The sequence below is a fragment of the Mastigoproctus giganteus genome, chromosome 5 (assembly GCF_048544385.1).
Source record: "Mastigoproctus giganteus isolate SK-2022 chromosome 5, ASM4854438v1, whole genome shotgun sequence".
NCBI classification, from domain to species: Eukaryota; Metazoa; Arthropoda; class Arachnida; order Uropygi; family Thelyphonidae; genus Mastigoproctus; species Mastigoproctus giganteus.
In genome coordinates this window covers 230,141,384-230,213,472 of record NC_143579.1, presented here as the reverse complement: position 1 = coordinate 230,213,472, position 72,089 = coordinate 230,141,384, and the positions used below count along the sequence as shown (strand labels likewise).

General features: G+C 39.1%; 1 protein-coding gene across 2 annotated transcripts; it reads left to right on the top strand.

The window, feature by feature from the left end:
* The first annotated feature begins 48,050 nt into the window (after positions 1-48,050).
* LOC150086256 (core alpha-(1,3)-fucosyltransferase-like) lies at positions 48,051-58,622 on the top strand. Of its 2 annotated transcripts, none has more exons than XM_090373788.1 (2): positions 48,051-48,132; positions 57,369-58,622. In XM_090373788.1, exon 2 carries the CDS (start codon positions 57,369-57,371, stop codon positions 58,620-58,622), a length of 1,254 nt encoding a protein of 417 aa, XP_090229914.1. In that variant the 5' UTR covers positions 48,051-48,132. The 2 variants fall into 2 exon arrangements, with proteins under 2 accessions (XP_090229914.1, XP_090229913.1); XM_090373787.1 differs by having other exon boundaries at positions 48,075-48,132; positions 57,364-58,622.
* Positions 58,623-72,089: the final 13,467 nt, after the last annotated feature.

Here is a 72,089-nt window from a genome sequence, read left to right as displayed (position 1 = left end):
GTTTAGAAAGTGTGGCTGGTTCACCGAAAATGGTGAAAAGATTACGTTCCGGAGACTTACTAGTTGAAACAACTAAACATCAGCATTCCCAGGCTCTATTGAAATTGTCAACTTTTGGCAGAATACCTGTACAGGTCACCCCTCATGCCACATTAAATAGCTCCAAAGGAGTAATAGCAGAGTGGGATCTGATGAATGTCGCCGAAGATGAGATAGTAGAAGAACTGCAAGAACAAAAAGTCGTTCAAGCCAAACGAATAATGTTAAAAAAAGATGGTGAACTTGTTCCCGCTAGGAACATTATTCTAACGTTCAGTACACCAACCCTACCATCATGTGTGAAAGCCGGATACCTTAACTGCCGAGTACATCCCTACATTCCCAATCCAATCAGATGTTTCAAATGTCAAAAATTTGGACACTCACAAACAGTATGTCGAGGGGACCCTACCTGCCCGAACTGTGGCTCTAAAGCTCATTCACAAACTGACTGCACTGCAGAAACAACGCCACAATGTCCAAATTGTAAAGGCCAGCACCCTGCGTATTCAAAAGCATGTGAACTCTGGAGATTAGGAAAAAAACATCCAAAAATACAAAGTTGAAAAAAAGGTCACCTACCAAGAAGCTAGGAAGCAAGTTATGCTCAATATGCCAAAAGTTAGCTATGCTGCAGCAACCAAAAAATATCAGTCAACTGGTACACAAACAGCAGTCGCAGTATCCCCATCTATTTCAATTGCCGATTGGGCTCGATCAGTGCTTTCGTCCCCACAACAATCATCTACAGAACAATGGAAAGTAACTTGCGCTAGCAATACTCCGCTAACAGTACCACCAACTGCAAATGATACTTTGCCAGAAACTACAAAATTGAAAGCATCAGCATCAAACAATGCAGACCAACCATGCTCAGGAAATATAGATATAGATTCTGGTACTCTGCAAGAAGAGACCATTTTAGATTTACACGCAGAAGACGACATGGACACTGGGCGTCCTACCTTCCGGAAAAAAGAAAGGATGAAACTAGATCGATCCAAACAGGCTGGATACAAAAAACAGACAGAACCTTTTACAACCTCTAAAACTAAATAATGCAGAACATTATACAATGGAACTGTAGAGGTCTACGAAGCAATATTTTTGACATTTATGATCTCATCAAACAGCATAATCCAGTTATCATCTGCCTGCAAGAAACTAATGTAACTCCACAGGTGACTCCAGTGATCAAAAACTATAGTATCTACCAACAAGATAGAAGCAGCACTAACTCAAGAAGAGGCGTAGCCATACTTATTGACAACAAGGTTCCTACCAAACAAATCCCTCTACAGACCACATTAGAGGCTGTAGCGGTACGTATTGTTTTCAGTTTTATGCTAACCGTAGTCTCTGTGTATCTCTCCCCAAACAAAGAATTTACTGTAAAAGAGCTGGAGGATTTTATAAAGCAGCTTCCACCTCTTTTCATTCTGCTTGGGGATTTCAATGGGCACCATCCTATGTGGGGATCTCCCAAGATAGACAAACGAGGAAAACTCATCGAAACAGTTCTTGACAATCAGAATCTCACATTATTAAATACTGGTGCTAACACTTATTTCCACTTTTCCACCGGAGTATCTACTGCCATAGATCTATCAATATGTTCTCCAAAACTATTCCCACTTATTCAGTGGTTAGTTTTAAGTAACCCACTAAATAGTGATCATTATCCGATCATTTGCAAATTGCAAACAAATAGAACCTCACATATAACCAGCCACAGAAAATGGAAATTTAACAAGGCAGATTGGAACAAGTTCACCAATGCAATTTTCTTTGATGATGAAGTCATCAAAAGCCAGCCTATAGATGTTGTTACTGACCACATTACTGCACAGATAAAAACAGCTGCAACTTGTTCTATACCCAAAACCAGAGTTGGTCCTCATAGACATGCCAATGTCTGGTGGAATGATGCATGCCGTGATGCCAAAAAAGAACAGAATAAAGCATGGAATCTATTTCGCAAAAACCCAACAACTGACAACCTGGTAAATTTTAAGAAACGTAAAGCTAAGGCACGCTATGTGCAGAAAAAAGCGAAAAACGATTCTTGGATCCGGTTTGTTTCCACCATTAAAAAAAATACAGAGAGCAGAAAAATCTGGAACAAAATTAAAAAGCTGAATGGTAAATCCCACCCAGAATCAACACCTATTATAAGTTGGAAGAGTAGAGACTACTCCTCTGCAATAGAAATTGCAAACGCCCTAGCCGAATCCTTTTCTGAAATCTCTGCCACATCCGCATATGAGTCAGCCTTTAAACAGATAAAAGCCAACGCAGAAAAGCATAAGCTTACCTTTAAAACAACGGCATCTCTTCCATATAATCGACCTTTTACACTACTCGAACTAAAGAGCTCCTTAAATAGGTCAGATAATAGTGCACCAGGGTCTGATGGGATACACTATATCATGCTCAAACACCTAAAGAAGAAAGCTATGAAGTCCTTACTGATATATTTCAACCGGATATTCTCTGAAGGCTACTACCCTCTTTCTTGGCGCCACTCAATAGTACTAGCCTTTGTCAAACCTGGAAAAGATCAATCAAATCCACAAAACTATCGGCCAATATCTCTTAGTAGTTGCCTTGGTAAAACATTAGAAAGAATGATTCACGCTCGATTAATATGGTACCTAGAATCTCATTTGATAATAAACAGGAACCAGTATGGTTTTAGAAAAAATCGGTCAACTCTAGATCTCATGATCAAGGCAGAATCCAACATACGGAATGCTTTTATCCGTAAAGAACATCTTGTCATGGTCTGTCTGGATATAGAGAAAGCCTTTGATACCACCTGGCGCTATGGCATTCTTCAAAATCTGTATGCCACAGGACTCCGAGGTCAGCTACCACTAATCATACAGAGCTTTCTACAAAATAGAACCTTTCAAATGCGTTACTGTAATTCTCTATCCCGCACATTTGTCCAAGAAGAAGGGGTCCCACAAGGTTCAGTTCTTAGTGCGACGCTCTTTGCAGTTAAGTTAAACAATGCAACAGAGAACATTCCAGTTAATGTTGACACCTATCTATATGCAGACGACCTTACAATATCCTGCCACTCACAAAATATGCGCTCAATCGAGCGTCAATTACAGCTCTCAATAAACAAAATACAATCATGGGCATCTCATAATGGCTATCGCCTCTCTGCAACAAAAACAACTGCTATTCACTTTTGCAAAAAGCGTCAGCTGCATCCAGATCCTGAACTAAGGTTAGGAATCCAACAAATACCACTCAGCAACAATATCCGGTTCTTGGGACTAGTACTTGACACTAAACTTACTTTTCAGGCGCATATAAGGCAATTACGGACGCAGTGCATGAAAACGTTGAATATCCTCAAAGTTATCTCTTCCATGGCATGGGGAGCCGATCGCTTCACGCTTCTACATCTATATCGAACCTTAATAAGATCTCGTCTGGACTATGGAGCTCCAGTATATGATTCTGCACGTAAGACAGCTTTGGCTTGGCTCAATCCAGTCCAACATAGTGCTCTGAGGATTGCCTCCGGAGCTTTTAAGACGTCCCCAGTACAAAGTTTGTATATAGATGCCAATGAGCCTCCACTAAATCTCAGGAGGAAAGTATTGCTTCTTAGCTATGCAGCCAAATTACGTAGCCTCCCTTCTCACCCCATCTGGACATATCTCTTTGAACCTCAGTGGGTAAACTTATACAGAAACAAACCAAATGAAAATAAACCTGCAGGTATCCGGCTACAAGAGTTAACAGAAGACTGGGGCATCTATCTTGGAAATATATCTCAAGCTGCAGATGCAGTACAAGCACCATGGGCAATGTATACACCTCCTTGCGATAACTATTTTCTTCAGTGGGTAAAACACTCCCTATCGAACAACAACATTAGACAGTTACATGCGTCTCATGCATTGGCCAATGCTCGCAGTCTCCAAATATATACAGATGGCTCCAAAACTGATATATCCGTAGGAGCTGGAGTAATCAGTCCTACAACCACTGTTTCTGTCCAGTTACCACTTGAATGTAGTGTTTATACTGCTGAACTGTATGCGATAAAAATGGCTTTAAATGTCCTTAACGATTATCTAGACACCCAGATCATAATATACACTGACTCTTTAAGTGCTGTCAATGCCCTACGGAATAAATCACGAAATTTCCATCCACTTATCCCACAAATTACATCTCAGTTATGTCACCTCAGTGAAAATAAGCAAACCGTAACGTTTTGCTGGATTCCCAGCCATGTTGGTATTCGAGGAAACGAGCGTGCAGATGAAGCAGCAAAACACCCTACTTGTTTCAATTACATCCCAGTTCCATATTCCGATTACAAACCAATCATACGACAGATATGCACTGAGATATGGTCTGAAATGTGGCATTACCAAACAGATAACAAGCTCCTTCAAATAAAACAGAATCCACAGCTTTGGAGATCCAGTTCTCGATTAAACAGGCAAGAAGAGGTTGTGCTTGCTAGAGCACGAATTGGACATACACATCTAACACACTTATTTTTACTGCTAGGTGAAGATCCTCCACTTTGCTCGCTTTGTAGTACCACACTAACCGTGAAGCATATTATCATTGAGTGTCCACGTTACCATTCAGCTAGAATTGCATGTTTCAGATCTGTACTGAATTCACAAAACCCACTGCAACTAAAACATATACTAGGAGATGATGCCAATTTATCAGAATTGTTTATTTATCTGAAAATGATCAATGTATACAACCACTTCTAGACCCATCTATAATGTATTGATGAATTTTCGAAAGTAACAGGCGCAATTTGGCCATAGTAGCCCTTGCGCCAATAAATCCCACAACAACAACAACAACAACAACAACAACAACAATCTCTATTAGTGAAGCGTTAAGTATTCGAGGTTGTGCAATACATGGTAACTAGTTGTGAAGGAAGAGATACAGTTGAGATACAGTTGAAATTATGCCTTTTACATTACTATCGTAGTTTATTTTCCTTTTAAGTGTTTTCTATGGTGTTTTTACACCTATATCTAAATACTGTGCATTTATAAATTTAGTTTTGGTAATGTCTGGTAATGGACAAAATTTTCGTAACATGAAACAAATAACAATTTTTTAGTGTGACATTAAAATGGTGAGAAGTTATCTGCCTCCCTAAACACCAGCAGTGCATTCAAAAGAAAACCGCCATTTATAGAGGTATGAGTTGTAATGTAATTATAGTGAACCAGCTTTCTAGCCTATTAAGATATGGAGTTTGTGGTTGATATCAGTTCATATAAGAAGGGAGTTGAGAGAGATAACTCACCTCAAATTGATTATTTAGGACCATCTCTTCAAGAGACTGACACAGTCTACAATTAATTTTCCCTTGGAATCTCATTCTGGAGATTCCAAGGGAAACGATGCCACAGCAGTGAAAGGAGTTCTAGAGAACTACTCTCTAATCTAATCCCAAGTTTACAAAATTCTCGGAACACACCAAGATTTGCTCGAAGCAAATTCCTGGTACACACCAAGCAAATATTGGTGTGGTGTGTACCAGAAATTTCGTAACCTTAGCAAAAAATGTTTAAGAAAATTACCGTACAGAGATATGAGTGTAATTTTATTTTTTGTCGGGAATTCAGAACTTGTGTCAGATGTCAGAGGATGTTCATATAAGAAGTACACTGGTGTGCAAAACTTAAGGACCAACACCATTTCTAAAGGTTACAACCACAAAATCAAACGAAACAGCCTGTGGCGATATGCATAACTGTGGCCGTTCAATAGAAAGCTGGTGTACATGCAAAAAGTTGAATCATGATGAGAGGGCTCACATAAACGGATAAAAGCAGCAGTTCAGCAGTTATGTGCAAATTACTGAATGGTGAGCACGATTGTTGCAGAGGTTCGATTGGTTTCATACAGCACTACAGACAACGAAATGGCCAGTAGACAACATCTGGATGACTTTACCAGGGGTCGAATAATTGGGAAGCTCGAGGAAGGTCGAAGTGTGAGGAGTGTGGCTGAAGAGTTCGGTATCGCTCATAGCATCGTCTCACATGCGTGGTCGGACTACAGAACGACAGGTACAACTATTCGAAGGACCAGTGGTGGTCGTCCACGAAAAAAAAAAAAACCCAATGATGAAAGCTATATATTCCTACAGGCCAAGAAGAGTGACCAACACCAGACAACCAGATCCATTGCAAACCAGCTGCACAGGAAGGAGGATATCGGGGTTTACTAGGAAGGAGGATATCGGGGTTTACTGTGGCCGGGCGACTCCACAAAGGTGGACTGTTTTCCCAACGGCCAGTACGCTGTATCCCTTTAGCACCTGCCCACCGGAGACACCGTTTACAGTGGTGCACCGAACTATGGGGTAAGGTATTCTTTACTGATGAGAGTAGATTCAGTCTCGGCAGGTTTCTGGACGTCAGCTAATCTGGCGAGAGGTTGGCACACGGTATCACCTCGCAAACATCACTGAAAGGGATCGATATGACAGTCGAGGTGATCTCGTCTGGGGAGGCGTTATCTTGGATGGACGTACACAACTCCAGATACTGGAAGGCGGTACTGTAACCGGTGCACGCTACTGTACTGAGGTAATCCTTCCCCATGTGCGTCTGTTCCGAGGTGCCATTGGCCCCGAGTTCGTGTTTATGGATGATAAGGCCAAAACCCATCGCACTGCAGCTGTTGATATGCTTTTGGAAAGTGAAGACATTTTCGTATGGATTGGCCTGCCCGTTTCCCCCGACCGATCTAAGTCCCATCGAACACATATGGGACGCTCTGAGGAGACGCCTAGTGGCACGTCCACACCCACTAGAAAATGTTCACCAGCTGAAGATGGCGCTGACAGAGGAATGGACGATGTTACCGCAAGAACTTACCAAACTTGATTTATACTTAGTATAGACAGGCGGTGCAAAGCCTGCATCGACATTAGTGGTGGCCTCTAAGGGTCTTGTTACTTTAAAGTTCATCCCTAACGTCACCTTTGCCACTTTAGAGTCCACACAGAAATGGTTTCATCCTGGTCTGTACACTCTCTACTTACTCTCTGGTCATGGCTCCCTTAATGCCAAACTTGCAACTCTCAACCTTGCTGAATCACCTCTCTGTTCTTGTGGAGACCCAGAAGACTGGGAACATATTTTATACCACTGCCATCAATACCTAGATCTTCGACAGAAACTTCTTCCCTCCACTAGTATCACTGTCCCCGTAAATGAGCCGGACTTCCTGAGCACCACAGAAAATTTCTAGTCCCTGCAAGAATTTGCGTCATGCTTTTGATCGCCGGAGACGCCTTCTCACTCAACTACGGAATACCTCCTAGCCTTCCTAGTAGAGACTCCTGCTAGCACTGGCCAAAGGCCAGTGCGGGATCAGATACAGTATATATATTTTTTTCCTCTCTTTTCTTTCTTTCTCTTTTTTTATTTTTGTTTTTTTTTTATATTTTATTTTATTATTTTTTTATTTTATTATTATTTTTTTTTTCACTTTTTATTTGCATTTATTTACTTATTTATTTTTGCTGGTACCCTGGGTTTGGGCTGCCCGAGGGACAGGATTTTTATTATTTACTTACATATTTTATTTTTTATATATGTATTAAATATATACAGGGTGATTCACTACCAGTTCGACAAACTTGTAGGAGGTGTAGGGGGCACAAAGACGAATCGGAATCACATAGCATTGCGGGGTCCGAAATGACCTTGTCATGCGGTAGAGGACGTTGAACGGGAGGTCGCGTGAACAGCGATCCCGCTGAAATTGCGAACCGTTTCTGTTGAAGAAACCAAGTAGCAAAAGTCCTCCGGAGTGGATAATCCGCAGGCTTCAATGATTGGACGCGTTGCAGATGGTATGAACTCATTTGGTTTGTTGACAGTATCCTCCATACAGTGGATTGGGAAATGCCCAATCGTTGGCCTATCGCTCGAGTACTCGTACTCGAATTGCCTTCTGCAAGACGTAGGACATTCTCCTCATTGTCTGGCGTGCTCGTCATTCGCTCTCGATTCATGGTACCTCTCGTGAAACAACCAGTCTCACGTAACCTTCTGTGCACACGTGCGAAAATCGTATGATGAGGTGCATGTCGGCCAGTTCAACGTTTGAATACTCGTCCATCCTCGGGAACCGGTTCACAAATGCTGACTTCCAGCGGGATCGCTGTTCACACGACCTCCCGTTCAACGTCCTCTACCGCATGACGAAGGCATTTCGGACCCTGCAATGCTGTGATTCCGATTCGTCTTTGTGTCCCCTACACATCCTGCAAGTTTTTCGCACTGGTAGTGAATCACCCTGTATATATATATTTATATATATATAGGTATAGGTAGGTTATAGGTATAGGTGTGTTGAGGGTCTGACGGCTCCGGAGATTTCTCCCATCTCCGCGTATGTATATATATATATATATTTTTTTTTTTTTTTTTTTTTTTTATTTTGCTCTGATATTAGGACAGTAAGAGCTGGTAAATCAGAGGGTTCGGAGGGCGGTCGCGATACATGCGTAGTTGTGGTCCACCTCCCCGTGGTGTAGACGGACACTGGGCAGGCCAACCAGGTGTTCGCCTGCTTGGTGACAAAATGGCCAGAAACAACTAAACAACAGAACAACACATACACTGCAGGAACATAATATTACACACATTTCTGGCCTTTTACAGTGCTTTCTGTAATCATCACAGTGTACAAAGGCAGAGATGAACTGACGTTCAGCTGCCGTCCTACATAAGATACATGTCTACATTAGTGGTGGCCATATCTCCTAATGAGGACTTCTTCTTCCCTTTGTTCCATCTTTGGCAGTGATGCATCTGTAGCATGGGAGCAAGTGCTATGTTGCCATTTTTGAATAAAGTCCCTTTGTACCGTTTTGTTTCCGTTGTGGTGTCGGTGTTGTTTCCTTCATTTCTGTACCTGACGAGGTTCCTTTGATATGTTTTTCCCATATCCAGGCCACTCCTATGAGAAGCTACAGGTGGAAACCTGACTGGTCCTTACGTTTTGCACGACAGTGTACAAGGAAGTTGAGAGTGATAGCTTTACTTCCCAATTTGCAAGTTATTTGCAAGTTTGGACTCTACTGTGTATTTTGAATAAAATTATGATGTAGAGGTATGAGACATAACTAACCTTGCCTGGAATTCATTTCCTAGCTTAATAACTTCGAGTTTGTAACTGATATCAAGAGCTGTTTATGTAAGAACAAGCATTGCTACACATCCCAAGTAGTACAATTTTTTTATTTTCTCAGGTTTTTTTTTTTGTCTAAACTGAGAAAATAAAAAAATCTACAGTTCAAATCCGCAATTCATAGAAGTGCTTTCACAAATTACATTGAAATGTTACCACCACACAATGATGTATTCATAAAACTAGATTTAGAAATTTAATTAACAAAATTTAAACGAAAATTTACAGAGATCGACTGCCGTTTGTGTGAAAACAAGCGACTGTCGATCAGAGACTTCAAAGTCAATAGTTGCAGAGCAAAAAGCTATTCAATAGCACGGAGCAGAAAGAAATTCTGACATACTCCTATGTATGTTGAAACCTGGGAATGTGTAAAGTACGTTGTTGTGTGCCACGACAGGAATGTGAAGAGGAAGGTGTTGAAGGAGGTCTAGTGCCAGAATCCGTCCTGTGAACATCTGATATACAACAGTTTGAGATCAAGAAAAGCTGTACGAGTTTCAAACGGCTCCCTAATGATATGTTAGCAAAGCTGTTTATATCAGACTTAATACTAATTGTCTTACACAAGACTCAAGTTGGAGTCCTCTTTAAGACAATTGAAGTTTCTTTGCGGTTGTTTCAGCTGTTGAATCAGATGACAAGATAATCAAATTCAAGGATAGGAGAACTAAAGATTTGAAGAATAAGAACAGAGAAACGTGGATTTCTGAACATGTATATTTATCTCTCAATATCTCTGACCTTTTTTCTCGCTTGGCGAACTATATTTCTAATATCGTAATCGAATTTAAACTTGATGCTGGTTTGAAAGCATGTTACCCATATACACAAATATCCAAATGAGAACGGCGGGGAAATACCACTTCATGTCTACGATCCTAAGAACACTTTAAATAAAACAACAAATTTATTCATGAACAAGAAATTTGGACATCCATTACCCAAACCAACTACAGACAGAATATTAGCTGATGAACACTCGTTGTTGAAGTGAATTGCTTACAAACATCTTATTCATTCAGAAATTCGCACATCACAACTTGCAAGAAATTACAATCAGAAGTTAAATGCTCAACCATTAAAATGCTCAATAGTGATCCGAATCCTCGTGATGGTTAGGAAACCACTGGGTGAAGGAGACCTCAACCATCTCGTGTTTCGAAACCTGCCCTCGGAGCTATCAAGTAATGCCTTCGGCTCTTGAGAATATTCCTTCCAATACAAAGGCTACATGCTGTCCAAACTCACGAAGGAAATTTTATAGATTTGCTACGGATAAAGTCCATAGAATACAGGTGTTATCCCTAGACCCAAGTGGTTTAAAATAACCGATGGAAGATCCATAACGCTGAAAATCAGGCATTTATCTGTACACATTAGGCCCAGTACGTTGGTAAACTTGTCTGCCGTGTGATCCATATTGTTAAGTCCACCATTATACAGGTATTCTCCATGGCCAAAAATCTCGATGTAAGCCTCGGCTTTTAATTCTTTGTTTAACACTTTTAACTTTCATTTTACTTTTAATTTTAATTTACCATTATTTGTGTGATTAAAACAATATACTCTGCAAAACTGCACCTGAAGCTGTGATGAGTTAGTGCAATAACATTTTCTGCAAAAAAGATCTTACATATAATCGAGTCAATCCAACGTTTTTATTTCAATCACTAATAACACATCCCACCCTATTACTGATGATTTTCATAAACCACCACCTATAACGTTGAGTGCTGATATAATCGACTTGTTCAGGGTGGACCCTCTTGCCACACCGCACCTCCGAAAAACGTACCACGGTTATCAGGTCTGCAGAACTGCCTATACAGATTAATTGCTAGATATACTTCTTAAAATAAGGTCAACTAATAACGCACTACTTTTTAACGGGTTACAATTAAAATTAACAAAGCTAAGCACCTTGGTTACCAGCTAGCAATCCTGGTTTCCTTTTATAGCCAGACAACCTTAACGCATGCACAGCCCTCATCGTATTCTGCATTAGGTCCATAATTTATTTAGGAAGAACCACATTAATCACAACCACAACGAACAGATCGCCAGTGGCTTTGCTTACTACTGACACCCCATAAATATAAATTATCGACGTCACCCAGGAAGGATTTGTGCTCTGCTCTGTAATTGTCAAAGTTTCCAAACTACAGCGCTACTTATTCCTATCATTTAAATTTTCACTATTTACTCCATAGTGTTTTACAGCTAATAAGATGCAATCGCACTGCTGCATTGTGTTCTAGACAGCATAGGCTGGTACACTGTGCCTCCAAATTATGTGGGCCAGAAAATAGCACCGTGCCATGGTCCATAACACAATCCAACAGTTGCAACACCTTTCTACAGCCTCCTCTCCTCACCGCTTACTGCTGACTGAATTTTGCTGAACCTCTTATAGTACGCCCTAACTACAACTATCGCGTGTCCATCCCTCTCACTGCAATAATTGCTCCGTCTTTCCACTGCAGAGCAAGACGATTACACACTCAACCCTGATATCCACCCAGCTGACTGAATTAGGTGAAAAATCATAAATAATCAATTTTTGTATCTTATATTAATACAACTTACGTTGGGAAAGTTAGCACAATCTCTAACCTTTTTACCCAACATAACGGAAATGGAAATGCATGGAATTCAAATTATTCTTTTCCACCACAGTTAAAAGAAAATTGCTTTCGCTCTTCACTTCCATTTCGAAATTCCTGGTAGAGACTTTTCTATTTATAGTCTATCTCTGTTATGATGTAAACAATCACATTAGCAAAAAGATAATTCAGGAAATATTTTCGTTATAATTAGAAAGTTTGATATTTTTCCGCAATAATGGCATCACTGGATCTTATTGTTGCGTTTCTGTTCTGATATTTGTAGGTTTCTAATGCAAAAATTGATTGGTATTTACCATGAGCGCTTTTTCCTTCTGCATGGAATTTTCTTCGTATACAGTCAGTTCCTATAGAGGGTGGCAAATCCCCCGCTTCCAACTAACATCCCTTTGCACTGACTTCTATTGTTTCCAAAGTGATGGAGAAAAACATCAATTGCCAACAAAAACTATCTCGAAAACGTTCCACCTGTTTAATGATTGCAAATACGGATTCTGTACTGTTAATCGGCCTGTGATATATTGGCTTATGCTACTGATCCCTGAAATAATTTGATGGAAAATCTCCGTGAAACTCAAACAGTTGCTCTTGACCTAATCAAACTCCAATCTTATGGACTGCCAAGTGTCCGATCAACGCGCTAATGGTCAATGGCTCCGTGGCTTCAATCTTTTAAACTAATATTCTGGTATTGGGGAACGTTCAATTCTTTCTCCCCCTTTTCTCTTCTTTTATATTAATGTTATTTGTTGTCCAACTGTAAATTCTATCTATAGTAGCCTAGTGGTCAGGCGCGCAGGTGCATAAGTACACGTGCCTTGAGTGACCGAAGTTCAACCCCTTGACTGCTGAATACGGTGCTGTTTCTTGTACAGTGTTATGTCTATCTTGTGAACTCCTCTGACCGTTTGGTCGTCCCGGAGTATAAACAGAAAATTTATTTATTTATTTCACTCTACATTCCAGTTTCAGATCTCTTGACCTGCACAAACAGCTTCAACTTCTCAAACATCTGATGAATTCCTTATATGCGATCTTCAGATTGTCCAATGGGGAAGAAGCAAATTTACTTATACTTATAGAGACAGAACTGAATTTGACTTCTAAAACTGAGCTGCCTCATTTCCCAGTCTGCGTGGGTAGCATACTGGTCTCGTCACCGTACTCCCCACACCGGGTGGAAAAGACCCGGGTTCGAATCCCGTCGATCACGCGAGGAACTTTAATCGGCTTTTTCACTCCGTGGCTGAGTTAGTCGGTCTCAGGCGTAGATAGAAAGGTTTTTCTTCCAGAAACTGGGTTTTTTTTTTTTTTTCGTCCAGAAAACAGGCAAATCGACCAGAGAACACATGCAATTTACAGACAAAATAGATTAATTTGTTTGCTTGTTTCATTTCCCCAAAATGAGTCTACTACCCTATTCTCGTCTTCGATTACACTAAAATTTCAAAAAAAGAAAATACATCTCTAATAGAGATTACCCTAAATTCTAATCTTTTTTATATAAGCACATCACAAATATTGCTCCCTCTTCATTAAACAACTAGATTTTATTTTTCACTCTCGGCCTTGAACCTAATCGCGAAAGCACGATTGGGTTGAAGCTTGCGGAGGGCTGGACTGGAAAAAGATTTTTATCTTCAGTTTTACTTTTCTTCTAAACAACTACTCACACTCTGTACAAATTCCAAATCCGCCCTTCCATGGATATTGTTCCCACGTGGTGCCTCAAACATCACTCAAGCTTCTGATTATATTCAAAGGCCGCCTCCGTAGCCAGGTGGGAAGGAGCAGCAGTGCATAGCACACGCTTCTTGATTAGTCCGGGGTTCGAGCCAGTCACCACCAAATACGGAGGATGCGGAAAGGTCAAGGAATGACCACCGCATAAACCGGAGCAATATGGCCTTAGTTGCTAATGCTCCTAAAAACCAAATAACAATAACTATATTCAAAAGAAGGCAGTTGCTTACGAACTCTCTTCACTCTGTCTCATAGACGTTCAGTCTCCGCGACATTCCTTTTCTCTAGATACTTCCATAGGCGCTTTTCTTCTATGACTTCTATAATTCCACTGCTTTCTTTCAAACAATCCAAAAACGTGCTTCAACTGGTATTTTCATGCATGACAACGCCACTGCACATAGAGCTCAAGCCGATGGTGGGGATCATAAGCCGTATTGATGTCGTGTGACCATATACTGCTCGACAAGTGGTGGAGGAATATCTTGAAACTGAAAACATCCAACGACTGCCGTGGCCAGCACGAAAACTAGACTTAAATCCGATCGAGCATGTGTGGGAAGCCATTGGGCGTCGCATTGCACGCCATCAGCCAACTCCTCGGTCACTTGGTAAGCTAAGGTCTGCGCTGGTCTGCGATTTGATGGCAACAAATCCCAGAATGGGATTTGTTGCCATCTGATAGACACTTAAATCGAGAATGTTTCACCGCTGTCAAGTCTGTTTAGCCGATGGTGGGGATCATAAGCAGTATTGATGTCATGTGATCATTTTTCAAGCATCTTGTATCGGCTTCTGTAATGTTTTGATATGTCGTTGTATTCTTTGGTACACTACCATACTAAATTTTGTCTCTCTTCATTGCAAGCTGCACAATCAACACCACCTTTTCTGCGCGGTCTGTTATATTTGTCGAGCAGTGTAGATATTAAATATATTTCGCATATTTTTCAATTTCCCAATAATTCATTTAAAACAAACAATGTGCACTAATTTAAGACAATCTTAATGTACACGTAGTGCAATATCGAGGCAACTCCTTGTAAAGGCGGAGAACCTAAGATAAATATTTTATAATCTGTAATCGCAATGCATTCTAATTAAGAACACCATCTCACATTCCTAAGAGGAATACGTTTTTAACACATATCTCAAACGTATTATTTTCTCAAAAACAGAAGGAAGTAGAACGTCATTCTCACGTGCTTCTAAAGCTGAAGGGATAAACATATTTATAATTCCAAAAAAGATTCCTTTCTGTTTAGTCTACAAAATATTCAGAGGTTAATATAGTTCACAAAGGTGAGTATAAATTCATAATGTATTTAAATGTACCTAAATATTTAAATATACCACTTCCGGTAGAAAAGCAGCGTGCATCCCACTCCAGCCAATGTATGTGAATTTTCAGCTTTCACATACATTTGAGGTTACATACAGATATCCTTTGTAAAACCGAGCAAGTTAATTACATTAGTTGAGTTGTACAGTGGAAGCGCCACCTCATCAGGGACAGAAACAATCGTCTAAATAATTTTGCATTGGGTATCTGTTAAAACTAAGAAAATGCCTTTTATTTTATTATTCGCAGTTAACTTAAAAATTAGTCCTCACGGAATTATCCTATAGTTTTCTTTAATTACCTCGATAAATTTTCGCTGGTATGGCTGAGAGGCTGCTAGTATATGGGTTGGAATTAGTATTATTGGAACCCAGTTGCTTGTTGAAAGATAGCAGTTCTATAGTCCTTAAAGAGCATACTTTGTCACAAACAATTTGAAATCTGTTTAGGATCTCAATTATATTTTATGGAAACATCCTGTTTAGACTTTCAAAGAGGTTAGTTTTAAGTGTAGTGGCCCTATTTGCAGATCTCCGGAGTATCTCTGACATCTTGGAAGTGAGATGATGTAGGAAAGTATTAACGCATCATATTTAGATGTATCTTGACCAGGACGGATTAGCCTTGACTTGGCCTGACGGATATATTGCAATGGAAGGAAAGGTGCTGAAAATGGTTAACAACTTCAAGTATCTAGGAAGTACCATCACAAAGACTGGACAGACTGATGAAGAAATAAGCAGAAAGATACAAGCTGCCGGGAATTTCAATTTCTATAGACAGAGAAGAGATCTGATCTAGAACAGGAACATACCACTAAAGTATAAGAAGGCCGTTTACTAGACCTATTACATACCAATTGTAACATATGCGTCTGAAACTATGAGGAAAAAGAATGAAAGCAGAATTCTGGGAGCAGAAATGACGTTTGTGAGGAACATAGATGAAAGACAAGATGTCACAAAATTAGGAATGATGTGATTAGGGAGAGAATTCAGGTAGAGAGGCTCAAGAATAGGATTGGAAGGTCCCGCTTTAGACGATTCAGACACGTCAAGAAGATGAACGAGAAGCGTTTGCCAATAAGAATATCTGATTTGCAACTAAAGGCCAAAAGACTATGAGGGGAGACCAAGAACGAGGTGAAGGGACATTGTGTCATTAAGAGAAGCGGAAATTGGAGTGAAATCAATGCAGGAGAGAAGCTCATGGACAGGACATGGTGGCGAGGCTTATTACGTCGACCCGTGGAACAGCAGAACGATGAATGAAGATGATGATGATAATAATATCTTGGCCAGGATAAGCATATTTGCCCTAATGACAAGTCTGCGCGGGTAGCACAGTGGTATCCTCACCGTCCTCCCCACAACGGGTGGAAAAGCCCGGGTCCGAATCCCGTCGATGACGCGAGGAACTTTAGTGGCTTTTTTACTCCGTGGCTGAGTTAGTCGGTCTCAGACGTAGATGGCAAGGTTCCCCCCGCCGCAAGAAACTGGGTTTTTTTTCGTCCAGCAAACAGGCAAATCGACCAGAGAACGCACGCAATTTACAGACAAAATAAATATATGGGTAAATGTAATCATTTTCAGGGGATCTAATATCATTTTTTTTTTTTTTTTTTTTTTTTTTTTTTTGTCCTAATGACAAAAAATTTCCACGGTGTCTACTCCATGTTCTCGTATAAAATCCCTCTTAATGTAATAAAGGAAAAACTGAAAACCTTATTTAACCATTTTCTGTGATTAAAAAGGTTTTCACGTGCGTTTTCAGAGCTGACAAAATCACCGAAACGTATAATGCAACCTAGGCAACATACCTAAGAAATGCTCTCGCGCGTTGCACAATGATTAATTGCCCTCCTTGACCGGGTGTAAAAAACCTCATTTGGAATCCCGTCAATAATGTCAGGAATTTTTATGGACTTTTTCACTATATAGCTGAGTTACATTATCTCAGGAGAGGGTTGCATATTTTTCTATTTTTTTTCTCCCGGAAAATCGGGATTTTTAGTCTAGACTAGCAAACAGCACACCGACCGAATAATACACACAATTGCAGTTTCAATACAAGTATATTGACGCCCCATAGCCTTAGTTGTTTTGGCACTTAATACACAACTAATCTAATCTTCAATTTATAATAATGATATCTTCAAAATCTGAAATCTTCAATAATGATTTAGCATTTGTTCCTCTTCCGACCATTTAGGTGGATTAAACTAAGGAAAGATGTTTCTTGGTGTAGTGACCTTCGTACTTGTATTTTATACGTTGGGGGCTGGTGTGAGTAAGGCTGATCGAGAGTTAAAACCGGTGTACCCACCTCTTCGAATTGGATCATTCAACGTAGAAAACTTTGGAAGAGGAAAGTTCCTTAATCCACAGATCATGGACACAATTAAAAAAGTAAGTCCAATTAATAACCTTAATAAATAGCAAAACATTTAGAAACCCTGAATACTCAGGAATTTTCTTTTAGCTATACTCAATTAATATTCAAAAAAAAACTTTTAAATAAACCATAAAGAGCAACAATAAAGATAGTTATCTTCATACTTCTCTCCTTTAAACCAAAAATAAACAAAAACACTGTCGTAAACGTCATTTCAGGCTTAAACAAGAGAGCCGTTGTCTTATAAAATCATTTATTATTTTTTAACGTATTTTAAAATTACATTTAGTATGCTGCTGACTAAAGGTTTGTTTACTTTTTGGGAAAAATTCGACCCTCCCCGCACTACAGCATCATGGTTTAGCTGGGTTTGATAGATTGTTCATCGACGAAACAAAGATTATGAGGTATCAGTACAGTGTGTCTGTAAATTCAGCATATTCGATGGTTAGTTTTAGTTTGCTAGATAAAAAACTGAGTGTTCATAAAGGAAAAGCCATATAACACTCGGCAGAAACAAACTAATTGCCCACAGTGTGAAAATATCTCATACAAAATTTTCTTTGTCTTGATGAGATTCAAATTCCAGCTATTTTCATGTGTTATGGAAGAACAGTGATCTCTGATCAACTTGCCCTTGTCCTGATATAGCCACAACGGCGAATTAGCCGAAGGAAAACAAACACCATTGTATCCACGTCGCTCAAACTGAAAGACAAGACACTGCCCCTAATCTTAATGAATTAATTTCTTCTCTAACATATTTCTATGTCCTTAGAAACATTTCAACTAACGGAATAGCGGTGTCCAATGTCATTTTGCCATCTCAGCTACAGGCAAGTTTCACATATGGCATCTTAGTCCACTCCTACACTCAACATAACCTTCATTGAATTTAAAAAGAGCAGATCTATCCCTCATGGTATTCCACTCTTCCAGGTGAACAGATTTGTCGAGATTAAAATACATATATTTGTATTTGTTTCATGTGAGTTATCACATTTTTCATAAAAACACTAACGTTTGTATATTTCATTGGAATTCATTATTTGTTTCAATGTTTGTGCCAATTATTTGTGCCTATGAACCTTCTAGTTTTCGAAATTTATCATCCCATTCGCAATTAAAATTATATTTATTCTAATAAATAAATAAATTTTCTGTTTATATTTAAAAAGGCCACATACGGACAGAGGCTGTGTGTGAGGGAACAAAATATAGGCCAGCATATTTTGTCTGTAACTGCATTTATGCTTGAACTGGTTTGCTGAACGAAAAACACCAATTTACTGGAGGGGGAAAAAAGAAAAAATATAGCATCCCTCACTTGAGACTAACCAGGCCACGTTGTGAAAAACAAAATACGGAAAGGAAAGTTACGTCATCTGCAATAGATTGAAGAACTATTCACAACACCCTGAGCCCTCGTGGGTAGCACAGGTGGTAGAATCGCTGTCCTCCCCACACCGGGTTTAAAAGACTTGAGGCGCCTCCGTAGCCAGGTGGGAAGGAGCAGCAGTGCGTAGCACACGCTTCTTGATTAGACCGGGGTTCGAGCCCGTCACCACCAAATACGGAGGATGCGGAAAGGTCAGGGAATGACCACCGCATATCTCGGAGCAATATGGCCTTAGTTGCTAATGCTCCTAAAAACCAAATAACAAACAAAAGACTTGAGTTCGAGTCCCGTCGATGACGTGAAGAATTTTTCTGGGTCTTTTTCACAACGTGGCTAAGTTAGTCGGTCTCAGGCGAGGGTAGCATGGTTTTTTTCCTCCCAGAAACTCGGGTTTTTCGTCCAGCAAACAGAAAATCGACCTCAGAACACACGCAATTTACAGACAGTATACGCGAAGCAATATGGCCTTAGTCGCTAATGCTGCTAAAGCCATACTACAACAACAGTTTGATGATTTTAATAGTAAGTAGTGATAAATGCTGTAGTTAAGTTAATACTGATTATGCATTGATGCCTTTTCATTTATTGTTTTAGTTAATTCTCCGTTATGATGTCCTATTTATTCAAGGAGTCGTTGCACAGGACGCCAATATGGTGAAAGATATATTGGAATCCCTAAATAAGTAGGTGGAATACTTTACTTGTATGTGTGTACGACAAAACATCTTGAATTTTTTTTTTTTTTTTTTTTTTGTTGCCACAGTTATGAGATCGGAGAACACCTACCGAGTAATATCCGAAATCTCTGCCCAGTTTTTATGTTCTATTATTAGTATTTTTTTATTCTTGTTTATTCGCAATGAACAAAATGATTTAATAAAATAATAGTATTAAATCGCTTTCGCTTTCTTACAATGATAAATTTGATATTAAACTATTAGGATACCTCTACCCCTGATTTAAATGTTGTGGAAAAGCAATATTATGAATCAAAAATATATATGTATTTTTTTTTTATTTTAATGCTACCAATTGAAATCGCCAGAGGACGCCACCGTTGCAAAAGCGTAAACATCTATTATTGAAAATCAAATATTTGACTATGTTAGCAATATTTATAGAGCCATTCCAAATTTCCTTAAAATCGAATAAATATAAATCAACAACTTCTAAACATGTTTTCAAATGACTAAAGTAATCGAACACGCCTTAAATCAAGAACAATGCGTACAAATTAATCTAACCTTTATCTATTCTAAATATAATACTGTACATAATATTGTAACTTGTATATGTTTAATTATCTTGAAATTTCATTTATAGATGAAAATATCTACTAGTCAGCACTCAAAAAATATTCTTTCAAATTTTTAGCCTCTCAGTCTTCAATTAGTTTTAGTATTAAAAAATAATAATAATAATAAGTTTCAGAACGTAGTAAAAACTTTGTCAACTGACGAAAATGACAAAATCTTCCTCAAGTAAATAAAGAAATAAATAAAAGTTATTATTATTTTTTCTTCCTCATGGGGGGAGGAGGTTCCTCCCCGTGACGGGCTGGTACTAAGTGCACAGGGTGGTTGCTGTGTCTGGTGTTACTGTTGGTCGAGGAACTCTCTGACAATCCTACTTGTCGATGAGGGCTATGTCTAGTCTGCTGTGCGAGATCGTCTAGTGAATTATTACGGTGCGGTCCCAGTATGACGGGGTCCCTAGTAGTACGGCCTGTGGTTCGCACTTAAAACAGAGTACAATTTCTTTGATCAACTGCTATTTTTGCGCTAGCTTCTGGTGTATTATTCTGGCGATCTGGTCGTGTCTATGAGTGAACTACGTCTGAGTGATCACCCTGCATCCCGCGGTAATGTTCGGGATTGTTTCTGGGCTAGATAGCATCGCCGCTGCATGCGTCATCTGTCAATCCGGGGCCGTTGGCGATGTATTTCCTGTAGTTCCTGGTGTTGATTATCTGGTCTTGAATCATAACTCCTTCAGTCTCGGGGTAAAGCCACCCGCTCAAGATAAATGCGCTGGAAGCCATCTTATCCATGTAGTCTTGATGGAGGACATTGTAATTCCTTCTTCGCCCATTTTTCTGTCTTTGTTTCTTCTGTCTGTGTGAATGGGATCTTGTTGAGGGTGAGCGGTGCATGCTGTTTATCTATAGATAATCTTTATCTTCATTACCCTTCACGGCCATAAAGCCAGGGGCTTACAGTTTCCCAAACTTCCGGGAAAATTGAACAATTATTTACAAAAAGGTAATTTTACAAAGAAAACATATTATAATACAAAGGAGAAAACTCCTTACGAGAGTTAAATCTGATTGAGCTGGCTTAACATCGAGATAAGAGCACCAGCTCAATCAGGCAGGAACAGATGCAAGGTATACATCAGTCATTGCTAATTAGTCCATATTCCTACCAAACCATATTCCTTATGGTTTGGTAGATTGGCGCTGTTTCCCTGGAAGTAATACCCCATGTTCTTAATCGCCTTCTCCTATTGTTCAATGAAGTCTGTAAAGCCTCTCCCTTCTTCTTTCTGGGCTATGGACATTCGTTGGATAACCAACTTCAGGTGGCGTTGGCAGAAATTGGTCATCATTATTCTGGTCGATCTCATATTCTCCTCCACCTCAGTGTTGGTCCAATTTATGATCCTGAAAGAGTATATTAGTACTGGGACTACGTTAGTGTTTATGGTTCTGACCACGTGCCAGCCATTCAGCTTTGTTTTTAGCAAGCTCCTGAGTCTGTGATGGTATTTGCCAATCAGGCGGACCTTCACCTCCTTTTGTTCTAATTGTTAAGCCTGCATCATCCAAAGATATTTACAGGTCACTTCCTCTGCCATAGTTTCAATCTATTCATCAGTCTTCAACTGGTAGTTTCGGCTATTATAATTATTATTAGTATTATATTAGCCCTCGTGGGTATCACAATCAGTAAAACCGGCTTGCTGGCAAAGACCTGCGTTCGAGTCCTGTCGATGACGAAAGGAATTTTTATGGACCTTTTTCACAACGTGACTGAGTTAATCGGCCTCAGGCGAAGCTAGCATGGTTTTTTTTTCCCTTCCTGAAACGGGTTTTTCGTCCATCAAAAACAGAAAATGAATGTACAAAAACTTGGACAGATATGCACATAAATTGAATATGAAAGTGAGGATTAATGTTAATATGAAAGATTTATGTTAAATTTTTAAATTATATTTTATAAAGAGTTATACAGAATATAATTTTGTATGACACCTTTCCAAAATAAATTTTTTTCGTACTCAAACTACCCAACGAAAAGTGGAAACATTTTTCGTTCATAAAAAGTTATATAACAAATTATTTTTATTTCTTATCGTTTTAGTTTTTATACCATTAAATTGAAACAATAAACTTTTATTCGTCTACAAATTTAACCATTATATTATACTTAAAAGAAATAATATTAATTGGGTTTTCGTGTGAAGAACTATAAATGAATGGATTTTTGACAGAGAGAGGAAGTTAAAACAGGAAAAGTGTACTTGAACCAGCACATATCTAACACAGAAATTGAGTTAATATTACTAATTCTTTGTAATTAATTCATTAACATGAGAGGCAGGCTTTTTTTTAAAATATTCCAGATAATAAGTGTTAACTATAGTAGGTAACTTTTGCATAAATTGTTTAGAAATTTCACTCTAGAGTCTAGACATTTGTATATGGATAGACGTTGAGGTCATTAAACTTAAAAGGATTTTTCAAAAAACACTGGCAGCCGCTTTGCGTTATAGAAGCCATACCAACCTGCTTCCTATAACCAAATTACAAAACATGACCTGTCTTGAATCTGTCGGATAATGTGGATTTTGTTCTTTCTAATAAACACGTTGTGTTTATTAGAAAGAACAAAAAAAAGCTTTATTTGAGGAGTACATGGCATAAAAGTAATCTCCGGCCTGTTACACAACAAGATCTCAACATGCAGGAGCCATCGAATATTATCGGTGGCCTGGTTTTTCTTGAAGTGGTGAGGAAGCGATCTATTGCTCGCAATATGTCTTGCATTATCTGGAAGCTCTGATCTGTGAGTGGTTCCTTCATCTTGTGGAATCAGTCACAACACCAGCCTCATAACACCACCATATTTCCCGCCTATGTCTAAACGACTTTATCCAAGTGGATATAGCAATAAGGCAACACATAATGACATACTTCCTGTAAATTAGGGGAACATTCCTTTGTTCCCTTTAAATTTTATCCAAGAATGCTGACATTGCTTTGTAAACATAATTCATCGCACCCGCAGAATGTACCTAAGCTGCTCCATCCAGAGAAGCTACTTTACCATTCGTGTACACATACGACACTGCATAGGCCGAATTTACTGGACTGCACTGGCGCAATTTCTCTAGGACTCAAAAGTCACAACAAATCAAAGTTCGACCTTATTTATAGACCTTTAAAAATGGGTGCTCCAGGGCCCAGCTGACCTAAATTCAGAATAGAAAACTGCTGCTGTATCGTTTCCTTTTGTATGTAGCGACGTGCTTCGTTCTCAGGAGCGTCTTTTTGCCACTACTTCTTAAATTCTCATAGAATTAGCAATATTAAGAGCACAGAACTTTTTTTGGTTTTATTTTGTAAAATTTTAATCATCTTTCTTACAGAAAGCCAGGATTTACCAAGTACATAATATCAATCAGCGACGAAGTCAGAAAGAACACCACCAACACAAAATATGGGTTTATCGTCAAGTAAGCATACTATTATATAAATTAAAAATAAAATTACCACTGATAACAGTGAAGTTGTATTAATAGACTAACTCGACAAATTTGCTATACAGTAAAAACGAAAAACCCCGAGTTATTGGGGGAAAACCTTGCTATCTACACCCGAGACCAACTAACTCAGCCACGGAGTGAAAAAGCCCATAAAAGTTTCTTGCGTCATCGACGGGATTCGTCGATGACGTGAGGAATTTCTATGGGCCTTTTTCACAAGGCTGAGTAAGTCGGTCTAAGGCGAAGGTAGCGTGGTTTTTCGTACAGCAAACAGAAAATCGACCTCAGAACATACGCAATTTACAGACAGTATACACAGAGCAACATGGCCTTAGTCGCCGATGCTCCTAAAACCTAATAACAACAACCGACTAACTCAGCCACGTTGTGAAAATATCCATAAAAATTGCAAAACATTTCATAGAATTTCAAGTAATCATACCTGTTTCGCTTAATAGCTTACGATCAGTGATCGCTAAATTATAACAATCTCATCCCTAATGGACTATGCCTCAGAGCACGCAGTATAAAAAGCCAAACAACTTCGTACACTGCAGCAGTGGTAATCTGTATCTGGTCGTGCACGTCAAAGTGGTAAATTAGCAGTTATGGACGTAATAAAGATATCAGGGAGTTTCAAAATGGCATGATTGTGGAAGCTAGTGCAAGGGTACTTCCATATCAGAAACAGCACGTCTTGTCGGTTGTTCACGGCCAGTGCGGTTAAGGTGTACAAAGAACAGTGTCGAACGGGTCACATCACCGCCCAGCGACAGAACTATAAAGGTTTATGGAAGGTGGATGTTCGTGGTGAGAGAAGGGTGCAGAGCTTTGTACGGGCTCAACGGCAGATAACGTTCGCAGCTGACATCACAATTCAATATGGAGTAAAGACAATATCCCAAATGACACTGAGACGTATGGAGTTCCACAGCAGACGATCCAAGAGACACCCTCTCCTTACCGCTGATCATCGTCGAACAGCGAATGCTGTGGTGTCAACAACACGCTGGTTGAACAATAGAGGACTGGAAACGAGTGTACTGGTCGATGAGTGCAAATATCTGGCGCAACCACTCCGATGGACGCCTTCGTGAGTAGTTCAAGCGACACGAGTCCATGAACCCATCGTGAATGGTGTCTACTATCCAGGCAGATGGCGGTAGTTGCTTAATATGCGGCATGTTGTGCTGGCAAGGACTGGGACCCCTGATGCATATGGACCAACATTTCACTGGTGAGGTTTACTGGCGGTTCTTAGGAGACCGTGTACACCTTGCCAGGTTAATTTTTTTTTCCCAGCGAGAAACAGGATATTCCAAGACGATAATGCACCGTGTCATCGGGGCACCACTGTGTACGAGTGGTTGGAGAAACAAGTGAAGATATCACCCATTTTGAATTTTCTCCAAATTTGCCTGTACTGTACTTCTTAGGACGACGGGCTACAAGTCCATTTTTGAAGAGGCGTCTTCTGACTATTACTGCACTTGCTACCACTCCTGTATGTTCTTCCCATTCTCTTTTCAGCTCAGACGAAGAAGCCTTACGGTTCTTTTAAGGCATAAGCGCTTCAAAACGCGGTCCTGTTTGGCGTAGAGACTCGTTTGCGTCCAGTTCCTTTTTCCCTATCAGCAGAACCAGTACTGTTGAGTTTGGAAAGAAATCCGCTCACTGTCGACTGATTACAAGACACTCTATAAGCAATATGATGGGAAGAACATCCTTCCTCACGTTAAGCAACAATAGCACTCTTTCTTCGTGGCGTCAACTGCACGTAACTCGCCATCCTGACACAAGCAAGGAATGACTGCAACTCTTGCAGAGCGTGCTTATATAGCTGAAAGTAACAGCTGATGCAATATTACGTCATCACCTGCGCGTGTCAATCTTATCTGATGCAATCTGTAAGAAATAATGCCATATACTTACGTTATTCGGATGACAATTACAATTTTAAGGGGTGATGCACTATCTTTGAGCACCAGTGTATATAAAACTCTACATGAAACCTATACAATAAAGAGGGACGAAGATAAATATGCATGTATATTTTTAACTTTTGTTTATTTGCTTTTAGCGGGGATCGCCTTGGAATTGTTAGCGCCAGAATGTATCCAGACACTGACAATATATTTACAAGAACTCCATATATCGTACACCTCAATTCATCAACTATAAGTAAGTACTTTTTTTTCAATTTTTATCATTTTATTTGTATGAAATACAATTTATTCTCTTCTTGAAATTATGAAAAACTTCTTTTAGCTTATAGTAACTGTTGTTTCACTCCAATGCTGTGAATCATTCATATTTATTAAACACCAGAATGCAGTATTTTTCATGAAATTATAAATAAAACTATAAAACTGAGAACCACTACTCTCACTATTTAAAATATTAACCATTATTAGTAGCATTAGTAGAGGCATATGATGCATGAAAGCAAGCTTATATAGCATCAGCAAAAAAAAAAAAAAAAAAAAAAACTTCCCATTTCATCCATCCATTCACTCCAAATGTTTGTCTAGTTCTGCCTTCAACCTATTTAAGTTGTTGACCTTCACTACAACAGATGTAAGTTTCTTCCAACTATCAACCACCCGCTGGCTAAAAGCAAATTTACTCACGTCTATTCTACAATTGTCTTTCCTCAATTTGAATTCCTCAGGTGAGTAATCTGAGCAAAAGGAAGAATCGCATCAGCACTCAGCTTGCTCAAACCATTCGAGGCCTTATACACCTCAATTAGATCACCTCGCAGGTGCCTAGTTTTCAGATGCTGCAATTTGCAGAACTTAAGCCTTTCTTGGTAGCAGCAACCCTTTGTTCCACTCACCAATCTCGTTGCCCTTCTCTGTACTCGTTCCAGCAGCTCTACATCCTTCCTAATATGAGGCCAGCAGACCTATATGCAGTACTCAATGTGTGGCCTGACCATTGCCTTATACAAGGGGACAATCACCTCCTTATCCCTGCTAGCAAAATTCCTGTATATCATTGACAAGATACCGCGAGCTACTCTTGCAGCCTGTCTGCACTGCTCAGAAAACTTCATAAATGACTGCACAATTACCCACAGATCCTTTTCATTCTCCACTACCCTGAGTGTAGTTGCCTGAACGGACGCACCTGACCACCGTAGGATATGATGATGCTTCCACGAAACCAGATTAAGACATACCCATCCCCGGATGTGATTTAAAACCGGAGCCGACTGATCACAGAACGCAACGAAGCCTGGAGTGAACTCCACTTCCGTGACACGTCTTCATGAAATGTGACTAACTGAAACACGACTGCTGAATGACCAACAGACCCGGCCAGCAAACTTCACTTCCCGGACAAGTGTGATGAAAACGTGACAAACACTGGACCTGACTACCACTTGCAAGGACTTCACTCGAGACAGCACGGACGGGACCTGAGTCTCATGTACGACAACTGCCTGATCTGGTCTCTGCCGACGCTGGACGGTTACCACCGGACTTGACAGTGCAGCTCTGCTGCAAAGCGCTTTATTGGCGATCTTAATCCAGCTCCCTGTCTCGATTTACTTTATACCCTCCTCCCCGGCGGGGGGAAGAGACGGTTCTCCGTCTCTTCTCCTCCCTACCGCCCCTCCTTTTCTCTGGTGGGGCCTGGGCAGCCCCCACTGACCACCGGGGTCGTCTTCTCTATCGGTCCGATTCTTCTGTCTTTATTCCCCCAGTCTTCCTCCCCCACTCTACCCATACACCAGAGTACGCCCCACGCGTCAAAATTGAACCTCGCACAATGACTTTTGGCTACCAAATTCTAGCGTTTCCCCCTTTTTATTTTATTTATTTATTTTTTTTTTAAGGTCCTAGCCACTGAAATCTCAGGAAACTAGGTGGCAGGATCTGCCAGAGTACATAATATATAAACTACTGGGTACCTGGTCTGCATCCACGAGGCTAAGTGTGGGTAACGTTCGGCTTCAACGGGGGAGGGGGGCAGCGGCTAAATGGCCAGAGAAACAACGGTACACAACACAACAAATACAATATCCACACACTTGAAATACCTGGCTGTCCCAGTGAACTGGTACACCTACAATGAAAGCAACGCCAAGATGGGGGAAACCCCTGGTGCCATTTGACACTAAACACACTCTACCCTGAGTGTAGTACTACCCAGTTGGTACATTACTCTGGGGTTACTGCTTCCCATATGAAGTACTTTGGATTTGTTAATGTTAAACTTCAGTTGCCACTTCTCAGCCCATCTGCTCAACTTTTCCAGATCCTGTTGCAGTAGTGTACTATCATTACTGTCATTAACAACCCTGCCAACCTTCGTATCGTCTGCAAACTTAGACATTAACCCTGATGTACCTTCATTAATATCACTGATAAATACAGAAAACAACAATGGGCCCAACAATGAACCCTGGAGGACTACACTAATAACATGAGTCCACGAAGAGAAGTGTCCATTAATTACCACTCTGTCTTCTCCCACCCTTTTATCCATTGTAGCAACTTGCTCTTAATGTCATACAGCTCCAATTTGTATAGTAGTCTTCCATGTGCAATAGTATCAAAAGCATTTCTAAAATCCAAGTATATGATATCAAAATTATTTTTTGCATCCAGTTCCTTTATGACCGTACCCAGTCAAATTGGTCAGACAAGACTTCCCCTTAACAAACCTATGCTGTGTCTGAACTATAACTGCAGTCTTGTATAGATGATCCTGCATTGTGCTTTAACCAGTGACTCCATTATTTTCCCTAGAACAGAAGTTAAACTAAAATGTCTGTAATTACTCGTTGTCACCCTTTGTTCACCATTTGTGAATTGGAGACACATTTGCAAATCTCAAGTCCGTGGGGACCTGCCCTGAGTCCAAGGAAGCTTTCATAATTATCATAATTATAGCTAAGGGTTTTCTTACTTCCTTTGCTGCTTCCTATAATATAACTGGATAGATCCTATCCACCACAAGGTGCCTTTCTTATGTTCAATTTCAATAATTTCTCCTCCATTTTCCTCTCAGTAATTACAAAATCATTTAGCTCCCTGCCAGAATTTAATAAGCTTCTGGCCTCCACTTCCCTACAGACTTCCTCATGTGTGAATCCATCGGCTCTAGAAAAGATGTCAGGAATTTTAATCTTCTAGCATCTTTGGATAATGTTTTAAAGTAAAAATAGTCCCCCTCTCCCAGACATCATATCTTCTCAAAGTTGAACTATCTAACCAGCAACTGTAAGGACATTAAAGAACATTTAAACTATGATAATAAACAAAAATCATTCAGTAGATATTCATAAGAAATCAACTTATAATCACCATCAACTTCAGAGATCATGAAAGATGGATGAAACTTTAACATGATGTTCTCTCTATTGGATGCATGTTATCCATAATTATTCCTCCAGACAGTTTTCATTTGGAAAGTGATATTGGCTTTCATGGAACCCTCACCCATCTTTCGAGATATCCATTATGTTTTCAGATATTGACGATTTATTTACGAGGCTCACATCAGCCGTATGTCCTAGATGCACAATGCATACTGAATACAGTATTTCAGAAAAGCTTTTGATACTGTTGCATATGGAGACTACTGCACAAATTGCAGCAATGTAGCATTAAGGGAAAGTTTATGGTATGGATAAAAGGATGAGAGATGACAGAACTATTATCAAAAAGACACTGTTCTTCTTGGACAAATGCTATTAGAAAAATCCCCAGCGCTGAGCCAGTTGTTCTTTTTAATATCTATTAACGATATTGGTGAAGGCATATCAGGCCTAATGCCTAAGTGTGCAGATGACAAGAAGTTTGGCAGGGTGTCTAATGCAACTGCAACAAGATCTAGAGGTGTCTTTGATATCTGGCATTTAGTACGTTAATGCCAGATATCACATTGTCAAGTGATATCTACTAAATGCCAGATATCACATTGTCAAGGGTTTTGTCAATGATATACAGGAATTTTACCAGTAGGGATAAGGAGGTAATAATCCCATTGCATAAAGTAATGTTTAAGCCACATTTGGAGTACTTCATACTGGTCTGGAAGCCTAATTAGCAGAAGGATAAGGATCTGTTGGAGCGGGTGCAGAAAAAAAAAAAAGAAAGATTAGGCAAGGGGGCATAAAGGTTCTGTAACCAGGAAATGATGCAGTTCTGCAAACTGCAGCTTCTGAAGACTAAACACCACCTCCGAAGAGATCTGATTAAGGTGTTTAATGGATTCAGTAAGCTGAATGCCGATGAAATCCTTCCTCTTGTTCAGCCTACGTGCAGAGGTGGCATATATATTGTGGGAGGATGAATGCAGAATAGATGTGCACAATGCATGAGTGTTGGAACAAACTTCCATCTGGAGTTGTAGACGTGGGTAGTTTGAATTAAATTCAAGGAAGAACTAAAAAAATAGTTAGACGGGATGGACAGGTGTTATGGGGCCTATCATTTTTTTTTTGTATAAGTTTGTTTCCTTGTATCATTTGCCATTACTAATAATAATGCTACTGATATTTAGAATATAAACAAATTTTCTTTGAAAATAGAAAGATACAACATTGGTTTTATCGTATCTTTCTACTGCCATGTACTTCCATCCTAATATTTCTAACCTATACTTTAATTTTAGAGATTTTAGAAGTTTTTTCCTTCTTCTTCTAAAAGTGGTGATTATCTGTTACACAGGAAATATTTCATCATTCATCGCAATTGGAGTCAATGTTGAACCTAATAATGCAGTTGCTGAAACCAGTGAACTTGCCCAAGTCTATAACTATGCTAAACAACGTCACAGAATTGTGGTAAGTCGAATGGACGACCATTATTGGAATTTTTCATAAATCAGTAACAAATAGACTTGAATAAGTGTCCAAGTCTTCAAATATCTTTATTATCCATAAAATAACTTGATATCTAAGCAGAATTCAGAACGCAGATATGATTTTTTTTTAAATTATTTCTGCTATTAAGAATAATTATTGATAAGAACATTATATAAATTAATTCTGCTAACAAATTACAGGAGTATGTAGATAAAGAACGCTTACAGGTTGCTGAAAACGGAGGAATTAGTAAGAGCAGATATAAACACGGTGAAACGCTTACGGCATCCAAGTAGGAATGATTTTGGTTAAGATGTCAATTATTTTGTCGGTGTGTTCTAAAACGAACCAATCTCCTTCCACACCCTTTTCCAAACGGTGTGGAAGGAGACTGGTTCGTATTAGAACACACCGACTGGAGTGTGTCCTTCCACACCCTTTTCCAAAGGGTGTGGAAGGACACACTCCACAACCTTTGTAAAATCATGAGTTTGAAACCTGTTGAGATGTGAGCATTTTTAAGGATAAAACGCCAAAAGTTTTTCATCCTGTAAGACATTCAAATGTTGTGTTGTAATAAGTTTCAGGGGCATCAGCGACTAACGTCATATTGCTCCGTGTACACTGTCCGTAAATGGCGTGTGTTCTATGGTCGATTTTCTATTTGCTGGAGGAAGAACCCGAGTTTCCGGGAGGAAAACCATGCTACCCTCGCTTGAAATCGATAAACTTAGCCACGTTGTGAAAAAGACCCAGAAAGCTTTATTCCATTTAAGAAAAAATGTCCAAATGGTCTTGATGAATAAAATGGGCGTATCGATTATCCAGGCCATGAGGCCTTTTTACTAATGAATAAAAGAAATAATTTTTCAAACCTCCCAGGTCTTTTTCCACGCGGTGCGGGGAGGAGGGCAATTCTACCAACTGTGCTACCCATGAGGGCAAGACATTCAAATCAACAATGGAATACACGCGATATATATGGTTTTAAGAAAACTGCAATCACAGATACAAGTGGGTATAAATCGCAGTTGCGTAATCTTTTATCCTTTCCCTGAGCCTGAGTAAGCCCCCCAACCCAGGGATATCCAAACTCTTCTAAAATCTGGAGGAAGTCTTCTTTCTTCATCCTCCCTTCCTCTCACTTACCTTGACTCCCCACTCTCAAACTATTTCCCGCACTGACACTTTTTTTTTTTTCTGTTTCAGAATGCAATCATCTTGGGAGATATGAAAGCAGGCTGTGATAATGTAAGAGAAAGTGACTGGGAAAAAATTTCTCTGTGGATGAGGAAAGAATTTCAATGGTTAATTGGCCATAACGTGGATACCACCAATATGATAACAGGCTGTGCACATGACAGGTAAATACAAGGGTAAATTCCGCTTCGGATGTACTTTGTAACATTATATTTTCGTTCTGGTCATGTTAATTCCAGCTTATTTCAGAATTGTGATCGCTGGAGCTCAAATGAAGAACGCTGTCATACACGCAATTGATTACGTCTTTAGATACAAGGATGTCTTCGGTCTCAATGATACGCAGGTAAAAATTCTCTCTCTCTCTCTATTTCCAATGATATACAAACGCGTACACTAAATCTCTTTGTACAAAAACAATTACTTCATTCATATTCAGTTAGTTGCCCCTTCTAGTATCTCTCATGCTTGTGAAATACAAACAGAAATTTTAAATTTAAGAGCATTTCTCTATTTTTATTATTTTCTTTGTGTGTAGGTCCAAGAAATCTCTGACCACTGGCCAGTTGAAGTACGGCTACGTGGAACCAGTAAGTGGAATTTAAGATCCAATATACTGAGATTTTTAAAGTTAAGAAAAATGAATACTTCTTGTCTTTGTTGGAATCAATTTTGTATTTTATTTCCTAGGAAATGTATACATAAATACGTTTCGTAGTACGAACCTCTGACGCGTGTTCAGTGTCACTAAGATTGAACAAAACTTTTGTTGTCTTCGTTTTGTCTGTCATTCTTTCGATCTGACTTGAGCTAGCAGCCGCAAATCTTATCGATGAGCAGCAGCTTATTATATACCCTAGACACAGTCTAAACCAGCATATATCATCTACACCTTCCCTTAGGGATTCGTCCACTACAGAACGCTGTCATTCATACCTCTTATCAATTGGTCGACATCACCAGCATTACACATAGGAAATTTAGTCAAAGGACTCTGAAAGCTTTATTCCATTTAAGAAAAAATGTCCAAATGGTCTTGATGAATAAAATGGGCGTATCGATTATCCAGGCCATGAGGCCTTTTTACTAATGAATAAAAGAAATAATTTTTCAATATAGCATGGCATCAGTGAGTTCTTCTAACGAACAGGGTGTTACAAGGATGTCTTCGGTCTCGATGATACGTAGGTAAAAATTCTCTCTCTCTATTTCCAATGATATACAAACGCGTACACTAAATCGATTACAGAAACGTGTACAGAAACGATTACCTCATTCATATTCAGTTAGATGTCCCTTCTAGTATGTTTCATGCTTGTGAAAGACAAACCAAAATTTTGAATTTTCTTATCTGCATGGAATATAACTAGAAAAACACGTTATAATTCTGTACATTTACTGATGAACGAGGATGGTTGTTGGGGGAGTTAATTACTCAACATGACTTGTTCGTTCACAACCAGCAAACTAAACACAGCACATTTTGGACAGTAAACGAAGAATCCAATATTGATGTGACGCTGTCATGTCAGCTAATCACACTTCTCATTTAACCACTAATTGGGTTGTTGAACCAGATTGGGTATCCAGTGATCACTGAGTAATCAAGTTCCAGTTGAGACTGATGTCCCTTTAGAAATCTAAGAATAAACAGGGTGTATTGCGTATATTTTCATTAAAATCAGCAAACTGGGATACTTTTGATGAACAATTACAAAAGCAGTTCCAAAACTAGAGCGGTAACGGTGGACGAGATTGGTCGCTACCTGGAACTGCGGCTGCCCAATTACTACAAAGTTGGTTACATGAGGTGCCTGCAAAGGCTACGAGACGCACCCAAATAATACATGATCCGTTCAAGTGGTTAACATCAGAACTGACATTTCTCCGTTAGGAAGCCATTAAAGCAAGAAAACTGTATCAGAGATGTAAGTGTAGGGGAGGCAATGAAGCACAAGCCCTCGAAAATGAATACAGCAAGCAAGCAAGACTAAAATACACACGAATTATCGTTGGAGAAAAGTATAATGCATGGAAGAGCCTAGTACAAACATGTGGATACAACAATCTCTAGGGATTGGTATTTAAACTGTGTAGTAACAAATCGCGGCACCCTGCTAGAGGTGTTGTGCATTCAATTCAGGCTGCAGGAAGGACGACTCATACTTGGGCAGAAAGTATAACACTGATACTGGACTATTTGGTTAGAGTTTTGAACTAAGAGAATGAAACTAATACTTCAGCATAATAAGATATGATGTTGCTTAATGAGAACTACTCGGGTATGGGAAATTAGCCCCAGTTTCAAACAGAGGAAATGACAGTTCATAAAATAAAAAATAGCAGATGTCCCGGTATGGATCTGGTTGAGGATGAAGTAATTAAAAGAATTTTTAGTGTGATGCCAGCATATCTGTTCACTATATATAATGCCTACTTGACAGATGGAGTTTCCCAGATATTTGGAAAGAGGCATTGTTGAAATTAATTTTGAAATCGCCATCGAAGCCTCCAGATTTGTTGGATTCATACCGTCCGATAGCACTGCTAAGCGGATTGGGGAAAGTATATGAAAGTATGTTGGCTGTCAGAATAATGAGATATGTCTTCAACAATAGCATCCTGTCAGATGCACAATACAGTTTCCCTCAAGGAAAGGGAATGGATGCTGCGCTTAGGCAGCTGGTGACTATAGTGCAGCAATCGCAGGCGAAATACTGCCTAGGTATATTCATCGATTTTGCGGGAGCGTTTACTAAACTGACAAAATGTCTTCATGATGTTAAGCGAGGCTAAATGTTCCCCTCAGAGCTGTTCCATAATCAAGGATTACTTCAACAACAGGAAAGTCACTGTTAAGTCTGCTTCTGGGTCAAATACCAGAATATTTCATAGAGGATGCCACAAGGATCCATATTTGGGCCTATGATGTTGAATCTGGTCTTAAATGACTGGCTGAAATGCAACTACATCAATGTAAAGGTGGTAACATACTCTGACGACCTGGTCATTTTAGTAAAGAGTGATTCTCGATCACAATTGGAAAATCGTTCTAATTTTTCTTTATGACAGCTGCAGAATTGGTGCAATTTGCACAGAGTAAGTTTCGAAAACAAAGAGTACAACCTTATTACTCAGGGGCCATTTATCAGTGACAAGGAATTCAAGGGTCATGCTAGGGGTAACTAGTCTTCGATCATTTAAAACTAAAATATCTGAGTGATGATTGAAAGGCAGATGCGCTTCAGAACCCACATCACATACATTGAAGACAAAATTGGAAAGCTTGTGGTCACGATTGCCCAAATTAAGAGGAAAGAATGGGGCATCAGGGGTGCAGCATTGACTTTATTTTATGACTGTATTTTTCTTACTAATTGTGGGATTTGCATCACACATATGACTGAGCTCCGCTTTGCAGAAACTCAATGTGCAAAAGATCTTTTCACTTCAGCGATCTATTATATTTTAGATATGTATGGCCTGTCGAACTGTGTTTACTGATGTCAGATACCATAAGTTTTGACAGTCGTCGACCACGGGATTTACACTTGGTGTTTCTATCAATGGATTATCATCTAAGAAATGGGCTGCCATATAACTGTTTGTCACTTTAAATACATTGGATGCGAATTACAAAGAGACTATATTGAAAGTAAGATGTTACCAGACTCCTCAAATAAACCCTTCATACTCGGGCCACAAACTTTTCAAACGCCCCTCGTACGTAATTTGCTAATACAAATGTGATTTTCCATGATTATATGACATGCGTGTCCTACGTTAAGAAACGTAATGGAACACTTAGAATTCAATATCAGAATTCCAGATAATATTGAAATTTTGAAATCAATGGTTAGGTAACCAGGTGTGAATTTGGAAAAATTAATAGTTTTGAATATTAAAAAGAAAGCCAATATTAAAATTCTATCCAGAAACGTTATCAGTTATCTGCAAATAGAAACAGACTGGTGCTAAAATTACGAAACAACCCAAAAAGCCTCAGAAGCTGACGAAACGTGACATGAGAGCTCTACAAAGAATCGTATGCGCAGAACGCAGGTCGACGTTGTTGGAGAGCATACACACACAAGCACTCAGTGAGACGATTGGGACACACATCAGTACCAGTATGGTACGTAGGACGCCGCATGATACGGGTTACCATGGTCGTGCAGCCATCCACAAGCCACTAATCACCTTGACTAATGACAGACACTGTCTACCAAGGTAGACAACGTCTGCCATTAGTAAAGGTGATTAGTGGCTTTATAATTTAATTGATAATTTAGTTAAGGTCCGCTGGTCTAGGACCATAGACCAATTGAAAAACTGTGCTGAGTGACGAGTCACGATACTTGGTCTAGCAGTCTGATTACCATGGTCTACCAGTCTGCCTGGGTGTAACGAATGCTTGGAGAAGGCTAGCTGCAGAATTGTATCGTCCGGACAATGAAATTTGGCAAAGGCAATATGATGACCTGAGGCTGTTCATCGTGGTTTGGCCTGGGACCATTGGTTGTTTTGGATACAACCATGAATGTTGAGTTCTCCACGTCACAACGCATTGTGGCAGACCGGTCTGGGGATTTGAGCATCGAAAACTTCGACTGGCCATCCCAGAGTCCTCTGGAAAGAATGGAACCTCCGTGATGAATGGATCGTCGGTTCCGTGCTTTGAAGGCCGAATAATGGAAAATATAGGACTACATTTAGAAAATCCGGTGGAGAGTGTTCTACGAGACTAGAGGCTGTCATAAAGCCTAACAGATTTATTCATCATACGTTATTAACTTCCCTATAAATAAAAGTTATTCGCAGATATGCAGGTGTCCGAATATTTATGGTAGGGAGTGTACGGGTCAATTACATCGATATTAAAAATTTCTGTTTTCTAACCAGATGGTCGAAATAATATTTCTCGAATTACAAACATAAACTGATGGTTTGGATTTACTTAGCGGTACTAATATAATATTCACTGTCTTTAACAGTTTCCGACACTGCAGCGAATAATTTACAAAGTGAGGTGTGCTTCCGGATTTCCGATCAGAGGAAAATAGTTATTGCGCCAGATCTGCTGAAGGTCAAAGAGACGATGGGATTTCGCATAGAGCTTACTAAAGGAGCTAGCGCACGGAACCAAATCATCACGGCTAAACAGGAATCTACAAACATGATCACGTTATTGAACTCAATAGTCAGTTTTCAAAGAAGATTTCCAAATACTATAAAGTACGAAGCGGTGGAAGCAGTTCGATATAAAGCACGTGAAGGAGCATTAAGAGTCGATAGTTCACATTCTGAGAGAAACAATCCTTTTTTTGCAGCTGTTATTGAATGCCACTTTTCCACTCTAGCGTGTGGCATTTCGTTTTGTAAAAGCACAACTGTCAACTAGAACATCGATCAGTTTTATCGATATATGACAATTGTTATTGAGTTCTATTGTCATATGTCAATAAAACTAAACAAAAAACGGAATTTTATGTTCTCAGTGGTGTTTTTTAATGAAATACTCTTTGGAATATTGTACACACCCTTAGTTGAAAAATATAAATTTAAAACTACGCCATTTGCTAACGGTTCTGAGACAATTTGTGGATATGTCTTAATGTAACCATTAATCGCTTGTTATAAAGTGGAATAAACTGAAAAAAATTTTAAATATTTAAATAAATGGAATAAAATCTTCTATGGAATGTTTTAGCATTCTCTAAGCGAAGGAGAATCCTCAGTGCCAAATGATTTATGATCATGGTAAAGTGTTCATTACTTTAAGTCACTTCCTGTTTCATGTTTAGAGACGGTCACGATGAAACTTAAAATGCAATTGAAGGATTAAATAAAGTCGATCAGGTTTACTTGGATTTTTGTAATGCTTTGATATACAAGTAAAATGAAAATAATGGGAAAGGGAGATTTTAAAAAGTAATAGTAATTCAGTCCTACGTATTAAATCTCAATTAAGAAGTTTTTTCTATGGCTGATGATGTCAATGCGCGTCTTCTGGTCTATCTCCTTTTGCGATGGAATCTCTAGCCTTGTTGGCATCATAAGATTCTCTTTTCGAAGATAAAAAGAGTGCTAGTTGAATCTTCTACTAGAGCAGGTTCAACCGACGCACGGTTTTTATCTCGAACCACAATCAGATCCTTGGCTTCTGCTAGCGTTATTTGTTTATGTTCGTAAGCAAATTTTAAACGCTTCTGAAAGGCAGGCAAGGAGGAAGACTTTCAAGGTTGAAGTCACCATTCTTGCAATAGAAAGATGACAACAACTGCAATGTTTGAACTCTTCACCAAATTTATTCCATTAAATGGAAGAAGCAGCACTTGTAGTAAGAAAGCAAGCGTATGAGCTTATGCATCATCAGCCAGAAAAAAAACAAAAAAAAAAAAAAAAAAACAATTTCACACATCCATTCCGTCTAAAAGTTTGTCCAGTTCCTCCTTGAATTTATTTAAGCAATCAACTTCCACAACGACAGATGGAAGTTTGTTCCAGAAATCAACTACCCGCTGGCCAAAGGCAAACTTTCGCACATCTATTCTACAACAATCTTTCCTTAATTTGAATTTATGCCCCTCAGGTGCGGAATCTTAACAAGAGGAAGAATCCCATCAGGACTGAGCCTACTCAACCCATTCAAGGTCTTATACACCTCAATCAGATCGCCTCGCAGGTGCCTAGTCTCCAGACGCAGAACTTAAACCTTTCTTGGTAAGAGGGCCCCTTCGTTCCCCTCACCAATCTTGTTGTCCTTCTCTGTACACGCTCAAGCAACTTTACATCCTTCTTAAAATGAGGCCTCCAGACCTATACGCAGTACTCAAGGCGTGGCCTGACCATTGCCTTATACAAAGGGATAATCATCTCCTTTTCCCTACTAGCAAAATTCCTGTATGCCATTGACAATACCCCATGACCTGCTCTGCAGCCTGTCTGCACTGCTCAGAAAACTTCATATCTGACTGCACAATTACTCCCAGGTCTTTTTTTCATTTTCTATCACCCTAAGTGTAGTACTACACAGTTGGTACGTCTCTCTCTCGCTCTCTCTCTCTCGGGGTAATTCAGAATTTTTTTTTTTTTTTTATGGCTGGTTCAGCATAAGCCAGAGGATCTGTCTGCGACAAAACTCCATCAAATTGTGCCCTTGAAAGAAAGAAAACATATTTGTTAGGTGACCAAAGGATTTTTAGGCGCCAATACTTTACACTTTTAAGCATTCATGTGCCCATTTGGGTGAGAATGAGTCTTCGCCCACAAAACATACCACAGGAGTTCGGATACGTTCAAGAAATTGTAGCGTAGAGATCATTAGTTATTGTGTAACTTCCTCAGTAATAAATGCAAGTAAGATATTTATTTATTGACATCCTCATAGCAAAACTGATACGATTAAAATGTTATTGTGAGTGCGTGCTCCTTCAGAGCATGCGAAATTATATGAATTAGGAATTCTACTACTTTGCGTAGGCATAGAATATCTGTTTGACGTGGATATTATGAATTAAAAACTCCATGTAGTCACGTCCTTAGCATAAACAAAGTGCAAACTTTAAGAAACAGTTGCGTATTGTGGACACAGTCATGCCACAGATATGTGCCAGCTCTTTCTCTTATTTCGAATATCATTGCAACATCCTAAGAGCGATAAAGAGCACCCAGTTATAGGTGTACAATACATGAGCATAAATAACTTCTTGAAATGCATTTTGCTCTTGCGAAAACTGCAAAACTGATAACGTAAGTAGCCATAAAACTGTGATTTTTTAAAGGATATATATATATTTTTTTACACCTTGTATACCCCTCAATGATTGACATTACGACAATTATTTCACTCCCCATTGCTTTTCTTCTTTATCCTGAGTTAGGTAGCATAGTTTTTGCCTTTTACATCCCCACCGTAAATAAATTTATATCTTCTATATGCCCCCTATTTTACAGAAATTTCACGCATAATTATTCATAGACTCTATACAGATATATGAAAATAATATTTCATATTTAATTCATAATAGCATACGTAACGAAAGGGTGGGGAGCTTGTAGAAGATAAAATTTTATGATACAATATGCGGCAATCCTTTTGTATAGTACCCCAAAATCCTAGCACATCAGCATCGACCTGTGACTGAACCTGTGATTGCTCTGCCTGACTCATTATGACAATAACCTGCTACTCGGAGCTGTAATGTCGCTTACTTTATGCACAGATTTAACTAATTGTAGTACAGAATCTATAACAGATACTGTACTACAACTAATTAAAAAATTCTGCTATCTATCCATATAAAATAACCTTTTTTTGCATTACTCCTCTAATTCAAAAAAAAAAAAAAAAATATATATATATATATATATATTATAACAACCCACTGTATAACATTATGTATAAAAAATTATATATTAAATACAGTACTTACTTCTATCGTCTGAAATTCTCCTTAGCGATAGAATTAGGCCTAAGTCTGTATAATTCAACACAATTTTTGAAATACTCGTCCAATAAGAAAAATATAAGCACCTAGCTGATAACAACTATAAAACAATAGAAATTATATCTTTATCACAAATTTAAAAACGTAATCAATGAAAAACCACCAGTATTTAAGTGAAACTATCCCTCTTTGCTGAACTGAAAAATCGTAAGATGTTTTTCACTAGGCGCATGCTCATTGTGATTGTTGATTAAAAACAAAACTTGAACGAATTCTGAAATCTCGTGCACTTCGAGTAAGAAATCAAATGAACAGTTAATTGCGGAAATTATTATAATTCCAAAATTAACTATTTAATTAATGAATTCAACGAATTTCAGATAATTAATTGAATTCGTTATTTCAATAATTAATGAATATTATACATGTTCATATACAGAGTGTAATTTGCAGTATTTACAAAATGCTGGATGAAAGGACTTCATTCCTGTCCCAAGATAACTTCATCAATTATTTTAGCCTATTTTTTATTTTTATCAAACAATTGTTGATCAAAACTGTTTTGGAATTTTTCAGAACTTGGCTGAGTTAGTCGGTCTCAGGCATGGTGTTTTCTCCCGGAAACTCAGGTTTTTCGTCAAATAAACAGAAAATCGACCTCAGAACACACGCAATTTGCAGACTCTATACACAGAGCAATATGGCCTTAGTCGCTGATGCTCCTAAAACCCTACAACAACAACACCTCGAGGTGAAGGTGGTGATGTTATAATAGTGATCCCTTTGGTTCAGAAATGTCCATTCAGGCATAAAACTATAAAACGCATATGCAGTTTACATTATCAAATCTCCTTAGATAGATTTAATGGCGTAGTAAGTATTGTCGCATTATGGGCGACTCCAACCTACCTCTTATAGACTGGAATACGCGGACCGGAAGTATTCTATATGGTAACATTTTTTGAACAAGATGGATAATTGCTACTTATCCCAACATGTCCGAGGAGTACAAGGGATTCTCATATTCTAGATATGGTTCTTACTAAGTAGCCCTAACTGTAACAAAAAATTAACAGTGGGAAAACAACAGCAGGCAGTGACCACATACCATAAAATGGATTGTACCTAAAGAAACCCATGTGGTAGAAGATAAAGACGAGGATTTCGATTTGAAGAGAGCCGTCTGTAAGGGATTTAGATATTTCCTGGGTTCAGTTAACTGGGGAGACTACTGTTTAGGGTTGAAAACAAATATGCTATGGGAAATATTCAAGGAATTTATTCTCAAAGCCACAAATGTATTCATACCAGTGGTCGATTTCCATCAACGTAAGGGGCCAAAATGGATGGTGAGGTTTAAGAGCAAAAAACGAACAAAATTAGCAAAAAAACAAGAATATGACGGTCGGACAATCACATGATTCCTATTTGCATGAGAAATATAAGAGAACAGGTAATAAGGCCATCGACGAAGTGACGGGAAAAGATTGATCATGAGAAAGCACTAGCAACTAGAGCTAAGAACGGGGAGAGGGAGTTCTTTCATATATGAGTACTAAAAAGAATAGAGTAAGTCAAATAGGTCCCTTAACTGATCAGATTGGAAAGCCCATCGAAAGCTCATCAGGCGAATCTCCAGGGAATGTTAAGGAGTCAGATTGTTGTAAAACAAATGATATAACGATCTCAGAGATGCATTTGTTGAGAAAAGCTACTGAGGGTTGTTAGAAAAGCTTCTTCGCTGCTAGGAAGGAGGGCAAAGCTCCAGGAGAGGATGGAAAAGCTCCAGGAGAGAATGAAACATAGCCATTCAGTTATAATTATAAAGGCTGCATATGAGTCTACCAAACCTTTGGGTAAGTTAATAAGGGTCATTAGACACCGAGGACTGGAGACAAAGGAGGTGCTAAAGAGAAGTTAGGTAACTATAGGCTAGTGAGTTTTATTTCTATGGTAGGCAAGATGATGGATGCGATTCAGTACCATCTCGATAAGAATGGTGTCCTGAATGGATTCCTGCATGGATTTGTTAAGGAGAGGTGATACCTGACCGATCTAGTGAATTACTATAATGTAATTGACAAACAGTTAGATGCAAGAAACGCATTTTGATATTATATACCAAAGACTTTAAAGCTTTTGATACCATCCTTCATGGAAGGCAATATAAACCAGAACAAAGGATTACTGGTAAAAGATGCTACGCTGGATAGTGGGCTAAAAGATAGGAGAAGACAAAAGGAGAAGGTTATTATAACCTATTATAACTACGGGCCTCCGTAGCCGAGTGGGCAGGAGCGGGAGTGCAGTAGCACACGCTCTTTGAGTAGACCGGGGTTCAAGCCACTGACTGCTGAATACGGTCAATCTGCCAACCCGCACTGGACCAGCGTGGCAGATTATGGTCCATTTCCCTCAACATGAATTGCTGAGGAGGCTTCCATCCTGCAGTGGGTTTACTTTCCATGCAGTGTAAATACGCTGCTAGGAAGGCGCATGTTGTCCTATCCGTGATTTATACGATTTTTGCTAGAAGGGAGAAGAACGTCGTTATCCCATATATAAGACCATGGTTATCCAGCATTTGGGATATTTGGAATATTATATGCAGGTCTGGCGACTCGCACCTGAAAATAGACATAGAACTTCAGTCAGTAGACGGTTCAATTCAAAGAAGATTGATCACATTAGTGACAAATGAAAATTGGTACACATATGAGAAAACAACTTAGTAGGTGTGGACTGCAAAATTTGATAACAAAACGTCTAAGGGGAAAGCAATTCTCTCTCTAGTAGGGGAGACAACAACCGGGCAGTTAAGTATAAAATCTAAGGGAATAACAGAAGAATGACTCTTATGAAATTCAGCAGTAAGTTGCCCAACATTTCAATAAGTTGTCTCCCAAGGTGATAGAGGCACTGAGTATCGTTAAATTGAAGGTAGATTTGCATATTTACCTTGTGGGAATGGGAATAATACGAATATTCTGTTTTGCTTTATTACTTTATTTTTATTTTTTGGCTGATATAGAAAAAGTACGCTTCCTTACATTTGTCTTGAGTAATACTAAATTAAGCGTATAGTTTAACCTTACTTATGAATCGGCGCCGATTGTGAGAGAAACAAATAATTGACTTTGTTTTGTTTGTTGGAGGGTTTCATGCGCATCAGCAACTTAGACCATGTTATTCCGTATATAATAATATTTTTGTAAATTGCTTGTGTTCTGTGGTCGATTTACAGTTTGCTGTACAAAAAAACCATGTTGCCCTCGCGTGACACCGACTAACTCAGCCAAGTTGTGAAAAAGACACACAAAAATTATTGGGTCATTAACAAGATTCAAACTCACGTCTTTTCTACCCGATGTGGGGAAAACGGCGATAATACCAACTATGATACCCACGACTGGTCCCATTAAAAATATTGCTTGTTGTATTTTGGACAGTTGGTCTTTTCATCTTCTTTACTCTACTTTGTTTGTCTATTGATCTCCAGTTCTTTAATATTATTTCCTACCTGTCATTGTCCTTACTATTACCTTTAACTTGATTTCTTAATATGTTCTTTTTTTTACAAAACATTACATGATTGGTTCTAAACGCTAAAGATTTTGCCTATATCTTGAGAAACGAACCGCAGGTGGGATGACACACTAATATATTATATTGAAATCTTTTGCAATCTGCTACCAATTACCCTTAATTAATTTTTTTCCACTGTAGTACTGATAAGAAATGTCTATTACATCAAATGGTAGAATTTTATTTGTTCATGCCCACAATGTTTGCTGCTGTTTATTGTTTGAAATAAGAAGCCAGTCTTATTGTGAGCTTTAAATAGTTAAAGTAAACTATCAACTTCCATTAAAGTTCTTGAAATATAGTATTACAGTATGCATATTTTTAGTTTAACAAAAATACATCTTAATTCATGACGAACGAAACTAATAAATCACGCATAAACAGAACAGAAGTTCAGTTATACAGGGTGTCTCAAAAATATTGGTACAAACGTTTAGGGGAGGTAGGTAACATCTAAAGGAATGTGAATTGCATAGGAATCCATAACCGGAAACGTCACGGGAAAGTAGTAGCAGAGGCACAAGAAGCAGAAATGACACAAGACAGTAATTAGTGGCAAACATTTATTTGACATTATATTAACAGTGGGGTACGAGATGGATGCATTTCATGATGCTCAACAGATGCTCGAAGGTTCCACCATGAGACGCGATGCATGCGTGACACCGACGCAGCATGAATTGGCGGACACGGTCGAACACACTTGGAGTTTCTTTGACAGTAGCAGCAGCACAGACGAGTCTCGCCACGAGATCCATTTCTGTCTCCACAGGCGATTCATACACGATAGATTTGAGGGCCCCCACAGAAAGAAATCAAGGCTCGATAAATCAGGTGAGCGTGGGGGCCAGGCAACGGGTCCACCATGGCCAATCCATCGACGCCCAAAACGCCTGTTCAAATGGTCACGAACACACCTTCCATAATGGGCAGGCGCCCCGCCATGTTGAAACCAAATGTTGCGTCTCACATTTGCTGGAACATCGTCAAGTAACCCTGGTAGAACTTGTTCAAGAAAGATCCGATATTTAGCGTAGTTCATGCAGGATGGTAACAGGTATGGGCCGACTAAGCAGTCACCGACCATATCCGCCCACACATTTATTGCGAAGCAATGTTGTGCCGCATGGGGGCGCACACCGTGTGGGTTGTCGTGAGCCCACGCATGAGCATTGTGCTGATTGAATAAGCCTTCTCGAGTGAAATAAGCCTCATCCGTGAACAAAACATAGGCTGGAAAATTCAAGTCGAACACTTTCTTGGAGAAACCACTGCGCAAAAGCCACACGTGCAGGATGATCTTAGGGGAGCAGTAAATGAACCCTTTGGAGATGAAATGGGTGTAAGGAATCGTCGTGTCAGACACGCTGTACACTGTAACGAGACACTCCTAAGGCAGAGGCAACGGCACATGTGCTGGTAGTAGGATTATTCTGGACGGCATTCAACACACTTTCTTCCATGGCGGGAGTTCACGTCGAACGTGATCTGCCCGCACTACTCCTGTTACCTCTAAATGACCCATAATCGCACAAATTTTGATGCACACGCGCAAACAAACGGTGGTCCGGTACATGTCTGTCTGGGAAGCGTTCTCCATAAATTCGTTGAGCGGCTCGTCCATTGCCCTCTGCTAATCCATACATTAGGTGCATGTCTGCCAGCTTACAGTTCGTATATCGATGCATGCTCTTCGTGCTGCGACTACCGCGCCGTCTACTGACTTACGGTGACGTTTCCGGTTATGGGTTTCTATGCGGTTTACAATCCTTTAGATGTTACCTACCTCCCCTAAACGTTTGTACCAATATTTTTGGGACACCCTGTATTTGCACTTAATATGATGAAAATGGGCGCGCCCACTTCCGGCTATACATTAAGCACCATATATCCGGCCTCTATTTTAATCTATTATTTCCACAACAATAGATAGGATACTCTAATACCCATAATACATTTTGCATGAATTGCTTTTTATCTCTGATAGCCTGTGTCGTTCCTGTATACATATGCTGTCACAAACGACAGAGGAAGTTTGCTGTCACAAACTTCCTCTTTGTCATAAGAGCAGTCAGAAAAACATTCAGAGTACTGATTTCAATTAAAAACTAGACTGACGGAGGTTATTTAGTAGGCATGTTACTGCTTTCAAAATGAAAATTACTCTGGATATTACTTAAAAACACATCATTGTGAATTTTTTACGACTTGGAAGAGCTTCCTTTGTATACGATACAAAAATCAACAAAAAAAAAAAATGAAATTGCTGCGATACCTGTATTTCAATTTTAAAATAATTATGTTCTGCTATAGGCCTTGATGCGTCATGACATCATCACTCTAGGCGAACCAGAAAAAAAAAAAAAATTGGATTCCAAGCTGCTTCAGAGGTAAGAAAGATTTATTTTATTTCATTTCATATTCCAAAATAAATGATTGGCCCACTATAAAGTAGGAATTATGCTTCCGCCTTATGACCTTTAAATTATCTTTATTGCTACTAAATACGGCGCAAGCACTAGGAACTTAGTTGGCTTGGCGAAAATTCTGAACAACCCAATTCGAAAACCCCAAATCGGTGCTTACTCTCCTCACCCCAGAAATTTGATCCATTGTTCTACAAGCGAAAGAATTTTCCCATTAAAGAAATCATGTGAATTTTATTTTGGCTGCAAATTAGGTGATCAGGACATGAAGTGGAATCCTTATACATGCTTCACTAATTGCATTTAGTGTCTCCGAGGCCGATTAAAAAATGAACGTAAAGTATTACTACCATTCGCTATTATATGTGAAGTAAGTCAACAAATCATGGTGGAGGGTAGAAGCACAATATGCTGACAAACTATTCCTGGATATTGATTAGAGAGGCTGCTGATAATTACAAAAGAAAATGCAAATTAAAAAAGACTATATTTTAAGCAATTTATTTTAATACTTTTAAACAGATCTACCACTATTTTGTTTCATTTCTGATTAAAAGAAAGTTCCAGTTTTCGATTCCAGAAAATTTAATCACCTGGACATAAACTAGTACAAAGTAAGAAACTGATTTTCGAAACTTCATCGGTATATGCTCGTTTTGACTTGCCGTTCTTACCCCTCAATTCCAATCTTTTCAAAATAAATCAAAATAAGAAGACATCTATTGTATATAAGATGAATATGTATATTTGAACAGGTGACATCTATTGTATATAAGATAAATATGCATATTTGAACAGGTGACATCTATTGTATATAAGATGAATATGTATATTTGAACAGGTGAATGGCGTACGTTGGGTATAGCAAATATGGCGTAGAACCCCAAACACAAACTCTGCCTTCATAACAATTTGCCCTCGTATTGTAATGTTTTCTTGTTTGAAATAAGTAAGTAGTGCAAATCACAGATTAACGTTTTAGAGATGACATTACATCACCAAAACGTTAATCTGCTGTTTAGATATTGCCCCATATTTTAAAATAAATAGCAGGTTAACCTTTTGGTGATATCACGTATTAGATTTTCTGTTCAAATTGAGGAAGGACAGTTGTAGAATAGATGTGCGGAAATTTGCCTTTAGCCAGAGGGTAGTTGATTGCCGGAACAAACTTCCATCTGTCGTTGTGGAAGTTTGATAGCTTAAATAAATCCAAGGAGGCACTGGACAAACTTTTAGAGGGAATGGATGTGCGAAATGTTTTTTTTTTTCGCACATCCATTACTATTGCTACATAAGTTTGCTTTCTTTCATCACATGCCTCTACTACTATTACAGAACAAACACATGAAGTCAGAGGAATTCACAAGACAAAGAGAATACAGCAATATTATACCATGTTTAGGAGTCATGCGAGCTTGTACCATGGTACTTTCGTTTGGAAACGGTACAATACCAGTGAAATTCATTGCAATGGTATATTTTTTTCTGCTGTCAGCATGAGTTCATTGCATTAACTAAGCTGTTTAAATCCTACTGGGTGCAAGTCAAACCCCCTAACTGCAGATAATTTAATAATTATTTTAATTTATTTTTATAATCTAATTATTTGAAATATTAATTAATATTATAATATAAAGATGACATGTGTTTGATTATTAATTAAATAAATTCTTAATTACACCTATTTAATTAATAATTATTATTTAATTCCCTCAGAATTAAAGAATAGTATATGTTATTTACCATATTCTTTTTGTTGAAGCTATTTTGTCACCGGATTTCAAAAAAATGCTAACCCTGCCTTATGGACACGTTCAATGTTATCTCTCTCTTTTTTGCAGATTGTCTATAAATTTACGAACGGTTAGCAACCCTGGAAAACAATATTATTTATATCTGTTAGTGTCAACACTTCAGCCATTGCAGATACCCTTGATTATTTATTTAATTTGTTTTTATTAAATTAAAGGTAATTCGAGAATTATAGCGCTGCTGTAACTTGACCACAGTCATATTTTATTGCGTTGAAAACGTTTGGCTTCAAAGCAGATGGCAGCACATGATGTCGGCTGCTATACCGCGTTGGTATGAAGCTAGACTGATATTTTGGTAAGTTTATCTCAGTATTTTGTGTTGATTATGAAGAATCAGTGCTTTATCCTTAATTTTCGTTATATATATGCTAATATATCTTATAAATTAAGATCTCAATCATATAATAACGTTATATAAAATACTATAGCTTGTGATGACTAACCGAAGCATGCGTCTTAGATTTGTAATGCTTTGAACACTGCAATGCGGGCAAAAGTGCTAATCCCTTATTAAAGTAATATTAGTTTCATAGTGGGCCTGTGCTTCCTTTTTGTTTATTTATTCTTCCATGATTGTAAACATATTTAATCAGTTATAATAAAATACGTCAGCTAAACGTGTAAGTCATTTGGCCGTATATCAGTTAAATATTAAGTACTCAAACAAGACATAAAAAAAAAAAAAAAAATTTGCAGTTTTAATGCAGTTGCATATTAATACACAAAAGTTTAATCTTCATATAACGATCATAATCATACAGTTTCAACTTTTATTATAAAATATTCCCAATGGCTGTGTTCTGCTGTTGATATGAAAAATATAATAATAGTTGTATTATTTGTGTTTACATGCCATGAAAATACAAAAACAATAATAAACCCTCTGTAGCACGTAGACTGTTTCTCATGTTGATGTAAAGATTGCTAAGGAACACCTGTAAGATTTCCAGCCAGCATAAAACCAGTATGAAGGCTGATAAGTTAAAATACACGTTATTAACAAACCGGAAGACCAACACACACTACTGAGAGTATCCGATTACACATCTTCAAATTACTAAAATATTTACTCCAAGGTACAGAAAATGTACCAAACTTAAGTGTTCGATATTTAAAGCCACTAGTTTAATGAAATTAAATAAATAAATTTTACATGTTTATACTGGCTTGCCCTTTGGTGTTATTTTGCCATTGACTATCTACACAGCCTGTGGAGATTCTATTTTTGATTTATTTTATTAAATTTGTATATTATTTAATGTGATACTTTTTATACTGTGATTGTAAAAATAAGGGTTTTGATCCATGATAGTTCCGGTATTCGGGCTATCTGACCCTCAAAGCAATTGAAGAAATACCGGATGTAAAATGTTATTCAAGTTGTGAACCCCTCTGCTCGCTTGGGGTTGTAACCGAATATTTTTTATATTTGATTGGAATTTGATTAAATGTCACTCGTATGTATAAAAATCAGAAACATAATTTATTATTATGTCAGTGTTTCTATGATAAAATCGGTACGTCATTAGGTGTAGCTGTATTATTCTGTTATGGTGTTAACATAGTGACGAAATAGATACGCATAAGCCACCATAAACCTTTAACTATCAACGCTCTGGGTTTAAACTTTCAAAAAAATTGGATAATTTTTGATAACTGTACACAATTAAGATTTTTCAGTTGATACCTTTCCCAGCTACGTATGACCACTTTAAGGAGTAGAAAACATTATTAGAAGAATTCATTTAATCCTATTACTACTACCATAATTTGTGTACATTTTTTCAAACAACGCCCTCTTTACCAAACCGAAACATCCGGTGCAGGGATTTCACAAACTTCCTTAATCAACGTACTAAACTACAACGCATGCGCAAAAGTAACAATAGTAAATCAGTGGTAATAACGAAAAGCATTAAAAGATACGAATGTTAGAAATAAATATTCAGGAAACGGGCAGAGTAACTATACTTTCAAGGCTCTTAAATTAGCTAAAAATTAAAATGTATTTAAAAAACTTACTTCTGTTAAATAAAGTCAAGCGTGATTCGTTAAAAGAGTTGGTAAATAAAAGATTTAGTGATGAATGGATCTAAAGAGACACGTGGCAGAGAAGAAAAATTCATGAGATATATGTAAATTATCAGGTGACACGAGCAAAGGCAGATTGCGAGAAATCTTTGACAAAGGATGAAAAGAAAAACAAAGACTTCTTTACTTATGTAAACTCTAGAAGGACGGGGATGAATCAGATTGGTCCACTTGATATCGATGGTTCAACTGTTGATGATCCTGCTCAGGTAGCAAACAAATTGAATGAGTATTTTTCATCTACATTCTCACATGAGGAGTTATTCAGAGAGGGGGAATGCCAGAGGTGTATTAAACTCTGGCAGTAAGGTAGATCTTGTAATAGCAGAGTAAAGTGGAGAAGAAATTGTTGAAGATAAACATAAAGGCACCTGGGGTGGATGGAATCTATCCCGTTAGTCTGCTGACGAGGCTAGTGGAAGTCAGACGTGTTCAAAGCCACTAAGTGGATTTTCTTATTTATTGATTTGAAATTATTGGTTTTCTAAAACTTTTGATTTAAATTTAGTAGTATAGCATTATTTTGTGATTTTCTGATTAATGTGGTGTATTTATTCTTTACTCGGCCTTGTAATTGCATAAAATTAATTATGCGAAACAATTAATTAATACATAACTTGATTCGGAAGTTATATAAACGGAACTCGTAGATAATACTCAATACTGAAAAATATATATAGCGTTATAACTGTGTTGGGATACAAGTTTAGGGTTATAATTTTGTACTGAAATTGAAATTAAATCGAAATAATGACACAGACCAGAGCAGCAAAGCAAAAGGCTCAAGCTAATGGGAGTGCTGTGGCTCAGAGGAGAACTGAGGGGGGCAGTTGCCCTCTGAATCACAGCCTTTTAAAATGCACTGCTTGCATGATGTCTGTGGAGCAGTCGGGTACGGGATATATTGCCATGGGGGATGTCTTTGTGTGTGCGCGATGCAAGGAGTGTAACGAAATCAGGCGACAACTCAGCGTTGTTATGGGCCTATATGAGAGCTTGAAGGACAGGGTGGATGCCCTCGAAGGATCTAAATTGAGGGGCCCATCAAGCTCTCAGCTGCCCACATCAACGTTGGTTGTTTGGTTCTGGAGGGTCTCAAAAACTAAGACCAGGACTAAACTTCTTTCATTACAGCGTTCGGTGTTGCTCACACTTCTACAAGCTCCTCGGACGGTGTCGAATAATGCCCTACAAGTTCAAGCAGGAACCCTGCCTCTGGATCTTTATATCTCCTACAGGGGTATGATCTACAATCTCAAAAAAGGAATTTCTGTAAATATTTTTAACATTGTAACAGACCCTACGAACAGAATAAAAGAGGAAAAACGAAGACTCTGGAAGGAACTCACTGCTGTTTGGCAGCAAAGATGGGCTGAAAGTGAACATGGTGAGGTTACACGAAGATACATTTCAAATGTTGAATTCGCATCATTACCCACAGTCTCAAAATGGTTTGTGCCTAGCATGACTACATCATATTTAATGACTGGCCACGGATCGCTCAGGGCTAAACTCTTCGAAAGGAGCCTTGAGCTGATCCTTTCTGTCACTGCGGAGCATCTGAGACATGGCAGCACGTTCTTTTTGAATGTAATGATTATTCGAATGAAAGACAGGTACTGCTGAGTAAAATAAATAATCTCTCAGAAAATAATGTACATTTGCTCATCGAAAATTCTGATGTCTTCACTACATTTCAACAGTTCTCTGCGGCAGTTTTCAAGAAAAGACTTGCGGCTAGAAACTCTACTGCGGAGTCATAATGATCCAGATTAACTCACTTTTGGGAAGAACATATCGGAAGATAGCCATCAACAGGAAATGACAGGTAGACCCCTTTCTCCTCTAAGTGATGCTGGATGGGATTCCAAGAAGCTTTGTGTATAAACGGGCCTAAATTATTAGGAAGCTAACCTCGAAGAATTATAAACAATTGCTTAACGTACAGTTATGAATACCCATACTTCTGCGCACCCCAACACGCTTCTCTCTCATGAAATCTTATTTAAAAAGGAAAAAAAATAAATAAATAAAATAAGATCTTCTCCCCATAGGATGAATCCTGCAATAATCTGAAATGCCATCAAGCCAATTGAACACAAAAACCCTTGACTGATGTAATGCTACACGTATAGAAAATATATAGCTACACGTATAGAACGCTAGTGTTACTGCGAGTGCTTTAATGCATGCTGGGAACTTCCTCTCCTGCCTAAAGCTCAGGAATACTATGTGAACTATCTACATGGAAATCGCCTTGAGGAACTTCTATAGCCCTACTCTACAAGCTCAGATTCTACCGGGGAAGAAATTAAATGAGACTATATATTTCCTGAACAGTTAGACTACTGGACAGTCTTTACAATTGTACAAAACAGAAATGCATGTAACTATTGGTAAGTAACAACTAATGTTGCTGTAAAAACGACCGTAAATAATTCTCAACTTCTGTTGCTAGAACTGTCAAACAGAGAGACTGGTAAACCTCACTGTAATGTAAATAGTGTAATCAATGTTAACAGTTTATTTTCTTGTTAATGCTAAACTTAATAGGGTAACTGATATATAATGCTATTGAAAACTGCAGTTCTTTAAAAATGTTTGTCTTGGCTGTGTGACTTCAATGGGTTTTTGGAGCTCCAGCCTTGTTTTTTTTTTTTTGCGGGCTCCCAGGCCTGGGCAGCCTGTGAGCGGGAAAGCGGGCACCCACTGGTATTGCACTACCTCCAGTGGGTGCGGGATTTCGTGCACTTTGGCATGTAAAAGGTTTAAAAAAAAAAAAAAAAAAACCCAGGCCTGGCTACTCGTGCCTGGGGACAGGCACCAGACAGCAGCTGCACAGGTGTTGGCTGCTCCTTTGCAGAGGTCCTACATTCAATACAGATCCACTAGGTGGAGATGGGCTATGCCTAGGGGCCACCCTTGATATCAGGACACACACACACACGTGTTTTGTACTGTGTTTCCTCAACTGTATTATGAACAATATATATATATATGCTAGGGTAATTATATATATGAGAATGAAAATGTACATAAAATTGTATATAGATTATTGTTTATGTTTCTTGAAATTGTACATAATATTTGGGTGTGTAAATAAATGAAATGAAAAATGAAAATGCCCACATCAACGCCAGAGCTTGCACTTCGTCATCACCCAAAACAGCGGCAACCCCCAAGGCAGAATGCGCTGATCCCACAGGAACTAGTAGTTGTTGGTGACTCTATTGTCAGGGAAACGGGGAACATGCTTTGTAAAAAGGATAGGTGGAACAGGACCAGGGTATGTCTGCCAGGGGCAAAGGTTGATGACGTTGTAGAGCGGATATCATCTTTTAAGGGCACAAAAGGTGATATAGTTGTACACTTTGGCACTAATGATATTAAAAGTAGGAGACCGGCAGAATTACTTAACAAGTACAGGACACTATTGAAAAAAAAGCCGTGAATTAGGGTTGAATTTGGCAGTCTCTGCAATTCTGCCCAGACACGATAGGAGGGAGTATAAGATGAGAGCCTTGCCGATCAATTCGGCCCTGGAAAGATTGTGTTAGGCTCAAGGGGTAGAATTTATTTCAGCTTGGTCTGTACTTGTTAACAAGTGAGACTGCTTCTACAGGGATGGGATACCCTTTAATAGAAAGGGTGCAAGAATATTTGCTGATGCTATCGAGGCGGTGTTAGGTGGGTCGGAAAACTGCCGACTTGGGGGGATACAAGGACTAATAGATTAACGGTAGCCAGAGGTGAAAGTGATTCTTGCACTGCTTCTATTGGAATGAGCAGAAGCCTGGAAAACAAGATGCAGGATATTTCAGAGACTGCTGGGAGTCATTGCGGTACAAGTAAACACATGGGTTGTGTTAGGGTAGCTAAGAATAGGAACAGGTGCATGTATACTTGAGTGTACACCAATGCTAGGAGTTGGGTAAATAAATTTGATGAATTTGAGGTATTGCTCAAAGTATCAAAGGCGGATATTGTTGGGATATCGATAAGAGACGTGGTGTCACACAGATATAAAGAATGCAGAACTGCAATTTGGGGAGCACAATGTGTACAGAAAGGATAGGAAGGGAGGAGGGGTTATGCTATTAGTTAAGAAACACATAAAATTCAAGGAAGTTAAGCCAGTCAACATCGCTGGACAGTACAGTATCGAGTCAGTTTGGTGTGACATAAGCATTGGGATATCAAAATTGAGAGTAGGAGTGTGCTATAGGCCTAATGACGCTGAGTATAATAAGAAACTGTACAGGGAAATACAGTGGGCCAGTAAATCAGAGTCTTATAATAGGGGATTTTAATTTCCCAGATGCTGACTGGAATTTGTGGGTTGGTCACTCACACACTAGCAAGGCTTTTGTGGATTTATTGGATGATTGTTTTCTACATCAGCATGTTCGGGAGGCAACTAGAGGGAGTAATACTCTTGATTTGATTATCAGTAGTGATTCTTCATGCATTACGAATCTGCAGGTAAACGAACCACTAGGTGGCAGTGATCACAGTGTGCTGAAGTGGGATTTACTCAAAGAGGTAACTACCATCAGGGGTAAAGGGAAGGGTTATTGCTTTCGTAAAGGCGACTACGATGGACTGAGACAGTATTTAAATTCTATACAGTGGGACCAACTGATGATGTTACCAACAGCAAATTCAAAATGGGAAGCATTCAAAGAACTTATCTTGGAAGCTACTAGACTTTACATACCAACTAAGAAATATTGTTCAAGGTTTCGGCCTAAATGGATGTCAGATGAAGTAATGAGACATATGGCAGAGAAGAAAAATGCATGGGATACATATAAATTAACATGTGACACAGAAGCCTATGATAGATATAAGTTGATCTGTAACCAAGTTACAAAGGAGGTTAGGCAGGCGAAAGCAGATTACGAGAAATCTTTGGCAAAGGATGCAAAGAAAAACAGCAAAGAGTTCTTTACTTATGTAAACTCTAGAAGAAAGGGGAGGAATCAGATTGGTCCACTTGTTATGGATGGTTCAACTGTTGATGATCCTGCTCAAGTAGCTCAAAACTAAATTAATATTTTGCATCGACATTCACACATGAGGAGTTATTCAGCGAGGGGAATGCCAGAGGTGTATTCAACTCTGGCAGTAAGCTAGATAATCTTATAATAACTGAGAGTAAAGTGGAGGAGAAATTGTTCAAGATAAACACAAGAAGGGCACCTGGGGTGGATGGGATCTATCCAGTTATATTAAAGGAGGTGGCAAAGGAAATAAGCAAACCCTTAACCATAATTATGAGAGCTTCCTTGGAATCAGTACAGGTCCGTGGACTGGAGGTGTACAAATGTGACCCCAATTCACAAAGAACGATCAAAGGTTGACACAAGTAATTACAGACTTGTTAGTTTAACTTCTGTTCCGAGGATATTAATGGAGGCACTGATTAAAGAAGCACTGCAGGATCATCTAGACAAGACTTCACTTATAGTTCGATTATAGCATGGGTCTGTTAAGGGAAAGTCTTGTCTGACTAATTTGATTGGATACTACACTGGCGTGCAAAATTTACGGACCAGTCAGGTTTTCACCTGTAGCTTCTCGTAGAAGTGGCCTGGATATGGGAAAAGCATACCAAAGGAACCTCGTGAGGTACAGAAATGATGAAGGAAACGACACCGACACAACAACGGAAACAAAACGGTACAGAGCGACTTTATTCAAAAATGACAACATAACACTGGCTGCCATGATACAGATGCATCACTGCCAAAGATGGAACAAAGGGAAGATGTGTCCTCAGTAGGAGATATGGCCACCCCTAATGTCGATGTAGGCTTTGCACTGCCTGTCCATACTTAGAACAGAGTTGTTGATAAGTTCCTGCGGTAACATCGTCCATTTCTCTGTCAGCGCCATCTTCAGCTGGTAAACATTTTTTGGTGGGTGTGGACGTGCCGCTAGGCGTCTCCTTAACGCGTCCATATGTGTTCGATGGGATTGAGATCGGTCGAGGTAAACGGGCAGGCCAATCCATACGAAAAATGTCCTCACTTTCCAAAAGCATATCAACAGCTGCAGTGCGATCGGGTGTGGCGTTATCATACATAAACACGAACTCAGGGCCAATGGCACCTCCGAACAGACGAACATGGGGAAGGATTACCTCAGTACAGTACTGCCTTCCAGTATTTGGAGTTGTGTACGTCCATCCAAGATAATGCCTCCCCAGACGAGAACACCTCGACCGCCATATCGATCCCTTTCAGTGATGTTTACGGGGTGATACCGTGTGCCAACCCCTTGCCAGATTAGCTGACGTCCAGAATCACTGCTGAGACTGAATCTACTCTCATCAGTAAACAGTACCTTAAGTTTTTTGTGGTTGTAACCTTTAGAAATAGTGCTGGGCCTTAAGTTTTGCACATCAGTGTATGATGTGGTCACAAAGGAACTGGGTGGAAAAAATTTATTTTGATATCATATACTTGGATCTTAGGAAAGCTTTTGATACTGTTGCGCATGGAAGATTACTGTACAAATTGGAGCAGTATGGCATTAAGGGAAAATTGCTACAATAGATAAAGGGATGGTCAAGTGGGAGAAGACAGAGTGGTAATCAACAGATGCTGCTCTTCGTGGACTGATGATATTAGTGGAATCCCTCAGGATTCCGTGTTGGGTCCATTGTTCTGTTCTGTATTTATTAATGATATTGATAAAGGTATATCAAGCTTAATGTCTAAGTTTGCAGACGATACAAAGGTTGACAGGGTTGTTAATGACACCACGAACATCCACTTGGCGTAATGCTTTATGGTTCTGTAGGCGGATGGTGTATTGACCGGTTGACAGCTAAAAAGCTAAAAAAAAAAAAAAAAATAGTTATTTTAGCTGTTATATGTATTTTCTGTCGATATATTTTTTTCCCCTCTGTCTTGTCAACCGTAAATTACATGCCGGCTTTTTACCTATTTTCCCTTATACTGTACCCATCTTTTTACGTATATTTTTACTTTCGGCTACTCTAAATTTATTCCCTCCTTTTCCCCTTAATTCTCTTTATTAATTTTACTTTGAGATGGCATGTACTTTATGTTAGAAACAGAGGATACTATATTGTCGTTTTTTCCTGCAATTCTGGTGGTTGACACTTGAAGAGACGCCAGGATTGTGCGATATGCGACAGTATACTTATATACAATATGTACTTCTATCTGTTGTTTGAAATGTATTATTTCTTCTCTATTATTATTATGCTTTTCACTTTTTTAATTAGTAGCCATGCTATCTGCTCTCGTCTTTTAATTTTGTCTTCCTCCATTTTCCTTTTCTTTTCTCTTCTCAATAACTTTTATCTATATACATATATATTAATAAGAGAGTGAGAGAGAGAGAGAGGGTGTGTGTGCATCGTGATTAATAATTGGTAAACTTACTTTTTGTTTTCTTTCAGTACAGATGTCTTTCAGAAGATATTTTTCGATATTCCATAAGCCAGTTTTACTACCTATATTCAGCGTTCTTGGAATAATATTTTACTTCTTCTTTGCCACTGGTTATTTCAGTTCTTCTGAGTGGAGGGAAAATTATATTAGTAATTTGACAAAACTAATTTCTTCTCATTATATCATGCCTGATGCTTTTAAAGGCAAAAAGCTTGCATTCCACCAAGTGTACGAACCACGTCAAGTTGGACTAACAGGATATGCTCGAAATTATAATATGACCGGTACCGAAAATGAAAAGGTTATATTACTGTGGACACCATGGAACCACCAGTGGAAAACTGTCAATTATTATTTCCTAGAAGAAGGAAGTAGGTCATTTAAGCACTATGGTTGTCCTATATCAAAATGCACGGTCACACTAGATAAAACCAAGTTGCGTGAGGCACATGCAGTTTTCTTCTCACTCTTGGATGTCAATCGTGATCAGCTTCCCCCATTTCATCCTTCTCCTCAGTATTGGATTCTTTATATCATGGAAGCACCATGGCAGATAACTAAAGATTTAACCATTTTAAATGGACTGTTTAACTGGACCATGAGTTATCGTGAAGATTCTGATATTGTAGCAAAATATGGATACGTGGGAAAAATGGAAAATAATATCAGCTTGCCAACAGTGGTGTCTTTCAGAAAGAAAAACAAATCCGTTGTTTGGTTTTCTAGTGATTGTAATACAGATAGTAGACGAGAAAATTATGTTAAAGAATTAAGCAAATATATCGATGTGGATATATATGGCAGTTGTGGAACCAAAAAATGTCTCCCATCTCAGTCATCATACTGTTATGAGAATGTTCTAACAAATTATAAATTTTATCTGTCTTTTGAAAACTCTATTTGTAAAGACTACGTAACAGAGAAGTTCTTTAACGTTTTGATTTATGATATTGTTCCTGTTGTTTTTGGTGGGGCAAGCTATTCTGATATAGCTCCATCGAATTCCTATATTGATGCAAACCAGTTTCCTGAACCTAGCAAATTAGCTTCTTTTCTAAAAGAAGTGATAAAAAATGAAACGCTGTACACGTCATTTTTTGAATGGAAGAAAACTCGCAAAGCTTTTCTCCATCCGTGGATGTGCTATCTGTGTGAAAAACTTCATTCTTCAGTGACCCCATCCATTCTCAGAGATGTTAAACAATGGTGGATCAATGATGCTCACTGTAAAAGATGGGACAAAAGTAAAGGTTTCTTCAATGTTTAAGGTGTCTGCTCTTATTATTATATACAATAAGCTATTTTCAGACTGTTTATTGCATTAACTTGCAGTTAACAGATTTAATGTTAGACCCTTAAGCACTAACCTTACATCCCGTTTATATTTAGAACAACGGTAACGGTTGTTCAAAAGATACAAAAATTCAGTTGTTAATCCATGTTTGTCTTTTGCAGCAATCCACTGAATCCTGGATGTTGGTGTGCTCTGTGCACGCTGACAACTGCACCTTTTATCTCTTGGAAGATTCTATGCCAAATTTAAGGGCACAAAAGGTGATATAGTTGTACACATTGGCACTAATGATATTAAGAGTAGGAGACCGGCGGAATTACTTAGCAAGTACAGGTCACTGTTGAAAAAAAGCCGTGAATTAGGGTTGAACTTGAAAGTGTCTGCAATTCTGCCCAGACACGATAGGAGGGAGTATATGATGAGAGCCTTGTCGATCAATTCGGCCCTGGAGGGATTGTGCAAGGCTCAAGGGGTAGAATTTTTTTCAGCCTGGACTGTACTTGTTAACAGGAGAGATTGCTTCTACAGGGATGGGATACACTTAAATAGAAAGGGTGCAAGAATTTTTGCTGATGCTGTCGAGGCAGTGTTAGGTGGGTCGGAAAACTGCTAGTTGGGGGGGATACAAGGACTAATAGATTAACAGTAGCCAGTGGCAGAGGTGGAAGTGATTCTTGCACTGCTTCTATTGAAATGAGCAGAAGTCTGAAAAACAGGATGCAGGATATTTCAGAGACTGCTGGTAGTCATTGCGGTACAAGTAAACACATGGGTTGTGTTAGGGTAGCTAAGAATAGAAACAGGTGCATGTATACCTGCGTGTACACCAATGCTAGGAGTTTGGTAAATAAATTTGATGAATTTGAGGTATTGCTCAAAACATCAAAGGCAGATATTGTTGGGATATCAGAGACGTGGTGTCACACAGATATAAGTAATGCGGAACTGGAATTTGGGGAATACAATGTGTATAGAAAGGATAGACAGGACAGGAGGGGAGGAGGGGTTATGCTATTAGTTAAGAAACACATAAAGTCCAAGGAAGTGAAGCCAGTCGACATCGATGGACAGGGCAGTGTCGAGTCAGTTTGGTGTGACATAAGCATAGGGAAATCAAAATTGAGAGTAGGAGTGTGCTATAGGCCTAATGACTCTGATGAGTATAATAAGATGTTGTACAGGGAAATAGAGTGGGCCAGTAAATCAGAGAGTCTTATAATGGGGGACTTTAATTTCCCAGATATTGACTGGAATTTGTGGGTTGGTCACTCGCACACTAGCAAGGCTTTTGTGGATTTATTGGATGATTGTTTTCTACATCAGCATGTTCGTGAGGCAACAAGAGGGAGCAATACTCTTGATCTGATTATCAGTAGTGATTCTTCATGCATTAAGAACCTGCAGATAAATGAACCACTAGGTGGCAGTGATCACAGTGTGTTGAAGTGGGATTTACTCAAGGAGGTAACTACCATCAGAGGTAAAGGGAAGGGTTTTTGTTTTCGTAAAGGCGACTATGATGGTCTGAGACAGTATTTAAATTCTATACAGTGGGACCAACTGATGATGTTACCAACAGCAAACTCAAAATGGGAAGCATTCAAGGAACTAATCTTGGAGGCTACCAGGCTTTACATACCAACTAAGAAATATTGTTCAAGGTTTAGGCCTAAATGGTTGTCAGATGAACTAATGAGACATGTGGCAGAGAAGAAAAATGCATGGGATACATACAAATTAATGGGTGACATGGAAGCCTATGATAGATATAAGTTGGTCTGTAACCAAGTCACAAAGGAGATTAGGCAGGCAAAGGCAGACTACGAAAAATCCTTGGCAAAGGATGCAAAGAAAAACAGAAAAGAGTTCTTTACATACTTGAACTCGAGAAGGAAAGGGATGAATCAGATTGGTCCACTGGATATTGATGGTTCAACAGTTGAGGATCCTGCTCAGGTGGCTAACAATCTAAACGAGTATTTTGCATCTACATTCACGCATGAGGAGTTATTCAGGAAGGAGAATGATGTAGGTAAAGTAAACATTGGCAGTGAGCTGGATGATTTTGTAATAACTGAGAGGAAAGTGGAGGAGAGATTGTTGAGGATAAACATAAAAAAGGCACCTGGGGTGGATGGGATCTATCCAGTTATATTAAAGGAGGCAGCAAAGGAAGTAAGCAAACCCTTAGCCATAATTATGAGAGCTTCCTTGGACTCAGGGGAGGTACCTATGGACTGGAGATGTGCAAATGTGACCCCAATTCACAAAGGAGGTTCAAAGGCTGACACAAGTAATTATAGACCTGTTAGTTTAACTTCTGTTCCAGGTAAATTAATGGAGGCACTGGTTAAAGAAGCACTGCAGGATCATCTAGACAAGAATTCAGTTATAGCTCAGACGCAGCATGGTTTTGTTAAGGGCAGGTCTTGCCTGACCAATTTGATTGGATACTATGATGTAGTCACAAAAGAACTGGATGCAGGGAATAACTTTGATATTATATATTTGGATCTTAGAAAGGCTTTTGATACTGTTGCACATGGAAGACTGCTGCACAAATTGGAGCAGTGTGGCATTGGAGGCAAATTGCTGCTATGGATAAGGGGATGGTTGAGTGGCAGAAGACAGAGAGTGGTAATCAATGGACACTGCTCAACGTGGACTAATGTTATTAGTGGAGTTCCTCAAGGTTCAGTGTTGGGTCCGTTGTTGTTTTCGGTGTTTATGAATGATATTGATGATGGGATATCAAGTTTAATGTCCAAGTTTGCAGATGATACAAAGGTTGGCAGGGTCGTTAAGGACAATACTGACGCTATGCTGCTGCAACAGGATCTGGACAGGTTGAACAGATGGGCTGAGAGGTGGCAAATGAGGTTTAACATCGACAAATGTAAAGTGCTGCATATGGGAAACAGTAACCCCAGAGCAACGTATCAACTCTGCGGTACTACACTGACAGTGGTGGAGAATGAAAAGGACCTGGGGGTAATTGTGCAGGCAGATATGAAGTTCTCTGAGCAGTGCAGACGAGCTGCAAGAGTAGCTCATGGTGTCTTATCAATGATATACAGGAATTTTTCTAGCAGGGATAAGGAGGTGATTATTCCCTTGTATAAGGCAATGGTAAGGCCACATCTTGAGTACTGTATACAGGTCTGGAGGCCTCATTTCAAGAAGGATGTAGAGTTCCTGGAACGGGTACAGAGAAGGGCAACAAGATTAGTAAATGGAACAAAGGGTTGCTCTTACGAAGAAAGGCTTAAGTTTTGCAAATTACAGAGTCTGGAGACTAGGCACCAGCGAGGTGATCTGATAGAGGTGTATAAGGCTTTGAATGGTTTGAGCATGCTCAATGCCAATGGGATTCTTCATCTTTCTCAGAATAATCACCTCAGAGGGCATAAATTCAAATTGAGGAAGGACGGATGTCGGATAGATGTGCGGAAATTTGCCTTTGGCCAGCGGGTGGTTGGTTGGTGGAACCGACTTCCATCACTGGTTGTTGAAGTTGATAGCCTAAACAAATTTAAAGCTCAACTGGACAGGTATTTCGAACGAACGGAGGGGTGAGATGGGAGTGGGTTTTTTTTTTTTTTTTTTTGTTTTTTTTTTTGGCTGATGCTGAATAAGCTTGCTTTCTTGCATCATATGCCTCTGCTAATGCTAATGCTAATGCTAATGCTAATTTGGGGTTGGATTTTCCGAATACAACAAACTGTTCAGAGATCTGCTTTCAAAATACGTAGTCAATTTGTCCAATCAATTTTGGCATGGCCAGAATTCCACTATAGGAGTCCAGTGCCTTCCACTGTAGGAGTTCAAGCATAGCACGTTGCATTGTTTTCTATACGAAAATGAAAAACCTATGTGCTGCCATTCAGCAAAAGTCAACTAGAAAATAAAATTACTGAAATCTGCAGCAAAAATAGAAGTGGGTGCCAGTCTATGAGACAAAGATACACAGACAATTGCATAAATAAGAAGGGATCAACCCCATTGCTTTGAAGTCTAAGCAAATCTTTGTTTTAAAAATTGTGAAATAATTTTTATGATAAATAGAACACTTTAAATACTCAACAGGGAGTGGCCCCTTTATTAGGTACACCACCCTTTCATGAAATGGAACACGTGAAATAAAGCAGGTGGGAAATAAAGCAGGTGGGCACATACACTCCACAAAGAAGTTTGGAATCACAGTGTATGACGACAATTTTCGTTAATTTTTTTTTTTTTTTTTTTTTTTGAAATTAGATACGACAGTGTAAGGTTTAATATAAAAAAAAACCCACTACAAGGAATTTTAAGATTTTTTTTATTAAGCATTGAAAATTTTAAACCAAACAAAACTACTAAAATTATCAATATTAACAACTACAGTATAATGATCTTTCATTAAAATAACCTCCACGAGATTTCATCATTGCCTTACACAGATGGCATTTTGGAGATTAATTTTATAATAGTGTCTTGAATAACATTTTACAATCATTTTACTGCCCAACTTTACAATAAAATTTGTAAAGATGGGCAGACCTCGCTGACGACGGTCTAGATGATCCCATAAAAGCTCTACTGGGTCTGTCAGACGATTGGGACAGTCACGCCATAATTTACAATACCCTCTCTTGTTAAGTGCTAGACAGTCCCTCTAGAGCTATGCTTCGGATCATTGTCTTGTAATATAAAATTTCTTCCACAAAGACGAAGACACTGCATTATATTCAAGAATATTTTTATAGCCTTCTTTTCTTAAAATTACTTCAATTATGACGATGTCATCCACTCCAGAAAAACACAGCAACCCCAGATCGTGATGCACCCATCACCACCGTGCTTGACTGTAGGCACTAAATGTGGTACCATTTTTAATTCAATTGATCACGTTACATAAACTCTATGCATGGAACCAGAAACTTGTACTCATTCATCCACAGTACGTTTTCCCACTCTTCAAATGTCCAATGTTGGTGGCTCTTAGCCCAAGCTCCACCGTTTCTATCGATTTTTCGGTTTTAATAAGGGTTTTCTTACTGCTACACAACCATGAAGTCCTGCGTGTTTAAGACGAAGTTTTACAGTGGATGCAGACACGGGAAAGTCTCTGTTCCTACTAAACTACGCTCGGATTTCACGTGCAGTTAGTATTGGATTGTTTTAAGAAACTAGTGTTATGGTCTTATCTTGGGCTTCCGTTGTTAAGCTCAGTTGGCTTGGTCGTATTTTGTCCTTTAAACTCCCAGTCTTCTTGGATCGAAGAATGGTATTATGAAACATCTAGTTTTTTGCCAATACTCATGGAACAACCTTCTTCATACAGAGTTATAATAGCACTTCTTTTTTCAAACTCCAGTTCCTTATTTCTTGCCATGTTTATCACAAAACAAACAAAACACTCTTTCTGAATGACAGGTGTTCGATTTTGCAAGTTACAGCCCTTACTCCTCAATTTACATTATGCAAAACACTAGAATCATCTACAATCTTCCATAATATTGAAACCGTATACCCACTTTCTAGAATATTCTGGAATTATCTACAACATTGGGGAACCTTCTACAATGGCGTATGGACACCTCATGTCTTCAGACATGAGGTGTCCATACGCCTCACTTCCCGTTCCGAAATATCCCACAGGTATTCGATTCGATTGAAGGTCAGGCGAACTTTGATGCTAATCAAGATGGACGATATCTTCACAGTGTTCATGGAGCCACATAGTGCATAGTGCAGACCCGATGACACGGCGCATTATCGTCTTGGAAGATCCCATTTCTGTCCAAGAAAAAATGCAACATGGCAGGGTGCACATGGTCTTCTAAGACCTGCCGGTAGACATCACCGCCCTCTCCACACAGGGTGGAAAAGGCTCGGGTTCGAATCCCGTCGATGACGCGAGGAACTTTAATGGGTTTTTTTTTCATTCCGTGGCTGAGTTAGTCGGTCTTAGGCGTAGATAGCAAGGTTTTCCTCCAGAAACGAGTTTTTCATCCAGCAAAACAGAAAATCGACCACAGAACACACGCAATTTACAGACATAATACACAATGCACAGCAGATTAATTTAATTATTCGGCGGGTGGCTTAAATATAATAGTAACACTACACATCACCAGGTAAACGTTGGTCCGTATGCATCAGGTATCATAGTTCTTACCAGAAAAGCATACCCCATATTAAGCAACCATTGCCACCTGCCTGGATAGCCAGCACAATGGGGATGGGCCCACAGACTTGTATCTTCTTAACCATCCCTTTATCCTCCAGTGTCCAATCAGAGTGTGTTGCTGACACCAGATCATTCGCCATGGACGATGATCACCGGTGAGGAAATGGTGTCTCTTGGGTCGCCTGCTGTGGAACCTCATGTCTGAATGGGCGGCGCTTCATTTGGGATATTGCTCTTGCATTCCCCATATTGTATTACGATGTCAGCTATAGCACAGTGACCTGCTGTTGAGCCCATACAAAGCGCTGCACGCTTCGCTCACCACGAATATAGTGGATATAGTGTTATTGTTATGCGGTTCTTGTGGTTTCCCACAAATCCGCTTTAAGTACTCTGTTAACATTGCAAAGCCTGTCAATGTGGGTTGTGTATTGTTTGACTGGCCTCTTCGTTACTGGGAGGCGCGATCACCAGGAAGGAGCCTCCCAGCATCCGTCCACTGGCACGAGGAGCCGGGGTTAAAAGACATTTGACGGGCCGTACACACTCCTGCAGGAGCGAGAGTAGGGAGGGCCAAGGAAAGAGCAGAGAAGAGACAGAAAAGTGGAAGACAGAGAAGACAACGGGGTAATAACAACAAGAATGCGTAGGCATTCCCCCAGGCGAAAAGGAGCAAGAAGAATGCTAGTTACAGTTGTGGGAGTCCTGGAAAATTACTGTGGGTAGGGAGAAGAGAACAGGTAAAGTTCGAATTAAAGAGTCCGGGATCGTCACAATGGAGAATCACGGAGCGGCGTCGACAGGGCTGGCCGCAATTTGCAGTTTCATGTCTGGAAGTTACCGGTGCTGGGTATCGGTTGCTGTCTTGAGGAGGTTACCCAGGAGTAGTGTTAGGGAGTTGCGCTGGTAATGCCAGCGACGACGAAAGACCTCGTTGGCATAACTGATCAGTGCACGGAAGGCATCGTTAGATTCCAATAACTTGGTTTCTGGCCGAAGTGATGTAGTGTGGAGGTCTAGGAGTAGTTGCGTTCTTAGGTCTAAGTATACATTGCATGAGTGAGTGCATCACGTGGTCCCAGTCTTCAGGTTCTCTGCAGGTACAGAGAGTATCCTTGACTAGGCCGAACTCTAGAAGGCGTCTCTTGAAGAACCTGTGGCCAGTTTGTAGGAAGGTAGCATAGACGTTAGGGAAGAACCAAGTGGAACGTTGTTTGTTGATGTAGGTTACCTCAGGAAGGAAAAGATTAGTAGTTGCCAGGCCCATACTCACCAGATGTGAGCCCCTTATATAGTATCCAATCAAATTGGTCAGACAAGGTCGCTCTTTAACAAATCATGCTATGCCAGCAGCATTCCAGTCCAGATGGTTCTGCATTTTTTGTAACCAGTGATTATTATTTTCTCCGTAGCAGGTCTATAATTACTCCTGCCACCCTTTAATCCCCCTTTGCAAATTGGGAACCCATTCGCATATCTCCAGTTCACAGGGATTTCTTGTGAAACAAAGATGCTCTCATAATTATGGCTGAAGAGAAGCTTACCTCCTTTGTTGTCTTCTTAATATAATTGAACAGTACCCATCCATTCCAGGTGCCTTTTCTATGTGTAGCCTCAACAATTAATTTATCTTCCACTTTCCTGCATGGTTTCATAAAATCATTTAGTTTACTGTTTGAGTGTGATAAACTTCTGGCATCCCCCTCTCTAAAGAACTCATGTTAATGTAGATTTAAAACACCTATTCCGTTTTTCAGCAACCTGAACAGAGTCATCAACAGTTAAACCACCAAAATCAAGTGGACCAATGTGATTCAACCCCTTCTTTCTACTGTTAATATAAGTAAAATCTGCTGGTCTTCTTTGCATTAGTTGCGGGAGAAGTCTCATAATCTGCCTTAACGTATCTGACCTCCTTTGTGACTTAACTACAGACTTTTCTCTAGCATGTTATTGCAGAAAAGCCATCCAATAAAACCACAAAGTTCTTGCTAGCCTGTAACCACAAATTCCATTCAAAAACTGGAGTTAAAATCCACAATTATAAAGCGTTCAGATTGACTAGCTCACTGTTTCTCCTTATAGTTGTTTTTTATACTCAACACAGTCAGTCATTTTCTCACTGCTAATGTCACACCAAACTGACTAAATATTGCACTGACTCCATCTGTCGTTGTGGAAGTTGATAGCTTAATTAAATTTGGGGAACAACTGGACAAACGTTTGGAGCGAATGACTGGATGGAATGGGAATTTTTTTTTTTTCTGGTTGATGCTGTGTAAGTTTCTTTCTTGCATTATATGCATCTAGTAAAGCTAATGATCACCCATGTCAACTGGATGTACTGCCTTAGATTTTGTATGCTTCTTAACTAACTCCTCCCCTTCCCTTGTCCTATATAATTACCGTTTTGGAACAAGACAATCCAGCCAAGGAAGACGTCTTTGTGTGTGCTTGGTGCAGAGTGTGAAGAAATTAGGCACCAACTCAGCATGCTGATAGGCATTACGAGAGTTTGAAGAGTAGGGTAGATGCCCTTGAAGGAATTAAAATAGGAACCTATCAAGCTCTCAGCTGCCCAAATCAACGCCAGAGCTCACTCTTGTGCATCAGATAACACATAGGAAATCTTCAAGGGAGCATACCCTGGTACCACAGGTGGTTTCCGGTGACTATTGTCACAGAAACAGGAAATATGTTGTGCAAGGATAGGTGGAACAGTACCAGGCTATGTCTGTCAGGAGCAAAAGTAGGTGACACGTTGTAGAGCATCATCATCTTTTAAGGGCACAAAAAGTAATATTTTTGACACTCATGATATTAAGAATAGGACATCTGAGGACTTAACAAGTACAGGGCAATGTTGACAAAAAGTCACGAGTTAGGATTAAATTTGAAAGTGTCTGCAATTCTTCCCAGACTCGAAAGGAGGGAGTATATGTTGAGAGCCTTGTTAATCAGTTTAGCCCTAGGAAGAATGTACAAGACTCATAGGGTAGAATTTTTCTTAGTGTGGTCTCCACTTGTTAACGGAGATACTATTTTACAGGGTTGGGACAGAGTTGAATAGAAGGGTTGCAAGAATATTAGCTGATGCTATCGAGGCAATGATAGGTGGGTTGGAAAACTGCTAGCTTGGGGAGGATACACAGACTAATAATTTAACTAGAGCCACAGGTGAAAGTGATTCTTGTATTGCTACATCAGGCAGCTGGAAAGCAAAGTGTCTGGGATTTCAGGCTCTGATGGGGGTTCATCATGGAACAAATGAATACATGAGCTGTGTTTGGGTAATTAAGAGTAAGAACACGTACATGTACACTAATACTAGGAGCATTGTAAATAATTTGATGAAACTGAAGTGATTAAATCATTGCATGCAGAAATCGTAGGAACAGCGGATATGTGGTGTCACTTAGACATAAGTGATGCTGAATTTAAATGAGGGGTTCAACATATACAGGGACAGGATATGCTCTTAGCACATCCAGTTTACTTGAGTGACGAGTCAATGTTGAGTCAGTTTAGTGTGACACAAGCACTGGGAAAGCAAAAATGAGAGTAGAAGTGTGTTATACGCCTAATGACTATACCAAACAGATATACAGAGAAAGAGAATGGGCCAGCAAATCAGAATGTCTCATAATGGGGAGATTTTAACTTTCCAGATATTGACCACAATTTGTGGATTGGTCACTCACACCTACCAAGACTTTTGTGGAATTCTTGGATGACTGTTTCCTAGAGCAACATTTTCGAGAGGCAACAAGAGGAAGTAATAGAGAAAGTAATAAAGGCACATTATGAGAAGTCTCTGGCAAAGAAGAATAGCAGACTTCAATGCTTGTATTAACTGTAGAAGGGGACTGAATCACATTGGGCCACTAGATGTCTCTGAGTTAACTGCTGATGACCTTTGCTCGAGTTGCAGACAAATTTAATACTTATTTTGCATCTCTATATTGACACATCACAAATTCTTTGGGGAATGGAGATGCTGGAAGTTTATCAAACTCTTAACGAGGAGCTTAATGACTTTGTGATAAATGAAAGTGGAGAAATTGAGTATGCACATAAAAAAGCACCTGGGTCAGATGGAATCTATCCAATTTTATTAAGGGAGCCAGCAAAGGAGGTAAGCAAACCCTTAGCCATAATTATGAGAGCATATCTGGATTCAGGAAAGATCCCTATGGATTGGAGATGTGTGGATATATCCCCAATTAATAAAGGGGGATCAAAAGGTGCCATAAGTAATTACAGACCTGTTACCTAACATCTGTACCAGAGAAAATAATGGAATCACTGGTTAAAGTAATGCACAACAATTTGGACAGGGGTGCAATTATACTGCAATCACAGCTTGGATATATCAAGGGGCAGTCTTTTCTAATCAATGTTATAGGTTACTATGATGCAGTGAGGAGAGGGAACTGGATGAAAAAAAATAATTTTGACATCATATACTTGGCTTTCAGGAAGGCTTTTGATACTGATGCACATCAAGACTGCTGTACAAACTGGAGCAATATGGCATTAAGGGCAAGTTACTGCAATGAATGAATGGATGGTTAAGTGGAAGAAGACAGAGTAGTTATCAATGGGCACTTATCTTCATGAACTAACATTATCAGTGGAGTTCCCCAGGGTTTAGTGCTGGGTCCATTGTTGTTTTCAGTATTTGCCAATGATACTGATGAAGGTATATCATGCTTAATGTCTAAGTTTGCAGATGATACAAAGGTTGGCTGGGTGGTTAACAACATTCATCAGGGTGAGCTAGTACAACAAGATCTAGGAAGATTGGGTCGATGGGACGAGAAATGACAGTTGAAGTTTAACATTGACAAATGCAAAGTACTGCATATGGGTGGCAGTAACCCCAGAGTAACTTATTAACTGTGCAGAACTCAGGGTAGTAGAGAATGAAAAGACCTGGGGATAATTATGTAGTCAGACATGAAATTTTATGAGCAGTGTGGACATGCTGCCAGGGCAACTCATGGGGTTTTGTCAATGATACACAGAATCTTTGCCAGCAGGGATGAGGTGTATAAGGCCATGGTTAGGTTGCATCTTGATTACTGTATACAGGTCTGGAGGCCTCACTTTAGGAAAGATGTAGATCTGCTGGAACAGGTGCAAAGAAGGGCAACTAGACTGGTGAATGGGGTAAAAGGTGCTGTTACTTAGAAAAACTTCAGTTTTGCAAATTGCAGCACCTGCTGAAGATGTGATTGTGTTTATGAAGTGTTGAATGGATTAAGCTGAATGTTAATGGTATTCTTCCACTTGCTGGGACTACAGACATGACGGGGGCATAAATACAAGCTTAGAAAGGATGATTGCAGGATAGATATGGTGAAGTTTGCCTTTATTGATTTTTTTTTTTTTTTTTTTTTTTTGTGATGCTATACAAGCTTGCACTCTTGGATCATTTGCCATTACTACTACATTGTACTCTCCATATTCAATTTGCATCCCTTATATCTGATATCTCAATGAAGTCTGCATTTGATGATTTTATCAAAACTTCATCAAATATATTTACTATACTCCTAACATTGGTGTAAGTGCAAGTATAAATACACCTGTTTTTACTCTGTTACCCTAAACCAACCCATGTATTTCCTGGTTCCAAGATGACCCAAAGCAGCTCTTGATATCCCCCAGTGCCTTGTTGTCCAAGCTGTTGCTGTTCAATAAATGCAATGCAAGAATCACTTGCACAAGTGCCTACTGCTACTGTTAATATATTAATCTGGGTATCTCCCAAACTGTTTTCCACATGACCTCTCACTGCCTCAATAGCATCAGCAAATATTCTTGCACCCCTTCTATTTAAGTATATCCCATCCCTCTAAAACAGTCTCTTATTCACAAACATGACTATGTTGGGAAAAATTCTTCCCCGTGAGGTTTGCAGTCTCTCCAGTGTTGATTGATTTACAAGGCCCCTCTTTAATTTATCCCACGACCCCTCTGGGGGTCGTGGGATAAATTAAAGGGGTCGCGGAAATTCTTAAATAAAATTATTTTTTGTGTACATACACTGGTGTTCAAAGAAAGTGGATCAGCTAGGAATTTCACATTCCTAACCCATTATCGTGATGGTATGTTACATTAATGACTAGTGTCATAAATAGAAATATAAACAAAAGATATTTATTAATAGTTAAGGCAAAGCTAAGTAATATTTGACAGGTGCTCTTAAAATATTTCAAAATGAGCATTTGCAACCTCTTTATACAACAGTTTTGGTAAACACGACAATTATGGCTGAAATGTTATCAGAAGCCCTCGATTTGCCTCAGTTTATCATTTTAAATAGAAAACAAAATGAAAAGTTCACCAGGTGCAAACTAATATTTAGTTGAACTGCCTCTGGCCCTAATGACAGCAGCACACTGTAGAGGCATTAAAAAGATCAATTTCTGAAGATAATTAACTGATAGTTCGTGATTCCAAATATGAATTATAGCTTCCCGAAGTTCACAAAAGGTTTTTGGTTTCTTTGTGGCAACTGCAGATTCCACATGATGCCAACAGTTCTCTATACAATTCATGTCCGGGCTGTTTCCTGGCCAGCTAACAGTTGTAATGGACCATTCTTCACCTGTAACAAATGTAAGCACATTACTATCGAACCTCTAATGTAGAAATGAAGGTAAAGTAACTACAGAAGTGCCTACTTACACTCCCCCCCATGACAAGGAGCAGAGTCATCCTGAAAGATGCAGCTACTTTGCAGGTTGAAATGGTCTCTAATGGCTGGCAGCAATTTGCCTTCCAATATAGGCAGGTATACATTGGCAACGAGACGGAACCTTTTATAAACTGCAAGTGATATGAAATGCACGCCCCCCCATATCATTTGGCTTATAGGGAATTTCACTGTAGACACCATACAGTCTGGATGGTATTCTTCACCACATCTCTGTCTCCCATCAGAGCTATGCAGGTTCAGTTTCTTCTCATCCGAGAAAATAACTGACTTCCACTGCTCGGGGGTCCATTTGATCTGCTCCTTACACCAAATTAATCGGGCCTTTTTCATTTTTTGTGTGAGAAGGGACTTCTTAGAATGACAGGCTACAAGTCCATTTTTGAAGAGGCGTCTTCTGACTGTTACTGTACTTGCTACTACTCCTGTATGTTCTTCCCATTCTCTTTGCATCTAAGACAAAGAAGCTTTATGGTTTCCAAGGCACAAGTGCTTCAAAATGCGGTCCTGTTTTGGCGTAGACTCGTTTGCGTCCGGTTCCTTT

Excerpts from the sequence above, each read along its gene's own strand:
- LOC150086256 (XM_090373788.1), top strand. The coding sequence starts at position 57,369 with ATGTCTTTCAGAAGATATTTTTCGATATTCCATAAGCCAGTTTTACTA.